Source organism: Lactuca virosa, chromosome 2 (genome assembly GCF_052849685.1).
Source record: "Lactuca virosa cultivar CGN04683 chromosome 2, Lactuca_virosa_CGN04683_v6, whole genome shotgun sequence".
Classification (NCBI taxonomy): Eukaryota; Viridiplantae; Streptophyta; class Magnoliopsida; order Asterales; family Asteraceae; genus Lactuca; species Lactuca virosa.
The window spans coordinates 240704386-240776474 of record NC_136427.1 but is presented as its reverse complement, the minus strand read 5'-3'; the positions used below and the strand labels follow the sequence as shown (position 1 = coordinate 240776474).

Here is a 72089-nt window from a genome sequence, read left to right as displayed (position 1 = left end):
CAGACCATTACCGCCAGAGCCAATAAGAGCGCCCTGACGGTTGAGGACGCACGATCCTCCAATCAGCGCCTCTGATCTTGTCTCCCCAAAAAGCGATCATGTCTAGTACGGACTGGGCAGGAGCGCTAGGTATAAAAGGATGCACCCTCGGACTCACGAGGTAAGCTCTTCTCTCTAAAAGAAGACACCAAAAACCCTAGATACCTCCTAACTTGACCGTCGGAGCGTTCTTCCGGGAGCATCCTCCCGGAAAGCGGCTGACGGCCTCTCTTTCTTGTGATCTTGCAGGGATAACGAACAATCTGTTCCACCAGTGTTAATCCAGCTGAAAGCCAGGTCACATCAATAGGTGTTTAGGGGCGTAAAGTGAGGATAAAGGGAACGGGTAATCGGGTTATTGTTGGTTGATGAAATTAAATAACTTATTTATTGTGGGTTGAAAACTCTATGTGCTCACCAGGCTCCCAAGCCTGACCCACTCAGTTTCATGTCTTACAGGTAGTGGCGCTCGAGCATAGATGTGATGTTTTGGATGAGGGATTACAGATATAGGCCTGTAGATATGAATAAATGTAGCAAGGCTTATATTGTACTGTTTATGCTTTTGATCTGTATCGAACATCACATCCCGAGGTTTTTAATGAAATACATTTCTACGGAAATGCTTTGATAAATCTTTATCATATTTTATTTTGGGAACAAATTCCGCAACACTTTTATTTAAAATTTTACTCTGATTTTTAAACAAAGCATAAACAAAATCGGTCTTTTTTGGCCGTGAAAATGGGGATGTCACAACCAATCTATCACATATCCAGTAGCACAGGTAATCATATAGATCTACTAGTTTATCATATAACCAACATAACATCATCCAATATACCATGATATATAATCCAGTAGACCAACATTGGTGCCTTCGACCCATAAGTACAGTGAGGAAAACTCACCTCACAGTCTGAAATGTATCTGAACAGATCACTACTCTAATTGCTAACTCTACCGGTCACATATACAATATATAGTGACCTAAACTCAAACTACTACTTAAAATACTCAAAATGCACCTAAGTCAACATAGACTGAGTACGCCCTGCGTACTCAGTCACTACGCCCAACGTAGTAAACCCTTGGCCAACTTACAACAGATCATCCAGGTATGCACAACGTACCACATGGTATGCCCAGTGTACTCAACTAGTTCCATTTTTCTCCATTAAGTGATTAATCCATTAAGATCTCACGTCCAAAGCTCATATCTAGTCCCAAATATCGTTCTAAGTCATAAAGTTTCCAACTTTATGACTTTTCATGGCTAAAAGGAGTCCAAAAACCAAAACCATGTCTTAATACATAAACCAAATCATCATAACTCTTTCATGGAGGAAAGAAAGGGACCACGATCACATTTTTATGGTTTCTACCACTCAAAAATGTCTGAAAAGACAACTCCTATGGTTTAGAGTAAGCCATACTCATGAATTTCAAGATTATGGGACTAAAATGCATAAAAACTTAAGAAATAGAAGGATCCAAGGAAAATATTCATCAAGTTCCAAGCTTTATACCCTCAAGGGATGCTTAAGGGTGAGATACTTATGGATCTAAGTTGCCTTAAGCTTCCAAGTTGCCTTAAGCTTCCAAGATGCTTAAGGGTGAGATGCTTAAAGAGTTATGTCATGCGTACTCCCCAAGTACGCATGGCATAAGGACCAAAATGAAATATAATTCATATTTTGGGTAAATAAGGAAATTACTTGATATTTGGGGTGTTACACAACTAGCATGCTACATATAACTGCCAGGGTTCATACCTTGGTCTTGTATACATATTAGGTATTTCATGCAATTGCTAGGTGCCACCACTTGGTCTTTCTACATAACATAATCTAGTGGGCTGACATTAGTGCCTTCGACCCTGAAGTATAGTGAGGAGACTCACCTGAATCACAAAGACGGCTAAAACCCAACTCAATGTCGCACCGACCACAACTAACAACCCAAACCGCCAAAAGATGGGTGTTAAACACCTTCTATCAATCCACACAAGGCAAACCCTAAGTCTACCTTCTAAAAAATAGACATTTGACCAAAAGTCAACCCACGCCAAAGGTCAATGGTCAAACTCAACGAACAATGTTGACTTTAGTCAACCGCCACGTCGTCGCAACTCCATGGCGACCTATGGCCATGCCGTGGACACTAAGATTCCAACAGCTTAAGGGATTAATATGTTTCCTTCGATTCTAAGAGATCCAAAGCTCAAATCTATACCATTTTATGGTCTAAATGGATAAAGTTTCCAACTTTATCCATTAAGACACCCAAAGAGATCAAGATCTCAAATCCTAGGTCCAAATAAAGCGAAAATCCACATTGTCTTAACCATGAAGCCCTTAATCTGAAAAAGTCGTTAACCCAACCACTCCAGGTGGGTTTATAATACCAGATCTATCAGAAAGATGGATGCTTTATAGACATGCATATCCAAAATATGTCTAGAATCCATTTTAGGTCATAATGAGCTAACAATGCCCAAAAAGTCATGCAGTGATAAGAAACCCAACTAAAGTCTCGATCTACAACATATGATGCTCATGGGAGTCGGGAGAGTCATAAAGTTGCCATATTTATGAGTTCCTTTCTTCCAAACTTTCTCAATCATAAAGAACATGGGACAATATCTTAGATCTATCCACTTCAAGCCATAAAGATAGAGCTTTTGACACTTACAAAGGTCCAGAAGCTATGAGAGATGTTGATGATGTTGGTTCCTTGCAAGTTCCTCCAACGGAGCACCTTCTTCTCCTTCTTCTCTTCTTCTCTAAGCCAATAATTCTCCAAGAAGGCTAATAACTTATCCAATAAAGAATATCCATCACCACTCTGATGAATAATGAATCCTCGACGCACTAACTTATCCAATAAAGAATATATTCTACCCGAAATTTGGGAATCCAATGTTTGGTTTGACTTCAAAATAGGCAGGACCATTCCATCAAAACTATAATGATTCCATTCTGCAACCCGAACCGAGCAACCTTTCTAACCTTGAATTATCCTACTAATATCGAAGAAGCAGAATCTTGAGCATTTGTCGATGCCTATAACCCCGCACCCGAAAACAAAGGCTACTCACAGCACGAGTCTCAATCATTAGTGCCAAACCAACGCATAATCACATCCCACTAACCAAACATTCGCATATTTAATATACAGGAGATCTCTTGAGTTCCGAACTAGCCTACCAATTATCTGAAGTGCCGAAATCCCAACCAGTTGTTGAGGCTGACAGCCTCTCTCACAACCGTACCACGAGATTCCGACCGAGAGTATATCTGGAAAAAGCTATCCTAACCTGCCTGTCAATATGGCTTCCCTAACCCTCTTGTTTTGACCAGGAATAACATAACCAACCATCACACACATGCATGGTAGTCCACTTTCTATAAGTGAATGCTACTCGCCCAGTTGTAGTCTTACATCACAACCGGCCCCAGATCGGCCTACATCCTTCCTCGATCCCATGAATGTTGTGGCCCTTCCACAATATCACAACCCTTCCTATCATTGTCTAATCCTACCTAGATAAAGCTACAAGCCAATTCGAAGATTCACAACACCCTTATGACTGCACTTTGACCAGGTGAATGCTATGGGCCACCCCACAGTCTTACAACACCTCTACCACTTCCTGTCAACCTAGTAAATGCTACGACTACCCCTTAGTTTTACAGCACTTCTATCACTACCTGCCAACTTAGTGAATGTTACGGCTACCCTGCAATCTTACAACACTTCTACTACTACCTACCAACCTAGTGAATGCTACGGCCACCCCACAGTCTTACAACACTTCCACCGCAACCTATCAACCTAGTGAATGCTACGGCTACCCTGTAGTCTTGCAACACTTCCACAACAACCATGGACCCAACCCATGGACTTCCCATCCATCTACCATACAATACCATAATCAGTCGTGAGTTGAAACCTCATCCGACTATACCTCAATCAGGTATTCAGGCCATTCTCCGAACCCTAAAGCCCTCATCAGACAAGAACATGAAGAGAGGCTTTAACACAACTTAACGCCTATAGATTCGGGATAACCAATTTAGAGACAGTAAGCGTCAAAAATGACTTTTTGATAGAAGATTATTTAGAATAAATAATCTTAACTAAGTTATAGTATATGTCACAAGGGTTCCGCACATCTAAAAACGCTGAAATCTAAGTTATAACGAAGAAGTTATGACCCGTCGAAGTTTCGCGACAAAACCGACACGACGTTGTGTGACGTAAAAAGTGAGTTTGCGATAAAATACTTTTTAGCCTTAGGGATCTAAATGAAAGTCGTATTATATGTTAAATCGAGATTCTTCATAAAAAGAACGTCCAAATCTGACTTCGTATGAGGAAGTTATGATTTTTCTAAGATTTGGCATATCAGTATGCAGCCTGGAATTCGAACATTAGATCGACCGATTTTTAGCCGACACAACCTAAAAAAGAATTGAAGATCTCGTTAATAGGAGCTCAACGATAAAAAGACAGACGAAAACGGACGTCAGATGACAAAGTTATGAATTTCTAACGGACTTTACCTGTCCAGGCCTGTTAAAATATAACTTTAAAAATAAAGTCAAAATTAGCCGACGGAGTCTAAACGAAAGTTGTAGAGTACGTCTCCACCTATGCGTGGGTATAAAGAATTTCAAAAACGGAGCTCATACGCGAAAGTTATGGAATTTAGAAGTCGGAAGTGGCTGATGCGAGAGTACACGTGTACGCCCCACGTTCTCGCACGATTGGCTCCGAAACGTCCACATCGCCCCTTCCTAACCTCGCCATCTGTCCCCTCGTACGCGCAACGTACTGGGAAGGCGTAGCATCCCACCGAGGAACGCCCAACATAGAACAAGGACCAACTGCTAGAAATAGGATGCGAGGGTTTCCTTCATTCTTCACACCATAACCCTTCTCTCTCTCTCTCTCTAACCTCTATTTAAAACCTTCCCAACCTCTAGTAAATTCTAAGTGATAGAGTAAAGCCTCGGAGCGCCAGAAGGCTCCGAGAAAAAGAGCTTTTCGGCTTGGTAGTTCTGCCCCCGCAGAGCCCGGTTCCTAGCCAAACCTCCTGGTAAGTGAGCTATGCTTACCCTACTTTAAGTATAGTTTATGTTTAAGTTTATTATTGTTATTATGAACTTATAAACAATATATATATATATATATATATATATATATATATATATATATATATATTATAAAATATAATATAAAAGTGTTATTATAATATATTTTAACTACTCGCGGTACATGGAATCTGGTTTGAAGGGCCGCATAGGGTTTTTGGATTTCAGAAGTGCTATAATGCCGAAATGGTTCTGCCCTCCGGTGTTTCATGTCTAGCCCCTGTCTGTACATAGTGGTTGAAAAGTATTGTTTAACACTTATAAAACAATATCGCTCGTAAATAGTCGATAAATATTAGATTAAAATCTAGCGGTAATGATCCAAGGTTTCGTCGAAGGAAATTATATTGTTAGAAGCGAAGCGCTGTCCGAGTTGGAATCACCACTTTAACAAGCATTGAAGTGACATGAGGTGGGAGCGTGAGCATGATTTGAGGGCTCGTTATTGTGACATCCCCATTTTCACGGCCAGAAAAGACCGATTTTGTTTATGCTTGTTTGAAAATCAGAGTAACATTTTACATAAAAGTGTTGCGGAATTTGTTCCCAAAATAAAAATATGATAAAGATTTATCAAAGCATTTCCGTAGAAATGTATTTCATTAAAAAAGACTCGGGATGTCATGTTCGATACATATCAAAAGCATAAACAGTACAATATAAGCCTTACTACATTATTTCATATTCTACAGGCCTATATCCGTAATTCCTCATCCAAAACATCACATCTATGCTCGAACGCCACTACCTGTAATACATGAAACTGAGTGGGTCAGGCTTGGGAGCCTGGTGAGCACATAGGGTTTTCAACCCACAATAAATAAGTTATTTAATTTCATCAACCAACAATAACCCGATTACCCATTCCCGTTATCCTCACTTTACGTCCCTAAACACCTATCATAAGGGACCTAGCCTAAGGATCATCATCGGGATAGACACTACTGCTAAGGGGATTCCTTAGCAATAAATGTCCTTAAGGCAACCATGAGGGGGATGGAGTACACCGGTGAACATTTCGTTCACAAACACCTACAGGTTGCGAGCCTGCTAGCTTTCCACTGGACTGTCTAGAAGAGTCTGTGGTCGTCATCCATACTCCGCTAGATGACAGAATCAACAACAACAACATCGAGGCCTCTCATCATTTTATCACACATCGTTTATTACATCTACCCATGTTTTACCCCAACATTTTTGTAGATATAAAATACATATACAATTTAAATCATTTAAAACATGTATAAAAATCTTTCATCAGCATAGACAGCAAGTATTCAGACAATATGCACACATATCACGTAATTTATATTAAATACTTCATATTTATGTGTAAGATGAAAGTGACTATGCACTCACCTGATTAGGTGGTGATTCGGTACTCGGACAACACTTCGTTATCTCAAAACAATTTTCCCTTGACAAAGCCTAGTATCAATACCACTAGGGTTTAGTCTAACGTTAACCGCGACTAATTAATAGTCTAACTATTATTACTATTATATAAGCGTTAAACAACACTCTATATAACTCATAATAATAGCCCAAATAATTATTTTAAAGTCCTAATAATGTTACTATAATTAATTAGAAGCTATATTAAAAAAAGCGTAGGCGTAGCTCACTTACAACGAGTTTTATAGAAAACCGGGCTTCCCTTGGAGCAGCGTTTCCGAACCGAAAGACCCTTTTTCTCGGGACTCCGAGAGCCTCGGGGCTTCCTTCGGGTGCTAGGGGGTTTACCTAGGCTTAGGGGGGGGGGGGGGGGTTAGGAACCTTAGAGAGAGAAAGCAACTAGAGAGAGAAGTGATTTTGGTGTGATTTCCTCGTCAGCCCTCGCAGCCTATTTATAGGCGTGAGCCTTCGGTCGTACGCCGGTCGTACAGCAGCACTACGCGGGGCGTAGTTCGGATAGGGTCACCAGGTGGCGAAACCTCGGTGGGGCGACGTGGAGCTTCCGAGACCAAGCGATTCCGAACGCGGGGCGTACCCTTTTATGCGGCGCGTATGCGAGGCCAGGTGTCTCCATCCGAAGCGAGGCCGTGGGCCGCAAGCGACGGCTGTGATTGTGCCACGTCATCAATTTCGCATCAGTCTCGCAATTTTCTTTCCCGACTTCTAAAATTCATAACTTTCGCATACGACCTCCGTTTTCGACGTTCTTTATATCCACGCGTAGGCGGGAACATACTCTACAACTTTCGTTTAGACTTCTTCGACTAATTTTGAATTTATTTTAAATTTATATTTTTAACAGGCCGGGACAGGATTGGTCCGTTAAAAATTCATAACTTCTTCATCCGACGTCCGTTTTCGTCTGTATTTTTATTGATGCGCTACTATTAACGAGATATTCGATTCTCGTTTAGGTTGTTTCGGCTAAAAACTGCTCGATCTAATATTCGAACTTCGGGTTGTACACTGCTCAGCCGAAACTTCGAAAAATCATAACTTCCTCATACGAAGTCAGATTTGGGCGTTCTTTTTATGGACGCTCTTAGTTTAACGTTTTCTACGACTTTCGTTTAGATCACTAAGGCTAAAAGTCGCTCTATCGTAAATTCACTATTTACGCGTCCCGATGTTGTGTCGGTTCCGTCGCGAAACTTCGACAGGTCATAGCTTCTTCGTTATAACTCGGATTTCGGCGTTCTTTATATCCCCGGAATCCTTGTTTCGACCACTACAACTTTATGTACAGATATCGGGTTTATCTCACACTTTAATTTTGACGCTTATTTTTATTCTTTATTTATTACACATTTATAAATAAGTAATAAGCATATAAAGGCACATAATTCACATAATACTCAAATATTTCATCTTTATTATCTCAAAAGAGTTACAATAGTTGACCTATACTATTACATCATCTGATAATGCTTAGCCCCGAAACCCGGGCGTTACAGTTATCCTCGTTTTTTCATTCTGATTCTTGATTCCGAGACGGAACCCTCTTAAGGAGGGGAGGATTGTAACAACCCAAATTTTTATCCATCATTGATGTTGGTGTTTCGTTAAATTTTATTCTTGAAATAACATTTTCATTGGCTTAAAGTTAACTTTGGAGGGCTAAAGTGTAATAAAATGAACCTTGATCATGTATATGGGTTTAGGTGTCATTTAGTGATACTTTGAGCGCCAATTATGGAAGTTATGAGGTATTTATGTGAGGCTAACCCTAGAATACGGGTTTGTAACCCTATTTTTAGCCAACATCATCTATTTGGAATGTGTTCTTGTGAGTTTTCATTTCCTATTAATCTAGTGTGATTCAAGTAAAGAAGAATTGCATTTTTTTAAGGATTTTGGTGGTATAACGATTGGCTTCTTCTCTTTATTTTGCTTCTTTGTTTCATATGAAGTTCTAGGAGGTAAGAACATATTCCTCAACTCATTTTTCTATTTGTGTTAAGGCTTAATGGGTTAAGATGTCAATTAACCCCAAAACTCAAAGCTAGGAATTGTAGGAAAATGCCTATTATACCCATGTCTTATACAAATCTAGAAAAATCATCAAGAGTCTAATTTAGGATCTGTAAACTCTCAAAGTTTAAATTTTTAGTCTACTATGCCCCTGATTTTTCCCAAGACATGATGTTGTCTCTAACCAAGGTGAAAATCGCCATTTTCACTGACTGGTCGTAAATTAGCTGTACCGATATGAAGTTTTGTAAAATTCATATAAAATTGTAGAAAAATCGTATGGACTTATACGAGTATTAATTTTAAAGATAAAAATATAAAAATATTAAATATGGAAAAAAATTTCAATTTTTGCAGGCCTTTGTAGTGTTAAAATGGACTTGAACAGGTTGCTGTTACGAGTCAAAATTCTGAAAATTGAGTTTAGATGTTTGTTAATATGTTTAGGCATTCTACTTTCAACATTGTTGTGTCATCTCTTTGATATTTCCAAAAAGTAACAAAAATATGTCTTAATATCCTTCATCTATTTTAGTTGGGTGCAAAATGGATTAATTCCAATTCCTTTCCCATATTCTTGAAGTCTATGGTGGTGTTGGTAAAAACATGCAAAGTTGGACATAATTGCTAATTTGTCTTGCAAGGGATATAGAGTCCATTCTGAGCCGAATTAGACAAAATGACCAAAAGAACAATGTTGTAGGAAAACGAGTCTAGTTTTCAGAAAGTCTAGAATTAGCTCAATCGGAGTTACAAATTCTGTTTTATGCCTAAATCACTGAACAGGGATCGGGCTGGCAAATTATAAAAATAATATAAAAGTTAGTATAATGTTGTATTTTTGAAACATGCACTTTATTTGTTAATTGATTGTTATGTGTGGTGCTTAGGTAGTGCCTTGATAACTTCAAGTAAGTTCAAGACTTGGAGTACAAGGATAATTTTATCAAGGCTAAATGTGAATTCACAGTTTTAACTCATTAAGGCTGCATAATTAAAATATGCAATCTGTGGATGGTGATTTGATTCACATTAGGATGACTATGTCAATACTTGTGCTTGATGATGATATAATATTTGTGATGCTACTATATGCTTTGTGCTATTTCCATGTTATGATCTAATTGCTATGTTGCTTACACTTTGATGAACTTGATATATATGGCATGCTAGCTTGAGTTGCTTGAAAGAATGATGTATGATTGTGCTTTGATGTGTTGGTTACAAATATAAAGCATATTCTAATACACATTTAGATGGTATGAATTGCATGCTTTATTTAATGTATATTTATTATTGCGGGGTTATGCGTAGAGGGTTTTGGTAGTTCATGATCTTTGCCTAAAGCCATGTCCGGATCATCGAGGATGCCTACTAGGTTGAGAGAGTACCTATAGGAAAAGATATATCCATGGAGGTTGTAATTTTATGATATTTCTAGATGACCATGTGACACATGGTTTGCGGGCACTTTGGTGTTCATGAGCTGGAGTGATGTCCCTCATTCGCGGCCAGCGTAAACATCACGTGGGAGCTAGGAGGTGTTGTGGTAGAATTGGCACCGTTTGTACCGATTCCTAAACAACACCGCGAAGTAGTTGTACTTTGCAAAGTCGAGTAGTGAAAGTGGAGTCACGAGGTTGGTGTTTCGGGTGGAAGTCATGAGCCACTTATGTAACATCCTGTTTCGGATCGTCCGTCATTAGGGTTCGTGGGCTGCAAACCGAGCATGAGGAGGTCTCGGGGTTGCGACGAGTTGCTAGAAGCTTAGGGCATCTCGTCACCTTTCTATGGATTTGAGGTTCATGGGAATCGGGGTTATATCGAGGACGAGATGGAAGTTTGAAGTTGTGGCAGGATAAGTCCCTTATTTGAGAAAGGTGGCAGCTGAGTACGCTGGGCGTACATATGTGTACGCATAGCGTACTCATGTGCGTGATTTTCAAGCGGAGTCGCCTAGTACGTTGGGCGTACAAGAGGGTACACTGGGCGTACTAGGCACAAAGTGGAAACCCTAACTTTGGATGTGTCCCTATATAAAGAATGAGATGGCCTCAATCCTGGCCACCATCCTCAGTCTATAAACCCTCTAAAACCCTAATCCTTCGTTCATGGAGCTTGTGAATGCATTTGAGAGCCTTGAGTGATTTTGGTGTGATCTGAGCATATCTGAGTTGGAAGCTTGATATAGAGGTATAAAGCTTCAATATTTCTCACTCTTTTGTTTTGAGCATTATATTAGAGTATTTTAGGGTTTTTGTCCCAAAAGGTGGAGACTTTATATGATAGTGAGCTCCAGAGACTATGATCAACCCTTGTGAGTGTGATTTGTAGTGTAATGTCATAAAAATCCAATCTTGGTCGTTGGAATCAAGCCATGCATGAGTTATGAGCTTTTTGAGATACAGGAGTGAGTGTTTTGGGTGTTTGTGACCTTTCCAGCCATGCAAAGGCTTAAAGCCACTGACTTTATGGAGTAAGATCCATTAGGGAGTCCAGATCTGGGATTTGAGTTAATGTCTTAACTGATTAAGACCAAATGAGTAGAAAGAGTGAATCTGGGGAGTACGCCGAGTGTAATTCCTGTACGCCCTGCGTACTGCCCCCAGTGTCCCCGATGGCCAATCTGGATTGTGAGTACGCTGAGCGTACCTGGGGAGGTACGCCCCGCGTAACCTCACTGTGGACTTTTGGGCTAAGTCTCATTTTGGGCCTTGAGTGTTGGGCTAGGAGTTTGGGCTTGTTGCAATAAAGTATTGGACCAGAAGAATATATATATTCGTGCTTGGGCCCTTGAGTTGGGCTTGCCCTTTAGTTTTGAGAGTGGGCCTCGGGTGAGCCCATTTATTATTGGGCCTTGGTGGGCCCAATGGGTTTTAGGCTATTAATGGGTTGGTTAATGGTCTACCCTTAGACCTAATGAGTGAGAGTTTGGACTTAGTTCCTAATTGGGTTAATTGTGGGTTTGGCTCAGAGTTAGAGGTCGGTGCGCAACAACAGCGTTTTTAGGGGCTGTTCTTCATCCGAGGTGAGACTTCTCACTATACTTACCATGAGTGGTATTTTGTGTGACTGAGATGTCCTATGTGCTTTCATTGTGTATTGTGATATCCTGCATTATTTCTTTGTGATTTATGTTGTGTATTATTCAGAGCTTACAGAGTTAGGACCGGAGGGTCCATCATAGTTGTGGGACCGGAGGGTCCCACTGAGACACATTGACCGGAGGGTCTTACTGTGTTATAGCCTCGAGTGACTAAAATACTCCTACAGTATTTTAAGTTGTATGTTTTGTTCTTTCGATGCCTTGTTGAATGGATACTGGGTAAGTTTTAGGCCTGTTGCAACAACACAGTCACTCCCATGCACATGTTGGTCATGTCTCGAATTAATATAGTTGATCAGGCTATATTGACCCTAGACATGATTACATAACTGCCCAAGTTTAACCGCAGTGTTCAACATCCAAAATACTTTTGTTTTGTTCTACTCATGATACTGTTTCTGGTATGTAGGTATACTTGTATACTTTTTGTAAAAATACTTATATTTTAAAAGTATACTTTTAGTTCAGAGCACTTCAGCCCCTTTGTGTTTATAGTTGTATACCATGTAAGGTTCGGTTTACTTAGTTCACTATAAACAATAGCTCTGATACCAATCTGTCACACCCCGAAACCGATGGCGGAAATGTTCCGGGGCGGAGGACGTCATGTGTAGTATCACAACAGTTTACAAGTAATAATACTGAAAATCCTCTTTAGGTTTTGTATAAATCCTTTATAAAATATCACATTTTATGACAAGATTTACAAGTTCCTTGCTTTAGTTTTGAAAACTGTTTCTACGAGTTGATTTCTTAATCGTTTGGTAAAACGGTTTTCTGTGTTAAAAGCATACTGAACATATAATTATTTTAAACAAAATAATATACTTGAGCACAAGTTTCCTTGTACTTTTGCTTGTAATCCCCCCCTGAAAACATGAAAAACTCGGAAAAAGTGTAGGGGTATGAACTCACTGTTTGACGAGGGATTCGAGTGTAAGTTGCTAGGAATTGCTGAGTGTCAAATAAAGCCTCGGACACAAACGGATCCTATTTAGCATGTAAAATTACATATATACATTAGGTGAGGGCATAACACTATTTGTTATGGAAGGAAACCATCTTAGGGACTAGGAAAAACTTAAAACTAAGTGTTAGAATCACATGTGTTTGAAGAGGGGAGTTTGCGTCCGTAATCAGGAGTTTACGGTCCATGGGTTTACGGTCCAGGTGTTTACGGTCCAGGTGTTTACGGCCGTAAACACTTGGCGAAAAGTGCGATTTTCGATGTTTCAAGGTCCTTTCTAGCCTTCTGGAAGTGTTCTAAGCCTCGTTTCTAAGCTTAGGAGGGTGTTGTGGCAACTTTGCACCCTATAAATAGAGTTTACGGTCAAGGGAGATTGCCTTGACCGTAAACACCCTTCTGGTCACGATTTCTATATGTTTAACAAGTGATTCTTGTATCCAACAAGCTAGGGGTAGTGTACTTACGTAGTAGAAGCTTGAAATGAGGTTTTTAGCCACCAAGAACTAGTGTGTGTTCTTGGTGTTCTTGGTGAGAGAGAAAATCTAGAAAAAGATGAGATTTATGAGCTAGGGACATGGATTTGCCACTAGAAGTGAGATAGAAACACAATCAAGGTGAAGAATCAATTACATTCTTGAGGATCCTTGGGCAAATTCGAAGTTTGTAGAGAGAGTAGAGAGAGAAAGCTTCTGGAGTGTGAAAAGTGAGAAATGAAGGCCACTCATCCCTTATATTGGGGTGAGTTTACGGTCAAGGGGTGGGGTGGAGGGTTTACGGCCGTAAATAGGGTTTACGGTCGTAAACAGAGTTTACGGCCGTGAACTCATCTCGAAGGGTCGTTTGGCCCGGATGCTATGCGTTGACTTGGAAAAACTCATTTTTGGACCCAAACTTGGATTGTACTAAGCTTAGAATATTCCGTTAGACCAAAATAGTGCTAACATGAACGGAATTAAATAAATAAAAATCTAAATTTTATTAACGGAAACTAGGTAAGGATAACGGAAAAGTTTCGGGTTGTCACATCATCCCCCCGTTAGAGGGAATTTCGTCCCGAAATTCGTACATAGGATACAAATCATGGTTTAGAAAAGAGATGCGGATACTTCTGTTTCATCTGATCTTCGCGCTCCCAAGTGAATTCGGGTCCCCGCTTGGCATTCCAGCGAACCTTCACTATCGGGATGCGACTTTGTTTCGTTCGTTTGATCTCTCTATCCATGATTTCGATTGGTTCTTCCACAAAGTTTAGGTTCTCGTTGATCTCAATCTCGTCGAGAGGAATCGTAAGGGTTTCGTCGGATACGCATTTCTTAAGATTCGAAACGTGGAATACAGGATGAATGTTGCTAAGTTCTTGCGGTAAACGAAGTTTGTAGGCTACGGGACCGATCTTAGCGAGGATTTCGAAGGGTCCTATGTATCTTGGATTTAGCTTTCCACACTTACCAAAGCGTATCATGCCTTTCCAGGGCGAGACCTTCAACAGAACACGGTCTCCAACCTGGAACTCCAAGGGTTTTCGTCGTTTATCGGCGTAGCTCTTTTGTCTATCTCGTGAGGCCTTAAGTCGTTCTCGAACTTGTACAATCTTTTTTGTGGTTTCGCGAATGATTTCTGGACCAGTGAGAGTGTTGTCAGGGACTTGCCCCTTGACTAGCTGCGTGTCGCCCACCTCAGCCCAGCACAGAGGGGATCTGCACTTGTGGCCATAGAGAGCTTCGAAAGGCGCAGCCTTGATGCTTGTGTGGTAGCTGTTGTTGTAAGAAAACTCGACCAAGGGCAAATGAGTGTCCCACGACTCACCGAAGTCGATGACACATGCTCTCAACATGTCTTCCAAGGTTTGGATGGTTCTCTCACTTTGCCCATCTGTCTGAGGATGGTAAGTTGTGTTCATATCCAACTTAGTTCCAAGAGCCTTCTGTAGTGACTGCCAGAACCTCGAAGTGAACCTGCTATCTCGATCGGAGATAATGGACACAGGTACACCATGCAGTCGAACTATTTCTCGGATGTAGATTCTCGTGAGTCTCTCCATTTTGAAGTTTTCCTTGATTGGCAGGAAGTGGGCGGATTTAGTTAGCCGATCGACAATTACCCAAATGGCGTCGTGCCCACTCGGAGACTTGGGTAGTTTAGTGATAAAATCCATAGTAATTCTCTCCCACTTCCACTCAGGTATCTCTGGCTGGTGGAGTAGACCTGAGGGCTTCTGATATTCGACCTTCACCTTGGCGCAAGTCAGGCACTTGCCCACGAAGGTAGCGATCTCTGCTTTCATGTTTGGCCACCAATATAGTTTCTTGAGATCGAGATACATCTTGTCCGAACCTGGATGAACGGAGTATCTAGTCTTGTGAGCTTCGTTCATTACAACCTCTCTGTAACCACCGAACTTAGGGGTCCAGATTCGGTCCATGAAATAAGAGACTCTGTCTCCCTTTATTTCTAGGTTCTTTTCCATACCTCTCAAGGCTTCACCCGACATGTTCTCTGGTTTTAAGGCTTCCAACTGAGCCTCCTTGATTTGCGCGGATAAATGGGAATGGATAGTCATGGTCAGTGCCTTCACTCTACGACCTGAGTACTCCTTCCGGCTGAGGGCATCTGCCACCACATTGGCCTTGCCGGGATGGTAGCAGATTTCGCACTCGTAATCGCTGAGTAGCTCAACCCATCGCCGTTGTCTCATGTTCAGCTCCTTCTGGTCGAAGATATGCTGCAGACTTTTATGGTCAGTGAAGATAGTGCACTTGGTTCCGTAGAGATAATGTCTCCATATCTTCAATGCGAAGACCACTGCTCCCAATTCCAGGTCGTGCGTTGTGTAGTTGACTTCGTGTGCTTTCAGCTGTCTTGAGGCATAAGCAATGACTTTTCCCCGTTGCATGAGCACACAGCCTAGGCCCTGATTGGATTCATCACAGTAGACAACGAAGTCCTCCGTCCCTTTGGGCAGGGACAAGATAGGTGCGCTGCATAAGGCCTGCTTCAACGTTTGGAACGCAGTGTCTTGCTTCTCATTCCAACAAAAGGGTACGCCTTTCTGAGTTAGAGTGGTTAAGGGTTTGGCAATTCTGGAGAAATTCTGGATAAATCTGCGATAGTAGCCAGCGAGACCCAAGCATTGACGGATTTCTGTGGGTGTCTTCGGTGTTGACCAGTTCTCTATCGCTTTGATTTTGGAAGGGTCCACATGTATGCCTTCCTCGCTTACCACGTGACCTAAGAAGGTTACTTTTCGAATCCAGAATTCGCACTTGGAGAATTTCGCGTACAGTTTCTCCGTCCTTAGGGTTTCCAGCACCGATCTCAAGTGTTGTCGATGATCTTCTTCACTTCTGGAATAGACAAGTATATCATCGATGAACACGATTACAAACTTGTCCAGGAAAGAACGGCACACCCGATTCATCAGGTCCATGAATACCGCCGGTGCGTTGGTTAGACCGAAAGGCATCCCTACAAATTCGTAGTGACCATACCGAGTCCGAAATGTTGTCTTAGGAACATCACTCTCATGGACTCGCAGCTGATGGTACCCTGATCTTAGGTCTATTTTGGAAAAGTAGTTGGCTCCTTGAAGCTGATCGAAGAGGTCGTCGATACGAGGAAGAGGGTAACGGTTTTTGACTGTGAGTTTGTTCAGCTCTCGATAATCGATGCACATCCGAAAGAATCCATCCTTCTTTTTCACGAACAAGATCGGGGCTCCCCAGGGTGAGGAACTCGGTCTGATGAACCCTTTGCCGAGCAGCTCATTGAGCTGACTGGATAACTCCTGCATTTCTGCCGGCGCTAATCGGTATGAGGATTTAGCTACGGGGACTAAGTCGATGCGAAACTCGACTTGGCGTTCGGGAGGGATTCCCGGGAGATCTTCAGGAAAAACATCGGAAAAGTTGCAGACTTCGGGGATGCTCTCGAGGTCTTTAACTTCCTGCTTCTCGTTAATGATGTGGGCTAGGAATGCATAACACCCCTTTCGCAGGAGTTTCTGGGCTTTGATGCACGAAATGATGCGAAGGTTTGAACTGAGTTTATCGTCGTAGATTACAAGAGTTTCATTTGAGGAAAGATTGAGACGGATAGCTTTTTCGTAACAAAGAATATCAGCATGATTGGGGCTCAACCAATCCATGCCGATGATGACATCAAAGCTTTTTATGGAAACTGACATAAGGTCGATAGGAAAAGAATGATCGTTCAAGGTAAGGGTACAGCCTACGTATATATCATTAGTGCTCTCTTTCTCACCGTTAGCCATCCCGACGGTAAATGTTTCAGTTAGTGGTTGAGGTTTATTTTTGAGAAGATGTTTGAATGCATGACTAACAAAACTCCTCTCCGCACCAGAATCGAAAAGAATGCATGCATAAGAGTTGTCAAGGAGGAACGTACCCGAAACAACTGTGGGATCTGCAACTGCCTCTTCTTGACCCATCGTCAGTACTCTCCCCGTGCCACCTGTTGTTGCTGCCTTGGGGCAATTTCTCTTATAGTGCCCGACTTCTCCACAACCATAACAGGCTTGACCGACGCCTGCTCCAGATGCCTGATTAGTTGGTTGGACCGGTATTTTGCAAACTCGAGCTGTGTGCCCCTTTCTGCCATAGCTGGTGCATGACATTTCTCGGCATGGGCCGGGATTATGATGATAGTTACACTTGTCGCACCGAGGAAGGGTACCAGCATATTTACTGGTAGGTGCTTGAGTGGCAGGAGCAGCGACAGGAGTTGTAGCAGCATGGACTGCCACCGTTTGCTGTTTCTTTGAGGGCTCCTGTGAAGACTGGCCCTTCCGCTGCTTCTAGAACTTTCTTTTCTCACCACTCCCTTTTGTTGGCTCAGGAGTGGTTGCCACTTTATCAAGATCAACTCCATGATCTATGAGAGTCTGCGCCAGACACTTAGCGCTGTCAAAGGTGTTTGGCCTAGCAGCCAAGACATTTCCTTTGGTGGGTTGTGTCAGTCCCCAAATGTATCTCTCTATTTTCTTGCTTTCCGGGGTGACCATTCCCGGACAAAGAAGTGCTAGGTCTTCAAACCTAGAAGTGTAGGCAACAATGTCGGATTCCTTCATCCTTAGGTTCCAGATTTCGTGCTCTAGTTTCTGCATCTCGCCCCGTGGGCAGTACTCAGCTAGCATGAGTTCCTTTAAACTTTCCCAACCCATAGCATTTGCCACTGGCAGGGTTAGGAATTTGACCCTACCATTCCACCAGGTCAGTGCCCTATTGGCGAAAGTACAAGCGGCAAATTTTACTTTGTTGGCTTCAGAACAGGAACAGATTTCGAAAATGGACTCGATCTTTTCGAACCATTGAGTCAGGGCAATAACACCTCCTTTGCCGTCGAAATATGTGGGTTTCGCGTTCATGAAGTCCTTGTAAGAGCGGTTCTTCTGGTGTCCCTGACTTCCCTCATGATTTTGGGGATGAGTACCACCTCCCTGCCCACCAGATCCGCTAGGATTCATCTGTGACATCGCGGCAGCCACAACAGCAGTAACAGCTGCCTGGAACATAATGGGATCGAACTGAGGGGGGGCGGTGGTGGTGGTGGAGTGTTGTCATTTCTTCTGATGGGTCTCTTTCGGGGAGGCATCTCGTTCTAAAATAATCAGGAAGAAGAGGATGGTAATTCCTCAAAATATATGAAACAAAATATATCTTGTCCTGATAATAAAGTGTTCTTCCAAGCGATAAGCGAAGAAAGGTTACTAATACAAGTAAATTATTGCTAAGAAAACGAATAGGTAGCAACACTAGAAATGAATCTCTACAATGTATTCGGCTATGGCTAAAATACTCCTATAGTATTTTAAGTTGTATGTTTTGTTCTTTCGATACCTTGTTGAATGGATATTGGGTAAGTTTTAGGCCTGTTGCAACAACACAGTCACTCCCAGGCACATGTTGGTCATGTCTCGAATGAATATAGTTGATCAGACTATATTGACCCTAGACATGATTACATAACTGCCCAAGTTTAACCGCAGTGTTCAACATCCAAAATACTTTTGTTTTGTTCTACTCATGATACTTTTTCTGGTATGTAGGTATACTTGTATACTTTTTGTAAAAATAATTATATTTTAAAAGTATACTTTTAGTTCAGAGCACTTCAGCCCCTTTGTGTTTATAGTTGTATACCATGTAAGGTTCGGTATACTTAGTTCACTATAAACAATAGCTCTGATACCAATCTGTCACACCCCGAAACCGATGGCGGAAATGTTCCGGGGCGGAGGACGTCATGTGTAGTATCACAACAGTTGTATCATAGTAAGCGAAGTAAACACAACCATTACATTATAATAAGAATATTTACATTGTTTGAAAACATGGTTTATACATAACAGTATATAACAAAAGTAAAAGACGTGACTCCAAAATGCTCCGTCTTCTCCAAAAGTTGGCAAGAGTACCTGTCTATTATTGCCCTGAGAATACAAGCAGTTTTAAAATATCAGCATAAAGCTAGTGAGTTCATAAGCGTTTAGTTCTGGTGAAAGAAATGTTTCTTTGATCCTTTTGAAAAGTGTTTCCCAAGAAAATCCTATATTTTCTTATGAAAGAGGTTTGATTATCCATTCATTATGGGCTTAACAGCCTGTTTATGTAAGGTTGAGTTATCCCAGGAAAATCCTATATTTTCCTAAAAAGTTGATAGTTGGTTATCTGATCTGGAATGAGGTGTACAAGTATCTACCATACTTGTATCGTTACATGTAGTTTCCTTGAAAAACCATGTTTACTCTCAGTGAGAGGTATTAGCCTTATTACATAAATAAAACAAATAAATAAGTAGTGAACTAGATCCTAAGGGTATTACTAATGCCCTCTAGTAATCAAATCAGTTATTACTTTGAGGTTAGTTCACTTGTTTCATTATTACAAAAGTAAATTTTCGCTACCTAAGTTGTGAGTGTCATAACCGTACTTAGACTGGATAAGGCACGTAATGGGGGCCAGTATCTTTTTATGACTTTGTCACCCCTGAACCTAACGGTCCCGCTGTAGCTAGAAGCGAAGGTGCGGGATAGTCAGTCCCATATAGATCTATACACAATAGTCACGCTCTCCCTCCAAGAGATTCTGGTTACAAGGGTTAGTCCTACACTCTCGAATCCGGTGGAGTGTTACCAAGGACGTGTCTCAAAACTTAGCCTAACAAATTTACAAGTAATAATACTGAAAATCCTCTTTAGGTTTTGTATAAATCCTTTATAAAATATCACATTTTATGACAAGATTTACAAGTTCCTTGCTTTAGTTTTGAAAACTGTTTCTACGAGTTGATTTCTTATTCGTTTGGTAAAACGGTTTTCTGTGTTAAAAGCATACTGAACATATAATTATTTTAAACAAAATAATATACTTGAGCACAAGTTTCCTTGTACTTTTGCTTGTAATCCCCCCTGAAAACATGAAAAACTCGGAAAAAGTGTAGGGGTATGAACTCACTGTTTGACGTGGGATTCGAGTGTAAGTTGCTAGGAATTGCTGAGTGTCAAATAAAGCCTCGGACACAAACGGATCCTATTTAGCATGTAAAAGTACATATATACATTAGGTGAGGGCATAACACTATTTGTTATGGAAGGAAACCATCTTAGGGACTAGGAAACACTTAAAACTAAGTGTTAGAATCACATGTGTTTGAAGAGGGGAGTTTGCGGCCGTAATCAGGAGTTTACGGTCCATGGGTTTACGGTCCCTGGGTTTACGGTCCAGGTGTTTACGGTCCCTGGGTTTACGGTCCAAGTGTTTACGGCCGTAAACACTTTGCGAAAAGTGCGATTTTCGATGTTTCAAGGTCCTTTCTAGCCTTCTGGAAGTGTTCTAAGCCTCGTTTCTAAGCTTAGGAGGGTGTTGTGGCAACTTTGCACCCTATAAATAGAGTTTACGGTCAAGGGAGATTGCCTTGACCGTAAACACCCTTCTGGTCACGATTTCTAGATGTTTAACAAGTGATTCTTGTATCCAACAAGCTAGGGGTAGTGTACTTACGTAGTAGAAGCTTGAAATGAGGTTTTTAGCCACCAAGAACTAGTGTGTGTTCTTGGTGAGAGAGAAAATCTAGAAAAATATGAGATTTATGAGCTAGGAACATGGATTTGCCACTAGAAGTGAGATAGAAACACAATCAAGGTGAAGAATCACTTACATTCTTGAGGATCCTTGGGCAAATTCGAAGTTTGTAGAGAGAGAAAGAGAGAGAAAGCTTCTGGAGTGTGAAAAGTGAGAAATGAAGGCCACTCATCCCTTATATAGGGGTGAGTTTACGGTCAAGGGGTGGGGTGGAGGGTTTACGGCTGTAAATAGGGTTTACGGTCGTAAACAGAGTTTACGGCCGTGAACTCATCTCGAAGGGTCGTTTGGCCCGGATACTATGCGTTGACTTGGAAAAACTCATTTTTGGACCCAAACTTCGATTGTACTAAGCTTAGAATAATCCGTTAGACCAAAATAGTGCTAACATGAACGGAATTACATAAATAAAAATCTAAATTTTATTAACGGAAACTAGGTAAGGATAACGAAAACGTTTCGGGTTGTCACACCTATATATGAAATGTGATTTTTTACATCCTATGCGGTTGTTTATATGGCATTCAGTTGATCATATATGTTATGTGGTAGAATTGCAGTTGAACATATATGCATGTATGCGGTTGAATATGTGATCAGATAATTACGATATGAGGATGTTTGCTAAGTGGTATTTGTCTTTCATTTTTATGATTCATCGTAAAGTGAATAATTGACCCATTTGGGGTTTTTGTTTTAGTGCAATCTTTATGAACTCACTCATCAGGGGCTGACACATGTATCTTTTATCTTTTGTGCCTTAACATTGGTGCATGTAGCTTAGGAGTTTGGCCTTGGTGAGAGGGGTTACTTATGGGTAGTTGATTTATATTATCGATACCACTCTTGGACATGTTTTTGATTGTTTACTTTAAATTGATTTTGCTTAGACTACATTTTAAATGGTTTGGAATTATGTTTGTGTTTTTGAAGTAACGTTGTGGTTTGAAAATGTTTTGAATTAAAAACTAAGTCTTTCGCTAACGTATTCTGTTAAATAAAAGTTTTTAAAATAAAAAAAATATGGTAGAAACCATGAGGTTACACACAACAAGATGCTGAGAAGAGTTGCTTGCTGAATCCAAGTCCAAATGACACCTTCTTCTTCTTCTAATCCCCAAAAATCAACAAAAACGCTTAGAGAGAATGAATGGAGGTTATGGATTTATTGGAGGCTTTGAGGGTGTGATGGAGGCTGAGGGCGAGCAACCTTAGCCATCACATCCCCTTAAATAGGAGCGAAATACACGAATATTAGGGTTTCTCATTAAACAGCCGCCACGCCGTGGCCATAGGCAACCACGTCGTGGTGGTCATTTAAAGTCTGCAATACTTCGACCATCACTATGTCGTGGAATGCCTTCACCACGACGTGGTCTCGCCCAAAATCCAAAATATAATAAACTTGAATACCTTCAAGAATCTGGATGTTATAGCGAAGTTGCAAAAGATGTTTGATGCGAGGATTTTGTGCCATGCACCTGCATTATCGTCAAGTGTAGTGGGGAAATTTGTGCACCAAAATCGCTCGTCTAGCTTAAGTGATTTCATGTACCACTCGTAGGTCTCGATTTGACTGTCGGGACAGGTTGTGTCATGGTATACTTTGAGGTGTGGTAGTCTTGCTGTACTTGGGATATCATAGTTTAGTAGCTCCGGGCGAAGGGTGATGTGTTTGTAGTTATGAAAGGTGTCTGTGTGTATACTTGTGAGAAATTATATGTAGGTTGCTGCGGGAAAGTCGTGTGGTGGGGAAACGTAGCATGTGCGTTTATCGAAAAACTGTTTTGGTATATAGGGATGTTACCGTTCATGTCGGGAAAAACTGTTGTCAATGTGTGAGTAGTGGTGTACGGTGGCGTTTGTTGGTTGATGCTCGTATGTGCGAACATGTTGCCAACTGTTGGTATTGACGTTGGGGGTTGAGTCATCGATGCTTGTCCTTCGAACGGTGTTGCTTGGATAAACAAGGGTTATGTGGGTTGCTTTTAGGTTACTGTTGGATTGTTCAGAAAGAATGGAGGAAGCTGGTAAGGGCTTGGTGTGACAATTTGACTAACTGCCGGGAAAGGGGTATGTGTTTGTGTTCCGTTGGATGGGGCTTAAGAGTTGGAAAGGTTAAGTGTTCACCAGCGTAAGTGGTTGTAACTAGGGTAAGGTGGTTGGTGTGAAAGGTTTTTGATGGTGCCACAATGGGTTGCGCAATCAGGGATGTGTTAGTGGCAGAGTCTGGTGTTAACGATGACATGGGCCTTACTGGACTTTGCTGGTCAAAACGACTAGGCGTCGCTTCATCTGTCACCATTATTTCTGGTGAGCACTTTGTGGCGTTTGTTTTCGATTGTCACAACAAGGGATGTTGCCAATGATGCGAAGCGGCCTTCAGGACGATCCGATAGGTCCTCACTTAACAATCGGGCTATTGAACACAAAGGAAGAAACGTCAGCCGTACTCCGGGAGGACGCTCCGACGGTTAAGTCAGTTTTTGAGTGTTGAGAGAGTATGATGTAAGTGAAGGAATGGAGAGAACTTACCTCATGGGGAAGTGATCATTAGCCTTATATAGTTGACCTGAACAATACTCTTGTCTCTGAGGGGGCAAGGGTGTCAGCCCTGATACGGGGCGGAGTAGGCCATTGGAGGAGATGTCCTTTGCATCCTGCTTTGGGTTGTGGTTGGTTCAGACAATGTGTTGGTGGTGCGTGCACAACTAAGGTTTTCGGCTAACCTTGCTTTGTTGCTAGGAGACTTTCCCGCTGTGTGTCGGGCTGGAAAGGTAGTTGGATGGCTTCCCTCGCGGGGGTGGCCTACCAGGCTGGCGCGAGATCGCTCTCGCCCAGTCTCTAATCGTGGATTGTGAGGCGTCGCCGCCTGACGTGACCCTATGGTCCGCTATCAGGTTTATTGGCTCCAAAACCCTTCCAATTTTATATAATTTCTTAGTTTTTTTCTATTTTTTTTCAAAGAAAAAAAATGACATAAAACCTGAGAAAAATATATTCCAAGTCAATATTGAAAAAAAGTATGTTATCAATTTATACTTTATCATCATATAAACATTTCGATTATCTAAACTAAATTTTGATTTAGTTGGTATACGAGACTTTTGTTTTGATTAAAACTTAATATTATAAAATTTTAAACATTATATTTACTTATATATTTTTCTAAAACAAAAATCAACTAGAAATACGTGACTATGTATTATTAGTATGTTTTGTCGCAATATGTACTCTACAAAAATGAATCCTATGTTTTGTCGCAATATACAATCTGAAGAAATTAAAAAATGAGGTGGCCTGAGCTTCCACTTTCGCTAATTGACAAAATCGTTTCCACTGCTAAAAAGCCTAATTAGCCGTTGTGGTGGTATTTATTTTATTTTTAGATAAACAACATATCTATTTTTATACAACTTTACAAACTTATTACCTAGAATCGATAACTTTTTTAATAAAACACGATTTTAAAATTTTGATTATGGAACCTTGTTATTTGATTATGGAACAATTTCATAATCACTATTTCGACGATGTCCCATATTATTGTCATTATAAAACTGAGGTGATAACGATGTTTCAAAAATAAATATATGTCACACCGAAATATTTCAAGTATGACTTGAATACTACATATCTATGATGGTGTCGGCTTAATAACATGAACACGAAACACATCAAAACTCCAATTCGTATGAATTTCGATCTGACCATGAATTATTTGATTTATTTAGTTCCTATTATGTGAGAAGATGACAAAAGCATCTTTGCCTATTGGCTAGAAACCAATATTTTAAAAACCGTTTTTTTAGTTGAACCGGTATGGTAATCGGTTTCTAGTTCAACCATCGGGTCAACCGATTTTTATAATTTTCATTTTTTTTCTTAGTTTCCTATACATACATACATACATACATACATAAATCAAGAATTTTACGTCCACAAAATTCATACATTAAAAATACACATAAAAACAAGTTGTAGATCAATCCAAATACATTAAAATAACACATAACTATAAGTTTTACATCAATCCACATACATCAAAAAGAAAACAAAGTGTAATACCGAAACAAAATATAGTTTAGATGAATACAAACATATATAAAAACTTCATAACATTTACCATATGTTTTTATTTAGAGAAATCTAAATAGATGTGAAAAAAGATCACCAAAGTTTATTATGCAAAATGGTTATTTTCTATTTGTTTTTGTTTAATTTAACCGTTTCAACCAGATTTTTGTAAAACCTGTCGGTGTGTTCTGGTTCAAAAATAGATATAAAACTAGTGATAGTTGAACTGTTTCTTTTTCCGGTTCCCGGTCCAACCAGTTGGATCGGCCGGTTCAAACTGGTTTTTGAAACATTAGTAGAAACAACAAAGTACTATTAGGACTAATACATATGTATGTGGTCCCTTACAGAGCCGGTTTCAAAATTGGTAAAATTACATTGACTCTTTTTTTCAGGTTAATCAGTATATAATACACACTCTTCTATGATTTCAACTAAAAAAATGTAATTAAGACACCATACATGTTTTCACATGGCCAAGCTTCTCAAGTTGTTAAATTTGAAAGTCTAAAGTTTCAAAGCCTATGTAAACATATGCATTTTAGCAAACCAGAGTTAAGGAGAATCAAACATATTTGCGGATTCTATTTCTACAACCCCATGGAGAACAAAAAATGTTTGTTTCTTGGAATGCTAACAAAGATCACTTGTTCCAAAAACAAGTGGGAGTCATGTAGATATCGAAGAAATTCAAGAACCACAAGCTATAAAACCTTTTATTGTTACTAGAAGATAAGGTGTTGGCCCGAGCACTTAGTTGCATAGGTGCAATAAGAAAACGCATGATATTTAGAGTCTTGATAAGATTACTTAATAGCCAAGAAATAAAAATTTCATATGTGTGTTGTAGAATCCAGATTAGGGGTTTATTGTGAACTGGCTAGCCAATAAATACATATTTATTATGCATACCCTAGTCGACGGAGTGGGCTCCTTACAGGGTACCTAACCTTAGTGTAATTTTCAATGCTTTCCTTCAACAACTTTAGCGGCTTCTTCGGCAGTAGGGCGCCCTAGTCAGCATATCTGACAGCCTCAGGTAGATTTCTATTTCATGTCTTCCAAATATTACTTTTTTCATGCAATACTTTTTACCATATTTTGACTATGGAGCCTAAGGCGTCCCCTCCAACGGCTTCTAAAGTGGCTTTAAATGTCTCAACTTCTGCTTGTCCGTTTGATGCGCAATTTTGGCTCACTTCTTCCATATTTTGTTACTTACAAAAATATTTCGAATTCCATGAAATTATGGCCATTTTAGACTAAGAGGCTGTTTGGTAAGATCTGAATTTTTAAGATCTGAATTTTTAAGAGATCTAAATTTCTAAGAGAGTCTAAATTTTTAAGATCTGAATTTTTAACATGTTGTTTGGTTGGAACCTCTAAATTGCTATGCTGAATTACAAAAATAACCATTTTACCCTTTGTATTATTTTTTGTTGAATTCAATGTTTATGTTTATAAAATACAATTCTCTAATAGGAACATTATCACATTATTGACTAGCATAATGGTGTATTTACAAACAACAAATGTGAACATTATCTCCACACTTTTTCTAACTTATGAACACTAAATTCTCAAGGCGAATCAGGGACAGAAGCAGTATCTACCAATTCGTGAGCCATGGTTTCATGTGGGAAGAACACAACACAAACACCTGAAAGAATACTCACAACCTCAAAAAGAATAATTGACGCCGTTTGGTGGCAACCATTACCAGATAAACCGCCACAAGAGGGCAAATCATCCCCCCTACTCTACCCATAGAGCTTGCTACCCCAACACCAATTGCCCTTACTACAGTAGGATATATCTATAGAAAGAAGCATATAAAGAGTAAAAACCACAATTGTAATAAGGCTCTCTTGAGAAGATGAGAGGTTACATTCAGACCTAACTGATGGACCAATGAAAGAAAGAATCATCACTTCTATTGCCTCAACAATGGAACCAAGATCTGCATAAGCAATTATCCATCCTTGATACTTTCCAAATCCAATGGCCAGAAGTGCTTCATCTAATGTATATGTAGATCCCTAATCTGTCATCTATACATACAGTTCAATCCCATATAAGACACACAATTCTATCTCTATAATCAATAGCTAGACAACAACATTAGGCTTAAATCTAAAAAAAAAAAATTGGACACATGTATTTGTAGTTCTCCAGCAATGTGGTACTTCAGCATAACCTTGCTATAGTGGGTCTGGACGATCGTCCTATTATATGGAGGGATTGCGCTCCAACGATGGTCTTTTAGGGTTGTGAGTCCTTGGAGGAGACGGTGACAAGCAGGCGACGACGAAGGGTAGCAGTCGTCGGAGAGGAGTTGGAGGGAATAGGAGTCGTGAGAAATAGAAAGAGACGAGGGAGTGCATGTGTAAAAACGAAATACGCATCGATGAAGGATTCGGAGGGCTTCGCTGTCGGCGACGATCTCGTAGACGGCGTCTCTGGCAGAGGCAGTGTCTGGAGGGATGACCGGAGAGGATGGTGGAGGGTTGCAATTGGAGTTTCATTGGGAAGCGACGTTTGTGAAGAAGAAAGAGTAGAGGGAAGGAGATAAAGTATTTGGGCAAAACGGGAACGGACGTTCTTTTTATTTTTCAGACATGTCTTTAGATCTTAAAGTTTAAGAGGCAGCTTATAAATTAAGAGGTATAAAATCATACGCGACCAAACAGTCTACATCTGAAAAATTAAGAGTTTGCCTCTTCATTTTTCAATTAAGAGGCTACCAAACAGGCCCTAAGATATATTAATTCGAACGAATTATAATATTTGTAACGCCCGTAGATCCGGGCTACTCAAATTACAGATAATAGGGGTCGAAAACGACTTTTTGACAAAATATTATTTAGAATAAATCATCTTACCCAAGTTGTAGAATATGTCTCAAGGGTTCCGTACATATAAAGAACGCCGAAATCCGAGTTATAACGAAGAAGTTATGACCCGTCGAAGTTTCGCGACGGAACCGGCACGGCACCGGGAGACGTAAATAGTGAATTTACGATAGAGCTACTTTTAGCCTTAGCGATCTAAACGAAAGTCGTAGAAAACGTTAAACCGAGGGCGTCCATAAAAAGAACGCCCAAATCTGACTTCGTATGAAGAAGTTATGATTTTTCGAAGTTTCGGCTTAGCAGTGTACAGCCCGAAATTCGAATATTAGATCGAGCGGTTTTTAGCCGACACAACCTAAACGAGAATCGAACATCTCATTAATAGTAGCGTATCGGTAAAAAGACAGAGGAAATCGGACGTCGGATGAAGAAGTTATGAAATTTTAACGGACCAATCGTGTCCCGGCCTGTTAAGAATATAATTTTTAAAATAGAGTCAAAATTAGCCGATGGAGTCTAAACGAAAGTTGTAGAGTATGTTCCCACCTTCGCGTGGATATAAAGAACGTAAAAAACGGAGCTCGTATGCAAAACTTATGATTTTTAGAAGTCGGAGTAGAAAATCAGGAAATCTGATGCGAGATAGATGACGTGGCTCGATCTGAGCCGTCCGATGAAGGCCAGCCTCACATCCGATGAACGCCACGTCGCTTCGCACTACGCCCCGCGTACGAGGTCCGGTACGCCCCGCGTACCTTCGGTCTTATACAGGTCCTGTCCGAGTGCGAGCCAGCTGGAACACGCCTGGCAACCCTATCCGAGACTACGCCCAGCGTAGCTGCTGGACGCGCAGCGTAATCCGAGGCTGCTGGAGGCTATAAATATCATGCGAGCCTTTCTGAAATTTTCACACCTTTCTTCATTTCTTCTCACACTACTTTCTCTCTCTGGGGTTTTGAACCATCCCTAAAGTCTAGGTGAATCCCTAGCACCCGAAGGAAGCCCCGAGACTCCCGGAGTCCCGAGAAAAAGGGTCTTTCGGTTTCGGAAACGCTGCTCCAAACGAAGCCCGGTTTTCTTTAAAATCCGCTGTAAGTGAGCTACGCCTACGCTATTTTTAATATAACTTTTAAATAATTATAGTAATGTTATTAGGTCCTTAAAATAATTATTTGGGCTATTATTATGAGTTATATTGAGTGTTATTTAACGTTTATATAATAATAATAATAGCTAAACTATTAATTAGTCGTGGTTAACGTTAGACTAAACCCTAGTGGTACTGATACTAGGTTTTGTCGAGGGAAAAATTATTTTGAGATAACGAAGCGTTGTTCGAGTGCCGAGTCACCACCTAATCAGGTGAGTGCATAGTTACTTCCATCTTACACATAGATATGAAGTATTTTATATAAACTACATGCTATGTGTGCATATTATCTGAATACTTGCTGTCTATGCTGGATGAACGTTTTTATACAGGTTTTAAACGATTTAAACTGTATATATATTTTATATCTACAAATATGTTGGGGTAGATGAATGATGAGAGATAAAAGATGATGTGAGTAAACATTGGCAGCTATAGACTTAGTGCCTATTGGACAAACACTGGTAGCTATGGACTTAGTACCTGTTAGACACTGGTAGCTATGAACTTAGTACCTATTAGATAAACACGGGTAGCTATGGACTTAGTACCTGTTAGGAATTGGTAGCTATGGACTTGGTACCTATTAGATAAACACTGGTAGCTATGGATTTAGTACCCGATGAATAAACTATAGCAGCTATGGAATTAGTGATTTACGAACGAGCATTGGCAGCTATGGATTTAGTGCCAGTCCTATAACCGTGGAAGCAAGGGACTACGGAATGAACGAATGCAGGATAGATGACTCTTAGGGTAGATCCTTAAGAGTAAAGAAAATAATGGGGATGAGAAATTGGGTTGATTGTTTGATTGTTTAAACATAATAATTATATTATTGTGGGTTGAAAATCCTATGTACTCACCAGGTTTCCCAACCTGACCCACTCAGTTTATTTATATCACAGGTGTCGATATGAAGTTACATTACACTGAGAGATTAAGGAGATGTAAATCACTAGTGATAATGAATGTAAGTTCTGTTTATGTTTATGTTTCTGTATTGACGATGACATCCCAAATGTTTTAAAAACGAATAAAAATACATTTATTCGGAAATGCTTTGATAACGTATTTATCATGTATTACTGGGAACAAATTCCGCAACATTTTTGTTAAAAGAAGTACTCTGATTTTTATAAAGCATAAACAAAATCGGTCTTTTCTGGCCGTGAAAATGGGGATGTCACAATATTTTACTTCAAACTAAAATGGGTCTGATTAAACCTCTCCAACTTATCTCTTTCTCGATACTGAAAAAGACTCAACAAAACTACGGCTTTTTGGATTTGATCTTAAAATGTTTTTTTTGTCAAATCAAAGTTTAAACGATAAAAAACTTCAATGATTTTCTGTAAAAAAAAATACCTAAAATATTTTTTTGATCAAATCAAAGTTTAAAAGATAAAGCATATACAACCAATCACATGAAGATTTCATTTTATTTTCTTAAAATTTCCTTTTTACATTAAAATATTTAAATGTTATCTTTTAAGTTTTATTTTTATGAACAATAAGTAATATAAAACCTTTTTAATCAACTTTAAAGGATTAAATTCCCTAAAACACCGTTTAATAAGTCTATTTTTTGGTAGAAAGGTGAAGTAATTAATAATGAGGTTGTGTGTCCACTCATTAGTGATTCTACGGGCATGGTGGTTTTGCTTATAATAATACTCTATTCGTAATTATTTATCAGGGTTTCATTGTCATTATAGTGTAGGCTTAGCATTAATCTTCATTGACACACACACATATATATATATATATATATATATATATATATATATATATATATATATATATTTAGTTAGTTAGTTAGGATCAAATGTAAACTTTAAATATTGTATGAATGTATGACTAAGATGTTGTTTGTTTTTTTTGTAAAAAAACATCTTCAAACCTCTTATTGTTGCGCGGCACAACACGCACGCAACATTTTTAAAATCGTAGTTGTTTGTTTTTTAGAAATCTTTAAATTAAAAAACATTTGCGCGTGTTCTGTTTGACGCAACACTTGTATTGTCTCTTCCAGCCTCTTCCAACATCTTTTAATTATTGTTTCTTGCTGAAATCTTGATTATATGTTGCTGAAATCTTGATTATATGTTGCTGAAATCTTATTTTACATTTTTTCGTTTTTTTTTTATTTATTCTTGTTGATTTTTTTTAATATTGAATAATGATAATTTCTTGATGAAATATCATTATTTTTTTGTTGAAATATCATTATTTTTTGCTGAAATATAAAAAATTTTGCTGAAATGTCATACATTATTAATTTTTCGGTATTAAAAAACTATTTCGGTTTAGTTTATTTTAATTTTTTAATATATGCAGTAGCATGTAGATGTTAAAAAAACAAACACACTTCTTATTGCAGTCTGCAGCCGTTTGATCCACCTCTTCTATTACAGAGGGTTGTAGAGGTGGTCCGCAGACTTCATGAATTTTTGCTTCAGAAAAACAAACAACACCTAATTCTTGACCATTAGATTAAAAGAAATGAAAGGTTGGGATTTGAGGATACATGTTATTAACATGTGGTAGCATTTACTATATAATTGCATTTAATTGATTGTAAGAATGGTTAAAAATTATATATGAAAGATGAATTTTTCATGTGATATCAATTTAAAATTTTATTTTTATTTTCATTTACATACCGTAATCGTTTTTTACACAGTACTCAAGAAACATAAAACATACTTCATTCTTTAAGAATTAGGTTTTTTTCACCACCTATCATATTTGATTTTTTTCTTGATCATAAGAACAATTAAGAATTAACTGTTGTGACTTATTTTATGTTATGCATAAGAATTACAATTTTTTAATAATTCTCAGGGTTGATACAACATTAAGAATCATTTTTTTTAAGTAAACCTTTTTATATATGATGAAAATCGTTAAGAATCGATTTATTAATTAAAACTTCATGCTTGATGATAAGAATGATTATGAATGACATCACATTTCCTTATATGTTTGTTCCTAAGGATCATCGCCTACATCGCATAGACAACACTGATTCGGGGATTACTCCCCCAATAAGTGTCCAATAAGGGTTAAAGTATCATCGCATGAATATGTAGTTACTACATCGCCTGAACTCGTAATTCATCACCTACAGGTTATGAGTCTGCCGGTGTTTCCACATGACTTGTTTAGATTAGCCAGTAGTCGCCATCTATACTCTGGTAGATGACTACATCGCCACATCGCAGGTCAAGATTATGGCATCTCCTAATCATATCTTATCTCGCATCGCCTATTTGTCATCACCTATCTATCATAACCTAATTATCATCACCTATCTCTCATCACCCGTCGCTACCCAATATATATTTATAAGTATATAATACTTATATGGTTAAATTAGTTAAACATCATCTCATAATATCTTATCTAACACATAATACTCTTAGCACAAATAATAAGCACATAAGCATATAATTATCTAGATACTTCATATCTATGTGTAAGATGAAAGTAACTATGCACTCACTTGTTAAAGTGATGATTCGTAATTCGGACAACGCTTCGCTTCTAGCAATTGTCTTTTCCGTTGACGTAACCTAGTGTCATTATCATTAAGTTTTAGTCTAATATTTATTGCGACTAATTATTAGTCTAGATGTAACGACCCAAAATTTCAAATAAAATTTTCATTTTTAATTAACCAACCATTCCCATAAAGTGTGAAGTAACATCAACCATTGTTTTCAAAATTCATAACATTAACATTTTATTCAAAACATCAGAGTGTCCCATTAAAACAATTGTCGGAGAGTGCACGCTGCGCCATCAAGCCTTGCCCTTGCTCTTAGGCTCAGATGTACCTGAAACAAATCAACAAACTGTAAGCTAATGCTTAGTGAGTCCCCCAGAGCATACCCCACACACAATCCATATAACACATATCATATTAGCCATAAAATCTACATATATCACATAAGTCATGCATACAACATATAAGGAAGCCATGGAAACCCTTCACTGTCTTACACCTAGTGCCACTGGAACCCCCACGTGGTCTTAACTACCTGCCACGGGAACCCCCACATGGTCTTCCTGCCATGGGAACCCCAACATGGTCTTCACTAGCTGCCATGGGAACCCCCACATGGTCTTCACTACCAAGCAAATATCATACAACTAATCTGTCACAACTAGCAAATTTGGGGTTGAGATGGTGTTTCATGTACAAAAATTTACTCTATGCAATTTGGCAACATCAAATTAGTAAAATTCAAACTACAATGTTATTTAAATTCATACGTGCATACATTGTGGTTCAAGTTGAAATAGCCTCATGCAAGCCCAAAACTCGATCCAATAGCTAAGCCCAATCAATTTTGGGCCTTGGTCCAAGAATTCTCGGCCCAACACCCTATTGGGCCGAAAACTCTTTCTTGGGCCCTATTGGGCCGAAAACTCCTTCTTGGGCCGAAAACCATTTCTTGGGCTTTATTGGGTCGAGTTATCTCATCAACTCGCCGAGTTCACTCAGTATCCAGAAAGCGGGAAACCCTATCCAACTCGTCGAGTTGGCTAAGAAACTCGTCGAGTTTTCCTGTCTTAACGTACTCAGCCCTTTCCAGTCGAATCCAAGGCCCCAAACTACAGATCTAGCCCCTTAGGACTGAGATACCACGTAAAGTTGCTAAATTTACGTGCATGCAAGGCATCAAGGGATTAAAACACTCATATGAAGCTTATTATGGGTTTTAGAGCATGAAGGAGTGCCAAGACTTAATAAAATTGGCAACTTTAAGTCCAAGGAGGCCCTAAGATGCTCAGATCTGAAGTCCTAGCTTCAGAGCATGCTCAAAACGAATGACTCAAGAATAAGCTAGAAATGACCATAAACTCTCTAATGGAGAGATCTAACAAATGAGTGATCAAGATGGCGCCTTATTACCTCCAAATGGTTGCAAAAACAGTGAAGCTCTCGGATCTAAGGCCTTCTACGTAATCCAACCTCTTCAAGCTTCTAGTTTCCTCCAAAAGAATACAAGATTTACTCTCCAAAGCTCACACACACTCAAGAAAGTAATAAAGCATAACTAGAGTTTCTCTTTGAACAATAAGGTGGTAAGGGAGACCAGTGAGGGGACTTAAGGTCCTTTAAATAGGGTGCAAACCTTAAAAATTAGGGTTTTCATGCACAGCCTCAACTCGTCGAATTGGGGTCCTCCAACTCATTGAGGAGATTCCATAATCCACGCGGCTTTATTAGTTTCTACACTAATTTGATATATAAATTTGTAATCATTTTGAACCATATTATAAAATATACATCTATCATAATCATATCATTTAATAGCATTTACCTTCAACATGTGTTTAAATTAAACTAAAAATGGTTTTCGATTTAGTATTATAATTTATCATTATGATTGATTAATTTAGAATTTAGTTATCTGTTGATTTTTCTTTCTATATTTACAATATTTAAATCTTTTTAACTATTTTAAAAAATAGTATTTGTATATATTTTTAAAGTTTATTTAATATTTCGATTTATGTTTTGGATTTTACATAATATTTAAATTAACAAATAAGTGTATTATAATAATCATTTTAAAATTCTATCAATAATAAGATAATATTTTGCATTTAATAATATGTTTTAAATTAATAGATTAATTATATTAAGTTGAAAATTGAAAAGTGATGATGATTTCAAATACATAATATGATGAAAAATATCTCATAATATAGTATGATGATATGATTGGTGTTGTTAGTCTTATTAAGTATCACAAGTTAAAAAAACTCTTGAGTAATTGTTGTTAATTAAAGAAAAATGAAGAGTTACGATGTGTTCTAAACTAGATAGAAAAAAAAATAGAAGAAAGGTAGGGTTAGAATTAGAAGGAGGAACCAATCTTTCTTTTTTCTTTGGATGTATGATCGGAGAAAGAGAAAAAGACTCATGTATTAGTCAATGAGTACTCTTTTGAAAAAAAAAAACGAGTATTCTGATATACCTGAAATCCTATACGTATATCCTATACTTGAACTAAAATAATATTGGTTACCCGAATATCTGGATTTCTAAACCCTAAACCTATTAAACTCAACCCAATCTACCCAAATTCAGAACGGGTCGGTCTGTTGATATCGATTAATTTCGGTTAAATTTGATAGACCTAATGTACACAATCTAATCTCATATCATTCTATTTGGATAATATCTCACTTAATAGGATACATACTGATAGTTTCATTTTATTTACTTCTTTTTATAGTTTATTTGAGCACATTCCATCTCATTTTAGTTAATGTTCATGCATATTATCTCTTTTTGTTATTTTTCTCCTTTTACCGGGTGCTTTCCAGACTTTTGAGCTTATTTGCAGGATTTATCGAAGACTATTTGTCATTGGAGGTATGGAAGGAGTGCGAGATTTTTGGAGGCTTGCGGTTTGCTTGTGGACTTGAAGCGGTGTGATTGGGCATGTTGTCAACATAATCAAAGGAGCAAGTTGGGCTTAATTTTAGATGAAGAATGATGATGATGTGAAGAGAATTTTGAGCTATAGAAGATCAAAGAAGCAATGACCCATCTTGGGAGAGTCAAGAAGACACAATTGGGCTATCAAGAACCTTTACATGTGGGCTGGACCAAGAAATAAACGAGCAAAAACTAGAAGGCCAATCAAATGGGCCAAATGGCCCAGAATCCACGCGGTCCGCGTTGATTTACAAATGGTCCGCGTGGATCGCACTGTGAAGAATCCGAATTTTTGACTTTTTGACTCTATTTTGGGAAGGTTGGTGGAATGCTTTTGGGGGACTTTTGGATCCGATTTTTGACCACTTTTACTGGAGTTTTGAAGCAAGAAGAAAAAAAAACACATGGAGGAACAACACATTTTACTCTCTAAGAAGATTTGAAGATTTGTGGATTTCTTTCATCTTTCATCTTGAACAATGTTTGGTATCTCTAATCTCTCTTGTTTTTCTTTAATCTTAGTCATGCTAGGCCAGATTTACCATTTGGTTGACTTGGATGTAATTGCTTGAATGTTTTGGTTATTTTGAAGAACTCCATGAACTTGTGTTGAATATCTATGATTATATTTTCTATGAAAACTTCCTTCATGTTTATATATCTCTAGTCATGAATATTGACATATGAATGTTATTTTTGTTGGTTAAATTCTTGGCTAAGTAATGGGTCTTCAATTTAACAAGCAACAATTAGTTTAAATGTTTGTTTTCATTTCATTTAGACTAAGAAAATATTTTCTCTATAGTGGTAATGAAAGCAATAGATTACTCTTTGGATTTGGTGACTCTTAAAACCTAATGCTAATTGATTTTCACAAAATTACATGCTTCATTAGTTTTGTGACTTTGATTTAGGAAATGTGCTATGAGCTTCTCTAGTCATTTTAATACAAAAGAAGAGTTGAGGCAAGTTATGCTTATAAATTGCTATAGCTAAGTTAAATTCTAAACACAAGTATTGCACCTTGGTATTCTCATGATTATTTAACCAAATGTTCAAGTAATGAAAGTCCAAAGTCAACCATCTTTATCTTATTGATTTTATATCAAACTTTGCTTTTGTTGAATTGTGTTTTTAAATCTTAGTGTAATTCTAGTTTTCTTTTAAACATATCAAAAGATCAAAATCCCCCAATTTTATTTTATTTTAGTTTTACAAGTATTTGTACAACAAGATTATCATAGAGTTATAAAATTGAACCAATCTCCGTGGATACGATCTCTTTACCACTATACACAATTTTAGTGTAAAAGATTTAGGGTTATTAATTGTGTTGGCCTCGACAACCACCACATACTCATCATCTAAAAATATCAATAGTAGCATCAAAGTAGTATATCATTTGAGAGTTAAACACTTTAAAATGAAGTTGACTTCGATTTGAATTTTACATGCTTCAAATTTAGAGTTGCCAACCGTTAAAAAATACTTACAAAAGTCAATTGCATTGCACATTTCAAAGAGGTTTTTTTTATTTCTACACTCCATTCTATAAAACTTCACTCTATTTTGACCTATATTAATTACTTTTTATTATTCTCTTTTTAGGCTTTTGTAATTAGTTGCCAGTGAGTCAAATTGTGGCATCTTCCCAGTAAATATTATCTATTTTATTTATTTACTGTATGCATCTTTTTTGTTATATATATATATATATATATATATATATATATATATATATATATATATATATATATATATATAGGTTTAGGTTCTATGGAAAACAAAAAACCCTAAAAAAACCCTAAAAATCATAAAAATGCATAAAAAAAATACTTAGATATCACAAAACTCTTTTTTGAATTTTTTTTTATAAAAAATTGCAGCTTTTTCTTAAAATTAGCTGAAAAAAAAAATAAAAAATCATTTTTTTTATAAATTTTTTTTTTCAAAATTTTTTTCAGCGAATTTGTATATAAAGCTGCGATTTTTTTCAAAAAAAAAATTATGTGATCTCTAAGTATTTTTTTATGCATTTTTATGATTTTTAGAGTTTTTTTGTTTTCCAAATAATCCATATATATATATATATATATATATATATATATATATATATATATATATATATATATATATATATATATATATATATATATATATATAAACATTCCTAGATTTTTTTTCGCATTATTTCAGCAATAATGATTAAACTCGTATGTTACTATTTTATTTTGTTTTCATATATATTTTGTTATAAAATATTATATTTGCAATAAAAATATAATTTTTTTATTAGATTAAAACGATATGTGGAATACATTTTTTAATAAGAATAAAGATTTATATTATATAATAGAAATATAATTATTGTTTATGTAAAAGAATAGAAAAAATTTATATGATTAATGCAATATGAATAATTTATTTAATAATAACTTTAGTATAAAATATTAATATTTTCTTTTTGAAACAATATATTCGGATTTTATTTTATTTTATTTTTACTTTTTTGCAAATATGTCTCATAAATTTGTTTTTATAAATTTTTTATTAATATATGTATTTATTAACATTACAATTTTGGGCTTCTAAAAATACAACCATTTTTTAAAAATACATAAAATGACAAACGATATGTTTTTTATTTAATATTGTGGTGATGTTTTCTATGAATCCTTTGCATCCTTTGTCATTAAAAAAAATTACTTTTAGTTTAGTTTAGTTTAAAAAAAACAAACATTTTTCAAGACATATTTACTTTTAATTGTTTTTTTTTTTTTCTAAATTTTGTTATTTATAATCATTTATCTTGTAAAAATATTTAAGAGAAAATTTAGAAAATAAGTAAAAATTTAATTGAATATAACAAATTAATAATAAAGTTTGAAAAAAATTTAATAATTTGTAATGATAAAATAATAAAATTAATAAAGATAGTATAATGATTGTAAAGTGTAATGATGAAGTAATAAGGTTAGAGGGTGTTTGGGATTGCTTTTTAATTGATTTTTGACTTTTTCAAAAAGTCAAAAAATGCAAAAAGATTTTTGGCAAATAAAAAAGTTCTTTTGAAAATAACTTTTTGCCCAGAACAAAATTATGAGTTTTCAAAAGTTAGGAAATTCTATCTTTTTGTGACTTTTAGCCATTTAAATGGTAAATTAGATTTACAAGTCAAAAAAACTAGGACAATACTTTTTAAAACCAACTTTTGGCTTTTACCTTTCAAAAGTTAAAATAAAAAATGACTTTTACAAAAAAGACTTTTGAACACTTAAAAGTAATCTCAAACACCCCCTTAGTAGAGAGAAAAAAACTTTTTCGGAAAACAATACCAAATATATTATAGTAGGTGTAGAATAGAGTGTCCATAAGACTACCCTTTCGAAGATCATAAGCCAAAAAACTTGAACCAACTTATTCACTTTATAGTAAGCGAATATAAAAAGCATCGCTAAAAATGTATCTATTAAGGTAGTGTTTGTTTTTTGTCTGCAGATCTGCGTGACCTTTTCTGTCTGCCCCGCGCAGACCACGCGCAGACATTAGCCTTCGCAGACCGTTTGTTTTTTTGAAGACTGCAGACCTAAAAATGTCTGCGCGCCCTCTTCTTGGCGCAGATGTGGACCAGAGTCTTCTAACATCTTCAGACATCTTCTAGCCTAAAAAAACATATATATCTTTAGTTTTTTTATGTTTTTTTTAATTTATATTTTTTCCAACTTTATTAATGATAAACAATTTGAAAAAAAAAATACAAAACTAAAAAAAAAACGTTCGACGATACAAACATGATATTTTTGAAAAATTTATAAATAAAGATTTATTACAATAATAGTCGTTGAAGTTGTTTATATAAATATGAAAAAAAAATCATAATATATTCTTATTTTTTTTTGCCAAATTTTGTAAAACATTATTTAATACAGTATCGTCAATTTCTCGAGAAAATATTTATGGTATGTTTTTAGTGGATTTAATTGAAAAAATTAAAGTTTATTTCCATCCATTTATGTATAAAATTCTTTGATCACTAATTATAATGTTTAGTTATAACTTTGCAACCAAAGTTGTTGGTTTTTATCAAATATATACGTTAATTTATACAATTTTTATTTTTATTTTTTATACAATAATACATAAAAGTTGATCTAGATTCGTTAATTATTTATAACAAATTCATAAAAATATTAAAAAATCACTTTGAAATTTAAAAAAATCAGTTTATTTAGATTTCAGTTTATTTTAGTAGCTCGCAGATGTTAAAAAAACAAACAGTCTTCTTTTTTCAGACTGCAGACGTTTGGTCCACCTCTTCTACTACAGAGGTCTACAGATGTGGTCCGCAGACTGCAGACATTTTGCATCAGAAAAAACAAACAGCACCTAAGTGTCTCAAGTTAGTTAATCTGAATATCTGAGTTATTACAAAATTCAAGTTATTCGATATATATTACAAACCACTACCAATTAATTTCTTATCCACAAAAAATCAGATACCTCTAGTAATCTGAGACTAAATCCTTGGATTCAGAAATATTTAAAGAGTTTTATGACCACCTTCACATTGTACTATTGATATATGTACTAGTACTTGTATCAAGGTGTTTTTTCGTGATTTCCTATGATATAAATATATACAAATGAAAAAGCATAAAGTTTGTAGGTATTTGAGTCTTTTGATGCATGATTAGTTTAAGAAATCGTGTTCATCTCCAATAAGGAGGTAGTGCCTCAAAAGCTCTCCTTAAACTACTTAAAAGTGTCATTATGGTCTAAACCAAAGCTTATTCATATGCCACTTGTTCAAACTTAATTCGTTAACGTGATGCCTAAAACAACAAACAATAAAAAGCTTTTAGTTATTTCTTATTAGATCCATTTTCGCTGCCAGAATGGAAGTTGGAAAAATGACTTATAAGTCCAACGAAGTTTTCAAACCGTTCAAAAAACTCAATAATGTTTTGTCTGTTCAAGAAAAAACCCAACGGACTTAATATTTTGTCTAAAAAAATCCAACTAGCTTACACTTTCGTTCACTTCTTATTTAGGGTCAACCGACTAATGAAAGTCAACGAATGACATGACTTATGACGTGTAATTAAATATCGGAAAATGACTTGTAAGACAAACGAAGTTTCAAAACCGTTCAAAAAACCCCAATCATGTTTTGTTTGTTGAAAAAAACCCAACGAACTTACGCTTTTGTTCAATTCTCATTAGAGGCAACCAGATTCATTAGGTATACAACTAGTTGGCAAATGACATTATATTATATTTAATGACATGGAATAAACAGATTAGAATTGCGCTTTATATATCGATTTATAGCTTGGAGAAGAGAAAAACGAACGACATCTATGTTCGATCTCTTGTAATAGCTATTTCTTATTCTTTCTCTCAAGTGTTGATGTCCAACTCGTGATCTACAAAGAAGATATGTGATGATGAAAACCCTTGTGGATGTGGACGCCCATCTTGGATTTGGACATCTAGAACGGAGGATCATCCAGAGAAAAAAGTTCAAGGCTTGTTCGAACAGATGGGTAAGTGTAATTGAAAGCTTTATCATGTCCATATTCTATCTATTTGTTTGGTTTCTTTCAAAAACAAAAACTTATTAAAATGGACATGATAAAACTTTCAATTACACTTACCCTTTTGTTCGAACAAGCCCTAAACATTATCTCTGGATGATCCTCCATTCTAGATGTCCAAATCCGAGAAGAGCATCTACATCCACAAGAGTTCGCATCATCAAATATCTTCTTTGTAGATCTTGAGTTGGACATCAACGATTGAGAGGAAGAAGAAGAAGTAGCTATTACAAGAGATCGAACACAGACCCCGTTCGTTTTTCTCTTCTCCAAACCCTAAATCGATATATAAAGGGCATTTCTAATCTGTTTATTCCATGTCATTAAATACAATGTCATTTGCCAACTAGTTGTATACCTAATGAATTTGGTTGCCTCTAATGAGAATTGAACAAAAGCGTAAGTTCGTTGCGTTTTTTTCAACAAACAAAACGTGATAAAGGGTGAGGTGACGCCTACGTGGCAGTGAAAGGAGTGCAACTTTTGTGGCGTCACCTCCTTAGCCTTAGTATTTTAGACAACTAAAATATATGTATTTTTATAGCCATACTTTATATTTTAATAGTCCTATCTAATATAAGTAGCCCATTACAACTTAAATTAAAAAAGTTTTAATCAATATATTTGGATTTTATTGAGTTATCGTCTATTTTATGCTCATGCGATGTATTACCAATTTATAAAGAATTAATCAACCATAATTAATGTATGAGGTACCATTTGTTTTTGTTAATGTATTTGGAAAAAGAAAGTAGTTTACTTTATAACTAAAAGAATCTTTTTGATTTTCAATCAAATGCAGTTAAATATCTGTTATACGCTAATTGAGTAAACAGCACAAAGACCAAGACACTTGACTTATGCTTCAACCTATGTGTCGCGAACATGCATGTATAAAGTATTTCTACAACAATTTTTCTATGGTTTCACAATCTTTTTTAGATATGATTTTTTCAATTAAACCAGTGACTTATACTACAAAGGTCAACATTATCTTGGATAAGATTATTAGTGATTATATTTTGTATTTATATTGGTGTACAATCGTACATCTCTTGTTTATAAAGATTCATTATATTTATATTTTGGCATGTGGAATGGAAAAGGAAAATGGTTATAACAATCTTAATGGTATAGAGTCCTAATATCGGCTGACATTATCATCTTAACCTGCTCCTCCCCCTTCTTCGTTGTCTGCCTCCGATCATCCTCTCTTCCCACAGTCGATCACCACGATGTACCACTCAACGAAAACGCAGACGCCAACAAGGCTTCTTTCCACCTTGCCTTGAGGTCAGCAACATAAAAAACATCATTCCCTTTCTCCTAGGGCTATGTTTGACATACTAGCTGAAAAGCTAACTGTCAGCTGATAGCTGAAAAACTAGTTGTTAAATAAAAAGCTAGCTGATAACTGAAAAGCTAACTGATAAAAAATAACGTTTGGTAAAACTAGTTGAAATATATAAAATTACATAAAATGACATTTAAGAGTATTTATTTCTATAATTAATTAAGAGGTATATTTGGAAAATTTTAAAAAAGCTCCTAAAAAGCTAGTCTAAGTAGCTTTTTAAAAAGTTAGCTTATAAGCTACTTTTTGGCTTGCCAAACACAACAATATAAAAAAACTCGAAAAATAAGCTAGCTTATTAGTTAGCTGTGGCGCCAAACACAACCTAGATCAGCACAACAACCGTTTTGCCTCATGGCTAGAACCTTTCCACATTCGTGTTTGAAAATGTGTTTTACGTGTGCCTTAGTCAACATTTTCACGACAGACAAGTTATATGTGCTTTAGTCAACATTTTCACGACAAACAAGTTATATTTGGGCCGTATCGTTCGATTATGGTTTTTCATGTTTTGAATTGTATCATTCGGGTTCAATTTACATTTTTTTTGGATACGGCAAACGAATTAAGTGGAAACCCACTCGTAATATTTCAGCGAACACCTTGAGTTCGAGCTCCTTTACAGGGCAAACCAAGCCCCCAAAGGGATTTCCAGGAAAAAATTCTCCACATGTGACTCCACAAAAGGTAGTTTAAGAGAATCAAATTCTCAACCTCACGTATATGGATATAAAACCCGGTGCATCAACCCAACTAACTTATAATATTATATTTTCTAACATTTGTTTTAAAATATGACTATACGGCAAAAGTAAAACTTATGGTGACAAGCATCTCAAATTGTAGTTTTTTACAAACTTTATTATCATTTAAATAAACTTTAATGTTATCCAAACCACTTAATAAATATTAATTTTTTCGCTTTTCTTGGAAATTTTATACATTTTCGCCCTAAATTTAATTACATTTCATTATATATATGAAATATTTATTATTTATTGGAAACTTAATAGTTAATACACTTAAATCAAAATAAAAAATAAAAATAGAAATTTATTTCATTAAATAGTATTTATCAAAATTTTAATAATGACAAAAGTATCACAAATTAAAAACATTGTTGTCATATAATATATATTCAATTATCAATGTTAGTGCATTTTGATATGACGGTTCGACAAAAAACAGTTTTTGAGTGTTTACAAGAACCATATGCTCAAGATTTTCTTCTAACTATCCTTATAAATATGTTTGGTCAACATATGTCTTTTGTGGAGTATTGCACTATCCTTAAATATCGGCTCATGATTCCAATATTTCCGGTTGACGAGATATACTAGGTGTGTCGTAAGGCATGTTTGGACTCTTTTGGTGAACATGTGGTTCATTGTAAAGAATTATTGGGGTTCAAGTACCGACACAATATGGTATAATATGTTTTGTTGGACATATTTAAGTGTGTCGGGGTTTCCGCTAAGAAAGAGATACCTGTGAATTTCTTGATTGACTCGACAGAAGGAAGGTCAACCCTTAGATCGGTTGACATTTTGGTTTTTTGATGGGTTGGAGGGAAACATGCTTGTGTGGACCTTACAAGGGTATCTCCTCTCGTAGGCTTGAGGGTTGGGGGTTTCAAGGTGAGACAGACGGTTTTAAAAGCTATTACATGCAAAGTCACAAAAACATGAGAAATCGTGGATGGAAAATCAACAAGTATTCATACCATTTGCGTTTGATACGTTTGGATTCCTCATGTTGGTTGCGGTGAAACTTTTTAATAGAATACAACATACCATGCATAACAATGTTATGTCCCCTAGATCTATGGATGTAGTCTTTAAAAAATTGACTTTATCATATAAAAATGTTTAACGACGTAGTTTGTTGTCTGTTTGCCTTCTTACTCATTGTATTGTGACACTAATTAACTACGAATGAAGAAGAATTAAATCAATTATTGATTTAGAAAAATAAATTGGTTTTACATTCCAAAAAAAGTGTCAGTTAATGTTATTTTTTCGAAAATAAAATGTATACTTAGAAATAATGAGGTGGTGGAATGAGTTTGTAAAAATAGGTTTTGTTAAATAAATTTTAATGGAAATGTGATGCCGTAAACTAATAAGTCTTTTGGAGGTTAATTATTGCATATTGCCAAATTTATGTTATACAGTATCATTTAAGAGAGTGTTTGAGATTGCTTATTTAAAAGTGTATTGCTTATTATGATTTATACCGCTAACAAGTGAGTTTGAATGTTTTGATTGCATAAAATAGCTTCTTATTTCCGTTTGATACAACTAATACATTTTCGCTTATTAGTTCATTATGATTTAGTAATGCTAATAAGCACTCAATTGGATTGTACACAATAGCTTCTCTTAAAAATTATATATATGTTTATTGTGTTTTCATGACGTATAAACTAATGCAAACATTATCCTTTCTTCAAATGTGTTTATGGTACCACATAAACTTATACACCCATTTAAAAAAATGTAGCTATTAAATGAAGCAAACTGAATTAAAAGAGATACATTCTTTTGTAACTATGTCCTTTGTTTAGTTATAAACTTATTTCTTAAATTTTGGGTTTTAAAAATAAAGTTTATAAAATGGAAACTAAATAAAAATAAAGTTTATAAATATGACCAGCGTTTTTATCCGGTTTTAATAAAATTTTGGTTTAGGCTTGTACATACCAAATGGGTTAAACACAAAGCCCATATGTTAATGTGAACAACCGAGTCAACTCACTTTATCCATTCCGATTCGGGGTTGGGCTTATCATCCTGCTGTTGAGACAGAGAGATAAGAGGGGTCACTCGTCTCATCTGTGAGCTCGATTTTTGCATCAATGGCTTCTTCAGCTTTAGCGAATTTCCTATCTATTTTCACACCATTAAAAGCTCCAACACAACCGTCCAAAGCTCCACCGTCGCACCTCTCTCTCTCCAACGATTCCTCATCGAAGCACAAAGATGCGTTTGCCCCATTGGTTGCTTCTTCTTCATCATCATCTTCTTCTTGCTCCAATGATTTGATGTCTGTGGTTTGTCCATCTCTGGCATACGCCAACACTCTGTACTTCAATTCGGCATATAACGTTCAGGTCATCGTGGAGGACAACGAGCCGGAGGAGAAGCTACTAGGACGATTCCGTAGAGAGGTTATGAAGGCTGGCGTCATCCAGGAATGTAAGCGTCGCAGGTACTTCGAGAACAAACAAGAAGAGAAAAAACGCAAGACTCGCGAGGCTGCAAAGCGCAATCGGCGCAGGTAATTCCAATTTCGATATGAATCCGTTTATTTAACATCAATCACTCTGCGAATTCGATGAATTACTACCATTAGTTTAGAATAGCTAGAGCAACTACTAAACCCATATGCATTTTGGTGCGATTTAGCATCACATGGGATTCAATTTCAATTGCATTCCTGTATTGATAAGATTTGAAAATATTTTTAGGGCAAAATCTCCAAAACAAGGCAGTATTTGTTTATCTTTAGAGTAAAAACTGAAATGAGTTCATCTCCATCATTATCATTGATGGCTAACACAAGTTTTTGTTTTGGTGAATAAAACAGACGCACGCCTTTTAGAAACCCAAACGATGATAAGGTGGAAAGTGTGAACAAGAAGAGGGAAGATGACGATGATAACTGGGACATGCCTAGTGATAGCCCTCTAAATTAAGTTGCTCCTATAATGTTATGTATGTAACTTGTACGGCAGTATTTGTGTAGAAATTGATGTTCATGGATCGTGTTATTTTTGATTTAGCGTGTATGAGAAAATGCTAAACACATGTTTTGTTAAATGTTACAAGAGACTAATCATATTTGTTTTATACATGTTGTATATCTTGTTAAACAACAAATTTGATTTGTTGTATTAAAGGTATGATGTTGGTAGAATGATATCATTCCTACTTTAGAATGAGGGATGATAAACCGTGGTTGTTATCTGTTTCAGGCCTTCAGGGTAAAAATGGTTAAGTGAGTTCAATTTGTTTCAATCTTGTATGTGTATTGCCAAACTTTTCTTAGATGTTGATCTCATCCTTTTTGTAATAATTGGGATAGTTGGTGGAGTTTTGGGAAGCCCTTATAAGTTATAACTACCTCCTTCACAAGGTCTTTAGACTGTATGGGCTAATTAACAAGTAAAGTTAAAGATGGTTAACTTTCTGTTGAAATAGAAAAAAACAAAAAACAAAAACTATAACCATGTCTAAGATGATATTTCTTTTTGACTTAACTGATTCTTTTATAAAACATTAGAAAAAAAAAATGCATTGTTTAGTCGGTCATACACATACATAATAAGTTTATATCTAATGATAATGAAATGAATTAATGTTTACAAGGAAACGGAGGGTTTATTTTTCTTCTTCTTCTTCTTCCCAGATTTCTTTTTCTTCACACTTGCTCCAGCTCCTCGTTTAAATACAGCCAAAATTTCAATGCTGCATACACCAATTTTTTGCACAGGTACATCAACACTCAGCAAAATATAATCCAACATCAGAAAATTTACAAGTATATATCCATTACACATTATAACTAGACCACATAAACTACAAATATACATATTATTAACCATGGTTATAAGGATTAAGTGCAAGGAGCAGCAACCTACTTTCATTTCTTCCTATTATAGAATTGTACTTTGAAAAAAAAAAAAGCTACCCAAATATGACATAGCAATATCATTCAAATACAAAACAATTTTCAATATGCTATAATAAAAAAAGACATACCTCTGGGTACCGGGGAAGAAATTGAAACCATGGGCTTTACTCAAATGCCAGGCCTTACTTGACAATAACGCCATGCAATTCTGTAATCCAATTAATGCAATGAAATTAAATTGATAAATAAACTCAAAAATAATATTCAAGTAACAATTTTGAAAAAATGAGATCTAGAAGTACATCTTTGAAGCTTTCCCAACCACAGCTTATGTATATAAGAGTTTGAGGTAAAGACCGACTTTCTTCTTGTGTGGTTCTACTTGGAATTTCAATTGAATCTTCTCTTGCTCTTAAAATCCAAGGTCTTTTTTCATCTTTTGCCTTGAATGTTGGACTAGAAAAACAATCCATATTGTAACTTTACTTATCAAAAAAGTCAACAACTAACTTCTTGACTATTTCTACCTTTCAAGTGTCATGGCTTTACGTTCTGCTGATCTAATCGCCTGTAAAGCACTAATCAAAGATGGGTCAAGTCCCTTTCTAGGAGGGTCAACCACAAGAACTTCTGATCCCACAAGCCAAGAAAGTGGTTCCTGAGAGATATTGTACATGACCAAATTACAAAAATGCCACCCCTGAGTATTGCTGTTTTTTTGCAATTTTGGTATTTCTTTTGTTGTTTCCTACAGCTTTGGTCCCTTTTCACATGGCGTTAGATTAAGAGGGCAAATTGGTCTTTTTCCCATAAAGTAAACAAATAATAAGAATACGGAGAAGAAGAGTTGGAGACTAACAACTGAAGTGTCAGCAAGATGCCAGCTAATGCTGCTGTCAATGGAGCTTGGTAATCGGTCGATTGTCTTCTCAAAAGCCAGCTTGGATTCCTTATTGATCTCCACACATCTAACTGATCTGAAAATGTTAAGATTGAAAATTTTAGTTGATGAAATGAATGAAACTTCAAAACAATCAGAGCAACATATGAACACTTCTTTCCTGCATTTTCTTGCAGAAGCCAGTGACAATCCAATGACTCCAGCTCCAGCATATAGGTCAGTAACAGATGCACCAAGAGGGACATATTTATGTAGTTTTTGAAGCAAAGAATCAAAAGCCTGAAAAAAAAAAAAACAAAACAATCACATTTACAAGAAACAGAAGATAAGGATAGTAAGATAACCACTCTGTTTTTACGGTTTTACCCTTGTATTTGCTTGGCCAAAGCTTGATGGAGCCAAATAGACATCAATTCCTCCAACATGCTCCCAGAAATCTCTTTCTCCTAATAGATGCCTCCACCTATTTCCAAAAATTACCTGCATCTCAGAAAAAAAAATAGTAATTTGAATTTTGTAAAGCAACTATTTCACAAAAGTATTACTTGAAAAACAAAAGAACACCACTCACATTGTTGGTGGATGTTTGGAAGTTTGCCCAAACAGAATGAATTAAATGAACTTTGCTGTTTGGCCCCCCATTTCTCCACATGAACTACAAGACAAACCACAAACAAAGTATATCAAAAAAAAACTTTAAGCTTATTTTCATGGAGACTTTAAGTTTTAAAAGATGTAAAGGAGAGAGGTTAAAAACTGTTACAGTAGCTAAGTCATTCAACTTTTCAAAACTTGGTGAAGTTTCACTACGTGAGTTCCAAACAATAGAAACTTGTACTCTACCTGTAAATTTACAAACAAATATTTCAATTTTGATCTCCAATATATTTTTAAATAGTCCAACATGTGATGTAAATACCCAATGAAGAACTAACCACTTCTATATCTCTCAGAAGCAGGGAGAGATGTGTTGTATGTAGTGACAGCCATCTACAGATAACTATTAAATTAGCATATAGACATACCACTTACTCACTACTAATAAATAAGCTTCATTTAGATTGAAAACATGTTGCACCTGAACATATCTCAAATAACCAGTTCGTTCATCTTCATCATAAGGATCAATGTTCAGAATCTTTATACCTGAACAAAAAGTCAGAAGACCAAAGATAGATTTTTCAACTTTTGTCTACTAAGATTTATACACATTCCAGAACATAATTTGAGTTCAGAACATAAAAACAAACCTTTTCTCAGAAGCTCCACAGCAGCATTTATGCTTGGATGATGGGCTGCACAGACAAAAGGTGAAAAACTGCACAATTAGATCAAAATGAATTCAAATGGTAACCTTAGGACATTTTTTTTAAAGCTTGAGCTAGTGATAACCACCATAAGTATAAAAGGAACTAACAAAGATACAGAAACATGTGAAATATACAAAATATAGTTGAATTGATCACTTTTATCTTGTCATTAATGTTAACATAATACTACAAAAGGTTGTGATACATTGACACAAGTTCAGACCTTTGCAGTCAGGAATATCCACTACGTTGTGTGTGCCCTCTTGATAGAGACCAATCAGAGGATCAGACCATGAACCCCGTATGGCAAGTTTAGCACGACACCTCCATCCCCACTGCAATTGAAAGCATGTTTACTTTATAGACACACATATCCATTAATTTAGAAGTAAATTCCATGATGATGGAGAGGCTAAAACAAAACTATATATGTATATATATTCAATTGTGAACTCATGAGCTTTGTTTCCAATATACTTTCTGTTCCCAGGAATGAAAGAGGCACATTTCCATTTTGAACTCTAAATTACTTCACATTAATTCTACTCAGGCTTATAGGAGTGTACCAGCCTACAAGTATCAAAAGTGAAATCGGAGACACCAAGTTTCTTGAAGAAGGTAGTAGCTTCTTCTAAAATAACAGGACGATGGAGATTATCCTCGTGAGTACAGCCTGAACACCTGTAAAATGAAACCATAATTGAAGATGAGATTGGAGTGACGTACGAATAGAAGTGACAAAATGTTATAAACACTACTGGTTGAGTGACGTACGAGTCGAAGTGAGGACAGTTAAGAGAACATCCTGACGATGAGATTGGAGTGGTTTGGGGGTTTGAAAGCAAAGAATTTGAAGATAATCGACCAGATAATGTCGATGGAGGTGGCTGCGAGAGTGGTAGCGGGAGGATTTGAACAGAGGAAGAGGAGGTGACGGTTGTGGTAGAGCGGGATGTTATGAGGGAAGCGGATATCGAAGGTGGAGCAGAGAGGAAGAAGACGGACATATTTGGTCCGCGGTGGCCGTAAAGTGCGTACTGGTAGCGCGCGAATGGATAAATGCATCAGACACAACTCAAAAGTATCTTCTCCATCCGTTGGGGCAAAAACGTAATATGGCATGGCTGTAATTTTTACTGTAAAAAGACAAATAAGGGCGTTTTTTTTTGTTTAATTTTAAAAAGAAAATGAGTGAAAAAAAAAAAAAAAAAAAAAAAAAAAAAAAAAAGTAAAAGACAGTGATGTTTTTGAAATTCATTAAATAAAGAAAATAGAAGGAAATGAAATGTGATCATTTTTCTTTCCATTTAGAAGGATTTAGAGATATATATTCTTTTCACTTTTTCAAACTAAAGAATACAGAAACAATTGTTTCCATTTTTTTTCTCTTCTTTTCTGTTTTTACTTTTTTTTTTTCTTTTCTTTGTTAAAACTCAGGAACTAGGCATAAATGTTTAGTTTAAACAATTTTTTTCGTTTGGAAGTATGAATTTTTAGCTTTTAGTTTATATAAAATGTTTTAAATCGAAAAGTTACTTTCATGTAGTGTTTAAGGAAAAAAAACGTTTTTGAGTTTTTAATCAATTTTTAAAATTGCCTTTTTTTTATTTGTTATATTTCATATTTAGTTTTTACCAGCCACCAACTACCAGCTACTTTTATCAAACACATATTTAGCGTATTTATTTAAACCACTTGTCAATAAATAACTAAAATATTAAGGAATGACCAAAACGGTCAATGAAACCGGAGATGGGCCTTCGTGGGCTATGATTTATAGTTTCCTCAAAAGTATAATTTCTTTTTTTCTTTATTTTTACCATTTTTGCATGATAAAATCAAATTCCATTTCAAAAATCTTATATGAGATTGTGCTGACAAAATTGATGTCATCTACAACTTTGTGTCATGCAAAAATAACAAAAATCTAAATATTTGTTTTTATACTTGTAACACAATTTCAGTCCATTAAGCGAAAGCGGAGCCCACGAGAGCCCACCTACGATTGCATAGGCTATTTTGGTATTTTCTTATTTTTTTTTTATTTCTTTGCAAATGGTTTAATGATTAGAAGCAAATTTGTCTTTTCCTCTGTTTAGTAGCAATGACCAAGGAATTCAATAATTAATAAGATTATCAATTTTTTTTTTATACCATTATACATTATTTTAAATATACATAAAACTAAGATGTATCGGTAGATTATTCAAAAATAAACATCTTCATCCCTCATTGCAATTCACTTGTCATAAATTATATATTCATGTTAGAAAAATTATTTCTTAAATACCAAGTTATGTTGTTGAATGTTTTTGATGGGTAACATGCACACATGTACACCAAACAGCAAATACGATTATTAGTCTTGGATGCTCCAACGACAAGACACAACACAACTAATATGGACAGAGACAACGCATAATATAATGTCCTCTACTCAATAAAACAAAACAAAGGAACATGATAATGATGAAGATGTCCATATTTGATTTGAACTTCCTAAAAGATCAATTCTGGTCTGGCCCCCCAAAAAAGCGTGTGTAAAATCCATGCCCTGTGGGCTGTGGCGTTACTATTTACAAGCAAATACACCCAATGACCACCCACCAAAACACACGAGGGTACCACTTACAAGTACAGAATGAAACTTCTTCCATTGCAAAACCCGGCCTTTAAGGTTGGTTGCTGCTCAGGAGAAAGAAAAAAAATAAAAAAGAAACCTCATGACAGATGGTTACACCCAATCAATCAATCAATCATCAGTGCCAAAGTAACGGTCACCAAACTCCCCAAGACCAGGTATGACACGATACTCGTCATTCAAAGCAACATCAATCTCTGATGTAACTATCTTCACTGCTGGAAACCTTTTTGAAACACAATGGATTCCCTCTGGAGCCTACACAATAAAATACCACATCACATCACCATTACAATATAAAGTATAATTGTATAAACCACACAACCAATTCCAAACTCACTGAGATGAGGTTGAGGAATATTATGTATGATTCTGGTACTCCTTTCTGAATCAGCAGTTCAATTGCCTGGTTAGCCGAATTACCTGCAGTGTTCCCCATAACAATAAAATCATGTTTCTTTTTTGCTTAATCGACTTAATCTGGCAAACTATATATGGGTTGGGTGTTTCCTTTTTTTTACTTCATGCAGAAATAACGACTTAACAGAGAAACTAACTAACCTGTAGCAAGAACTGGATCAAGGAGAAGCACGTGTCTTTCAGAAATGTCATTTGGAAGCTTTTCATAGATAAGCTGCATGTGTTATGGAAGATAATTTGTTTTATTTATTTATTTATTTATTTATTTATGATTGTGGAAAATGTGCCACATCACATATGATACTAGAGGAATGAATGATATATTTACCTGCTTCCCATTGTCACCATCACGGTGGATCAAGATTTTTCCAATTTTTATACCTTTGCAACATGCACGCAATGCATTCTCCATACTCTCACCACTGTAAAACAAACAAATAATAGAATTTCAAAGCTTATGCAACATTCCATTCCTTTCCTACATGAAAAAAAAAAAAAAAAAAAAACTAATAAATCATATCACTCACCTTCGAACAATAGAGACACCACACAGTTTTTTGCAAAAGTCAACTCCACTATATACTGATCCTGCAACAAATATAAACATGGGCATTCGTGAGAATATACACACTTTAATCTCCAGCAATATAAATAATTTCATGAGAAAAAAACAAACCACCTGTTGGTGTGACTACTTGCATCTCAGTAAACGGTAAATGACCAAGGCCATGCTCCACAACCTGACACCAATATCATTTAATCAGTAATAAAAACTCAAAATTACAGAAACTCAAATAGGGTAGAGACTCAAATACCAGTCGGATTAGTCGATCTGAGTAAAATACAAAATCATGCTTTGAAATATCTTTATCTCGAATCAGTGTGTGCATTCCTCGAATCTGTAACACGGATCTTGAATCAATGTAATGCCTTCTTATATTACAATACAAACATATGTAGCCAGATGAATGTTGTGTATCCATATTAGCTACTTTGTAAGGCTTTATTTCAACTCTTTGGTTGGTCATATTTCCATATGCATAATTACACTTTTAGTCCCTGTGCTATAGTGAATTTTTTCTGGAGCTGGTCCAAACAGGAATCCTGTTTCCTTTTTGGTCCCTGTTTCCTTTTTGGTCCCCACGACTAAAGCTATAGGGGAGGGGTAGAGGGGTCGCCCATGTAAAATGACCATTATGCCCTTACTTTAGGTAAAATGGTGAAGGAATACCTGGAATGTTGACTGAATCACATATACGTTTGGATATATTTTGCAGAGGTCGTGTTGACCAAGCTTTGTGCGTATATGCTGCACAATCAAGTCTATTGCAACATGATTATCGCCACCTCGTGGTATGATGACATCAGCATACTTTTTGGATGGAAGAACAAAATCATCAAAAGCAGGTTTTACAAACTTAGCATACTGCACAACCGACAAAAAGATAAGGTGTTTATTCATTGTATAGTTTCATATGGTTAATGACAATAAGTACTAAATCATCAGTCAAAAAGTAGTGGTGCTTACCTGCTCAAGGACAGAATTGACATCCCTACCCCTCTCAACTGTGTCTCGCCTTATTCTACGTGCAAGCCTCACATCCGCATCTAGCATAAGTATGTGTCATTTGTCAATGAATAATGTAAGTTCCATAAAATTCATTGTAACAAGTATGGGTAAAAGAATGAACACCTGTGTCAACAAATATCTTCATGTTCATTAAGTCACGAACCCTTTGGTCATGAAATACCAGTATCCCCTCCAAGATGATTACATCAGATGCATTCACCTGACAAGCACACAAAGAACAAGTTTAAAAGATCACATGGCATTAATTTTATGGTCAGATGAAGCAATTCAACAATATTTTCAATTGTGCCACTGAAGACAACATGTTCAGAAGTGAATACCTGGCGGAAGGATTCAGAGCACCTGCGGTGGTTTTTAAAGTCATATATTGGAAGATGTACTGAGTTTCCTTGTTTGAGCTTTTCAACACACTCTAGCATTTGCTCTGTGTCAAAAGCATCTACAACAACGGAGTTTTTTTATTTAAAACTTAAAAGTATGAGCAAGCTGAACACTGACACAACCCTAAATTAATGAGAGCAATACCAGGGTGATCAAAATTATACTCATGGGCACGTTCAGATTCTTCAGCAGTCAAGCCACGATAAAATGAATCCTAAACAAGGAAAGGAATATTAGAAACTTCAAGGATACTATTAATTCAGATTTAGAAGTTTGACATTTGGAACAGTGGAAGAATAATAAAGCAAGTGTTATATATTACAAAGTACCTAGAGACCAGAAATCTCATATCTAGCATGTATCTGTAATTAATGATAAGCTAAATCTAACATCAACCATGTCATATCAATGCATTAAATAACCATGTCACATAAATTAAGAAAATTGGGGTAAAAAAATACTCAGTTGAGTGCCAAACTTCTAACTCAACTTGATTGATGGTTCTTTACAACACAAGAACTCTATTCTAACATCAGGTAATGATAGGGGAACTCTTTCCTAACATCAATATCACGATAAATGCTGTAACCTTCTAAAGCTTTTAGGCATCACACCATGAAGTTTTTTGCACAATAGACAGTATAGACTATAATTACAAGTTGATTGGGCCCTGCCTGAAATGCATAAAAGTTACAGTAAGACCAAGTGACAGGGCCAGCGCTAGAAATGCGGACCCCTCCTCCCTACGCATCGAACAGAACCTTAATTATAATCATACACCTTTGATAATGGGGCCAGTATTACTTGTAAACTCTATCAATGGTTTTTACTATTGCACTGGAAACGGCATATAATAGCATACAAACCTGATTGACGAGAACAACACGATGATCGTGAAGCTGTTGAATAATCATGTCACAAACCGTCGTCTTACCGGAAGCAGTACCTCCGGAAACCCCTACGAAAAAGTCAACAGAAACAATTGAGTGGCATATCAGAAAACCTAAACTCGTACAGGAGTGATCGATTTAAAGAAAACAGTTTATGATGCAAATACCTATGACGAAAGGCTGTTTGATTGAGTCGGCAAGTAGGGAGGAAGAAAGAGATCTTGGGGAAGAAAGGAATTGGGCATCAAGATGTAAGCCGGAGAAATGAGGACCGGAGGCGGCCTCCATTACGTAATCTATGGACGTCGTCTCTTCCGGCATCGTAGACTGGAAATCTGAATTGGAGCACAAGTGGAGTCGTTGGAAAATATACAGAAAAGGAATGGGGTTTTCTGCGTCACTTTTAAGCTCCTTTTTTTCGCCGGTTCAGTCTTTTTCAACAATAAAATGGCATATTCCGGGATCCGTTAGGAACGAACCAAATACTCCTACTTCTTTTAAGTTTAGTTTTCGAGTTTTAGAAAATAAATAAAATAAGAGAGAAGATAAGAGGAAAAAAATTACTATATTTTATGTTTCTAAATTTAAAAAAAAAATGAAACTAATTTTTTTTTTTAAATCCTCCAAGTTATGATTTTATTTCTTTTTCCTTTTTTTAATGAATCACACGAATTTCGATTTTTTTTTGTTAAGTTGAACTCAAAAACATACAAACATGGTGTAAAAGATCGAAGATTCAAATCAGAATATATTCAGCAGGTCTTTGTTTTTCGTTTTTAAAGTCTAGGAACCAAAAATAATATATGGTAGATATGCTAACAACGTGGATTTTTTTATTCATTAATTGTTAGTTGAATAAAAATTATTTGGATAAGTAATATTATTTTACGCCAAGTTGTAGTGTAAACAAATAAATGAGTTGTTGATTAAACAATATGAATGATTAAGATAAGATTAGTCTAGCACATATTAAATAAAAAAGGTTTATAATAAAAAAATATTATTCATTAGTTGTTATTAAACAAAAAATAAAAAATAAGTTGTAGTAATATTATTCATTAGTTGTTAAATAAAAGATTATTTGGATAAAAATGTTTATAGTAAAAAAAACAAGTTGTACATTATGGATGATCTATGTCAATTCCATCTTAAGATTTGTTTACAATTAAAAAAATGGGTTACTAGTCACCCATTACGGTTCTCACTTTGCGGTATATAGATAAAATTGCTCTTTAAATAATATGTTAAGAAATCAAAGTACGGGTCATATTTCCTTTTGACATTTCATTTTGAACTTCAAAATTATTTTTAGATGAAATGACTTATTCATTTATGGTGGTAAGAAAAAAACAATTAAAAAGTGTTTAAACTAGCTTTTATGATAAAAAAAAATTAATAAGTTATTTTTTAAAAAAATATTTGTCCTAATTTACATATGTTTTAATGGGTATTAAATTTTTACAATAAAAATAGTTATAAGGAGTTTTTTGAAACGTTAGAAATCCTAACTTATTGAAATCTTTTTTTTTAAGTTATGAGAAATTATTTTAAAAGACTTTTTCATATTGCTGAACACTTATTTTTTAACTTATTAAATTTTTAAAAAGTCAATAAATCAATAAGTTGTTTTAAAATGAAATCATAAACACCCTCTCTTACCAAATCCTAACTAAAACTCAAAGAGTTAAACATTGAACCTCCCAAATCCTTACTGAAACTCAAAGACTTAAACACTGAACCTCCCGTATCGATGTGACTTCCTTGGTAGGCCACTATTTGTTTACGTATAAACTCTTCATATGTTTATTTTGTAATGTTTCATTTCTATTTAGTTGTTTGGTAAAAATAATAAGTTAAAAACTAGTTTTTCAACTAAAACGCCAAACAGAGCCTTCACGTCTTGTTAGTTGATAAAAACTTTATCATTTAAAAAATAAAGAAAAATGTTAATTAAGCAATATGAACCTTTTATAAATTCATGTATAAAAAATAGAGTAAATTAAATGTTTGGTCCCAAAAATTTCTTCAAAATTACACATTTAGTCCAAAGTTGGTGATTGTTGCAAGTTTGGTCTTTATTTCAAACTAAATTAGTAGTTTTGGTCCCTCACATTAACTTATGTTTTCCATTAACTTCCCTTACGTGCAACTCACATGAGGACATATCATTTTACGCATCTCTATTACTCACAACTGTTTTTTATTGTCATTTAGTTCAGGACCAAAAATCACTAAGATTTGTCATGAACCACTTCACACAATCTTGCAACAACATAATTGTTATTTATGATCGTAAGCTTATTTGAAAGTGTGACTCTAAACTCATGGACATGGTTCTTAGAGTGTGTGGATGATGATATCGATCTTCAGGTAAACCCTAATTTCATATTTGTCATAGACAGACAAAAGGCACCAAACACACTTTCATGTTTTAGTTGCACTTAATTTAACATATGTAACTTAATATTATTACATTGTGTTATTTGTAACAGGGTGTAATTCCAACAATAGAGATTTGTCCCCTTGTGGTGAGCACAGATAACTCCTTAAGGCACCATACATAAGAATATGAAGCTTACATGGAAGGGTCAACTTACCAAAACTTGTGTTATTGTGCAACAACATGCACTGTCCCATATTTTGAATATGTTATGGTGGAACTTAGAAAATAGAATATGCACGCATGTGAATGGTTAAACAAATTTCACCATAACAATTGGCAAGTCACATTTGATAGGAAGCGTAGATATTAGTGTGCTTTTGAACATGTGTGAAGAGTTCATAGCAAATTGGTGGATTGAAACAAATCAATAATCATTTGTTTGAAATACATTAGAAAATACATGAAGAAACAAATTTCACATATGATATAAATGGTCCTTTTTGAAAGTATAATGGTATTATGGATATATTTTGAAAGTATAACAGTTTGAAACATAAGTAATAGAAAAGATGCATGCTATGTGTCATGAAAATCATGAAAAAAATCCTTAAAGAAAATTTTACGTAAATGGTCCATGTGGCAGATTTTAGTCAAATAAAACATGACATAAATGATCATTTTTTAAAGTATAATGATATTATGGATATATTTTGAAGAACTATCATAGAATCAAGAAATTATGAAAATGCAAATGCAACCTTACATGCAATTTAACACTGATAATTATGCTTGAAAAAATTGTTAAAGTAGGATGTTATTAAAAAAAATAAAGCAAAAAAAAAAATGAAAACATTCATATGGGTATTTAAGTATTACTTCCCCCTTTTTTTGGTCCAATTATGTATTTGACTCTGATTGCAACAAATGGAGTTTGTTCCAATTTTACCCTTCATCGAATGGTTATATATTGAACCATGAGAAATGGACACAAACAAACTATTTTGTATTTAAATCATTTAGTTGTTACTTGTTAGATAACGAAAGCAGGTGATATATACAAAAAATGAAAACAGAAAATGATTTTTTTTTGGTATACAAAAAACAAAAACAGTCTGTTGATAACTTTGAACTGTTATGAAACAGGAAAAGCAATGGAGTTGTAGTAGAAGATGTTTAAATTTCGTAATAAAGATTTGTACCTTGTATTATGAATTGTTGGAGGAGAAAAGGAATGCAGAGAGAGAAAATGAAAGGTATTAGAATCGTTCTGGTTGCTGCAGTTTATATAACATTCTTGAGTTGAAGAAAAGAACTGAGGAAGATATCATTAAAACTGGATACATTTTCTGAAAATTACTAATAATAAAATACATTTTCTGAAAATTATTTTTTATTTTGACAGTATATCTACGAAATAGAAGAAAACAAAAGAAACATTATGAAAAAAAAACAAAATTAAAGTGTTGCAATAGAAAGAAAAGTAATTTCATTTGTTAAAATATTATGAATTCAAAGTATCATGGTATTATGAAAGTGAGGCAAAGTCAAGCAAATAAAAGAACACACCCTTTGTTATGATAAATCAGAACTTCGGCCATTAAAGAAGGTTTGAAGCAGAATACGTTTGCAAACAAAACTGAGCAGCATAATCGTGGATCGTGGATGATTAATATATGCATATGCATTTAATCTACGACCAGATTATTTGGGATTTAAATTTCGAAAATTTTGAATTTGGTGCATTTCAGTTTTGTATAGATTTTTAGTTTCCTTTTGTATTAGAGATATATTTGGTATAATAGAAATTAATTCAAAATTTTATCTTGTTTTCAGGGATATGATATAAATAAATTGAAGATAATTATTTTATTGAAGATTGAAGATTGAAGATAATTATATGAAAACCAAAATTGCATCAAATTTGGCAACTAAAATTTAGGGATTCAGAATTGATTACAGATTTAATATCCATTGATGAATTGGCCGGGTGGACGAATCAAGTTTCCATTTTAATGGGATTTTAAATGAGTTTGAATTTTTTTTGGAAGATCACGATTCCTGATTTTCCTGCACTGTGAGTTTGAAATGACCAAAAGGGCAATTTCGGAATATCACTTAGACATTTCTGAGCGGGAAAAATAACTTGGGGGATGCTGAGAAATTGCCACGTGGCAATTTGGTACTTATTTATTAGATTAGGGGATTTGACAAGTCCAAAGGGTCTTTTACATCAAAAATACATTTCTTAAAAAAAAGTAAATTTTGGATTTCGAACTAAACCTTGAGGACAAAGTATTCGAAAATTTCAATAACATGTCCAAAATCCAAATAAACAAATCCGAAATTTCAAGAACATGTTTTTTAATGAAATCTAACAAAAAAATTCAAAATACAAACCCAAAACAAAGTAAGATTACGATACTATGGCTTAAAATGATGTCATTTACTTGAAAAACCGGTGATAGTAAATATTTTGTATTCCAAAATTTCAAAAAAAAAAAAAAATCCCAAACTTATTTACTAAAATCTAAGAAAAATAAAGAAAGAAAATACATAATGCCAAAAGTAAAGTATATTCCGATACAAAGGTATAAAAATATGCCATTTGGTTGAAAAAACAACGATAGTAAAGATTTAAAATTTAAGGGGCGAAAAGGAATTTTTTGAAAGTGTTTGATGTAAATAAAATAAAATCCAAGTTTTTTGTTTCCTAGATCCCAAAACATCCCATTTCAGACTTGATGGTCAACATAATTCATCTGTACCATACCACTCACATAAGCATATTTATATTGAGAAAATTTATAAAATGCGTGTATCACAGTCTGGTACACGCCTTTTTCATAACTATACATTCAACGAAATTGGAGTCACAGGAGTGAAGGGCTCATTTTCTTCTTACTTGTGCTTATTGAGTAGCAGTAGTAGTAGTTACGGGCCTACAACTGGAAAGCAAGCCAGGTAAGCAGCTGTTCACCTGCACAGCCTCCACCCACCTCTCTCTCTTGGCCTTTAACCCTCCACCATTTACTGCCGCCATCTTTTCATTGCCTTCTTTCTCATCAACTTCATGCTTCTCTATTAAGCCTTCTTCGAAAAGCTCAGAAAGTCTCTTTTTCTTCTTTGGGGTAATACAAGATTCATGGTCACCAATGGAAGGTGCTCCGCCCTTCATTGGCGGTGCTCGGGCGGTGAAGTTATGGTGCACCGGAGTATTGCCTCTTGATGGTGTAAATTCTGTCAAAATAGCAACTCCGTAAACCACCAAATTGAAATCGTAACATTAGGTTTGTTACATAGATGAAACTGGATTGATCAAACTTTCTAAGTCTATTTTGACAACTTGTTTTATCTTGTCTCGTCAACACGGTTACTGACACAACACAAACACAATACAACTTGTTTTGTCTTGTCGTGTTAACAGAGGTGTCATTTTGGCCTAAAATCCTAAATCACAGCTATATGGCAACAGATATTTTACCTCCATTGACACTCATAAAATCATCTTCGCAGTCGGATTCCAACCACGGTTGCGAATCATAAAACGTCTCCTCTTTACTACCTGCAACGTGAAACAGAACACATATCAAAAAGCCGAGCAAAGGGTCTTTTGAACAGTCGAGAACAAACCTTTTCTACCATTGTTGAAAACACGAAACGATGCCTAATAATCATCAAGTTAAACAAATTTTAAATCGGATAAAATCATGTAAGAATTCAGATATGATAAAACAAATCAACACAAAGTCAGAAGGTAATCAAACGAAGAAGCCATAGAAATGACCAATGAAATCAACAATTCAACACCGGGCAACCAAAACCAGAAAACCCACTAGTTAAAAGTTTGAAGCTACGAATTAAACGAAAATTAACGACCCACAATTAATTTTAGAACTAGATTAATTAAAAGTAAACAAAATGGGAACCCTAAAAATAATAATAAAATTGTAATAATCTAGACTATAGGAACAAAATCGATACCAAAATCGCGAGGCTTAGCGGTGGAATGAAGAGGAGGCCACTGAGGTTTAACAGCAACATTGCCATTGATTATCTGAGGACTTTCTTTAACAGGGGAAGGAGGGATCACGAGGCGTTTGTCTGGTTTACGATTACACCCAAATGATAAGTGTACCTTCATTGCAGAAGGTTTGTGTAGTGATGAAACGCAAGCACCCATTACTTCTATGACTTGAAATGCAACGATTTACAGATTGTTTCTTCTAACCAACTATCACCTACCTACTCAGCTTTTGATATTGTCATCTGTGACGGTAAAAGAGTGGGAAGTGGATGGCGTCAATTGGGATTTGGGCTATGGCGAATCTAAAGCAAAAAGGGGATAATTATTGAAGGATTGAGGGGCCTGTTAATTGATTGATTGGAAAGTGTTTGGTACTGTCATTGGCCCGATTTCGCAGTATCAGTTTGAAAAGTTTATCTATTTTGTCGGCTTTTGTTGCGAAGCAAATAGTCCAAAAAAGGATAGAAGGAGATTGGAATTCTAATTCGAAAAATAATGCAAGATTTGATATAAACATTTTAGACTTTTAAAACGAAATTTAGATATCTAAGATATTTTCAAATAAAACAAGAAAGTTTGTAGACTACAAGTTATAATTATGTTAAGACATTTCTAACAGACAAATTGATAGATTCAATACTAAAAGGTATTTATAAAAACGACCATATAATTTTGAGATATGTAAAGAAATAACTTAATTTTTTAATATTTATAATAATCACAATTATCATGGTTTTTCAGGATTTCATTGATATCTAGTATGTATTTTCTTTAAATTTGTATCATATATTATTCAAAAATTCTATATTGAGGCCATTTTAAAATATACAGTATCATTATTTTTCAACTAAAAGCAAGGTTCTAAAAAGTTCGTCATGACATGTTATGGTTCCCAAGCTTTTACTTGCCGTCAAATTTTAATAAAATGTCGTCTTAATTGATATATATGTATATAAAAATGAATAATAGTAGAATATATATATATATATATATATATATATATATATATATATATATATATATATATATATATAATTATTAATGATATACAAAATTAACGTATTAAGTCACGCCGTACAAACGACATAGTTTACCACGGCTCGAAAAAACTTGAAGCGTAACATTGCCGTCAAGTCCCGCCGAATGTTATTTAGAAAATTGATTAAAAGTTAAGAAAATTATACGATTTTTTTTTATAAGATTTCAATTAAAGAAAATTTTACGAAACTTTGGATATTTTTATAAGATTTCAATTAAAGAAAATTTTACGAAACTTTGGATATTTTTATAAGATTTCATGTTTTTCAAAATCAGAATATATTTTTTTTCTTGAAATCTGAAATTTGTTTTTGTCGTAAAATATATTTTAGTGACATAAATTTAATATGAAGTAAATATGTAATATCTGAATTTCATACATAGTGATCATTTGATAAAAAAAATGTAATATTTTAAACTTCAAAGTTTCAGATATTTTTGTGAATATGCCTTTCGAAATGGTAATGTTTAATTTTAAAGTGTTAAATAATTATCTATGTAAATTTGTTTGTTTTTAAATGATCTTACTGCACATTCTCTCACTCTTAAGTATAACCCCAACATCATCTCGAGGGCCATCGATACATATGAAACACAATTATTAATGTTGTTTATTTTATTCTTATTATTACCATTATTTTATTATTATTTAACTTTCAAACCTATTATTATTATTATTATTATTATTATTTACAATAATATAAATATATTTAACTTAATTTACTTTTTTATTTTTGTTAACATTAAATATTATATATTTATATCTAATTTTATTTTAATCAAACAAAAAGATGTATCAAGCAAATATATTGGTTAGAAGTGCAAGTGTAAGCTACATTCACGTTCTATGAATTGTATTATACAAACAAATTTCTACCGTTTCAAAAGTGTTTATTTTAAATTATTAATTAATTTTAAAACATAATATATTATAAAACCCATTCATATTTCAATAATAGTATAAAGTCCAGTAATATTTCTGTCATTAATATTTCAATAATATTATAAAGTCCAATAATGTTTCCGTTTTTATGAATACCGTTAAATAATAACAAATAATAGTTTGGATCATAAGTAATAACCAATTATCACTATAACAGCTGATTTTATAATATTTCAATAATATTATTGACAGCTGATTAATAATCTCCATAAATATTTGTAACAAACAGTAGTTGGAGTCATAAATGATAACCAAAGTATCGGGTTAGACTAAATTGCAGATATGATCCATGTGGTTGGCATGATTTTGCGTTTTTAGTCATAATCTTTTGGATTTTTAAAAAAATGTCCCTATTATAGGTTTGCATAACACATTCACTTCCTCCCTCTAGATGGCTCCGCTAATGCTCTTCATGTGCCCTCACATGAGGGGCATTTTAGCCATTTCATGTCCCAAGTCTCCTATTGAAACGTCTTACCGTCATAAAGAGAATAATTATGACTATGTATTTCATAAACCACCTCTACGGTACTATAGAAGCCATCTTCCAAGAAACCTCTTTCTCATACTATAGCTTCAATTGATCATTTTCTTGCAAAGAAGAGGAATTACACTATGTAAGATGATGCAACCTACTTCAAGCTTATCACTATGTAGACGAAACTTACAATAAGTATACTTTACTCCTGATCAAGTATTCTCCGTAGTAGATTAAAATAGTAACGATTATATTTGATTTTTTTTCAGAGGGTTTCGAAATTTTATTCATAATACAAAGTAATCATTATTAAGGCCCAGATTCTCAACCCTATTAAGGATCCCAGATCTTCAAGATCTTTTAGGATCACGAACCTATCTCAGGATCCTGACAATTAATATTATTATTTCTTAATACTTCTAACATATATATTTCTAGTCTTTGTCTCACATGTACATAATTAGTCAACATAAGACTCAATCTTTACGAAGAAGCACTTCAACCAGGAAAAAGACTCGAGAATACCAAGTCAAACCAACGTATTCATTTTTATTCAAGAGGATCTCGTGAATATCGGACTTATTGTTACTTAGACTAGAGTATAAATACACATGTATTTTGCACACAACACACACCTAGACTTACTACAACAATTGTACTCGTACATTCATCATTTCATATGTAACTCATCTTTCAATTAATACAAATTAACAAGGAAGGTGATCAATATCACCTCCCAAGGTTTTGTCTTGGAGATCCTAGTAAGGATCAAGGGTTTTCCTTGTAACCATTTGTGTCACTTACTCTTAATTTGCTCACTGGATTCGATTACAACATCACATCCTTTCATAAAATTTGGTTGATTTTTAATTGATTAATTTTCGACTAAAACCATTTGACGCCCACCGTGGGGTTGTGGTGTTCGTAATCCCCGAAAATCATGTCTACACAACCAATCCTTTCCTCATCCTCTGTCCCCCTGTTCCTCCAAAAAAATTTCCACCTCCTCCAAGCGGGTTACCTGGCCAGAGGAAAACTTTCAATGTGCCAAAGAAGAATACTCATCTGGTTGCTCCAGGATCCCTGGGATCCCAAGATCCTCCTGCCGAGGTCTCCAATAATGAAATCTTCTCCATGATGAAGACGTTAACATAACTGTTGGCTCAGCAACAGGAAGACAACAGAACACTACTCAAGGAAGTGGATATGATAAGGGCAGAGATCCGCAAACCTCAAGAGGCAACACCTTCAATCCTGCAACCAAGGATCCTGAATTTCGACAATCCATGATCCCTATAGAAACGCCCGAAAATGACGGTTCCAACATCCGTTGCGACCCCAACAGGGAGAATAATCCCAAACATCCAAACTTCTGTGTAACAACCCGTTATTTCAAGACAATGTAATGACTAAAAGTCAAATACTGTAATCTTTTTGTGTAAAAAGAAAAGTAGCGTCAAAAATGAAATGTTCAACAAGCTCAGTTTGAGTATACTAAGTGGTAGATATCGTAACAAGGTTTCTAAAAATATAAAGAACACTAAAATCTGAGTTATAACGAAGAAGTTATGACCAATCGAAGATCCGCGACAATGCCGGTAAAACACTGTTAAGCAGAAAACGCGAAATTTCCAATAAAATGCTTTTTAACCTTGGGTATCTAAATGAAAGTCGTAGATATCCCAAAACCGTAACCGTACATAAAAAGAACGCCCAAATCTGACTTCGTATGAGGAAGTTATGATTTTTCGAAGTTTCAGACATAGCAGTAGACAGCTAAAAACTCGAAATAGAGATCGAGCGACTTTTAGCCAACGCAACCTTAACGAGAATCGAAGATCTCAACAATAGTAGTGCATCGGTAAAAAGACAGACAAAATCGGACGTCGGATGAAGAAGTTATGGATTTTTAACGGACTTTTCCAGTCCCGGCCTGTTAAAAATATAATATTAAAAATAAAGTCAAAATTAGCCGACGGAGTCTAAACGAAAGTTGTAGAGCATAATCTCACCTACGCGTGCATATAAAGAATGTCGAAATCGGAGCTCGTACGCGAAAGTTACGGATTTTACAAGTTCGGGACACAAAATCCGAGGCTGTCAGGCAGCTCACGATGTGAGCCAGAAGCTCACGACGTGAGCCTGTGATTGATGGGTTCCAGAGTTGGTAGCAGACGTCGCGTCCTTGGAAGAGGATAAGATCAAAACCCACGACGTGAGCAAGCCCATGCTCACGACGTGAGACCCCAAATCTCAGCCTATATATAGAACCCAAGGGGTTCCGGGTTTAATGCTCAATTCCTCTCTTTCTCGTGCTTATGCTCTGCGTTTAACCCCTCGAAGCCATCCCGGTTTGCACATCCAAGTCTCGAAGTAAGTATTATGCTCCCGAGATTCCCGAGATTCCCGAGAATCCCGAGAAATCAGCTTTCTCCAGTCGAAGTTCTGCTCGATCTTTGTCTCACCTTCTTCAATCTACCAAGTGAGTTCATACCCCTATTTCAAACACTTTCAAATACTTTTAAATGCTTTTAAACGCTTTTAAGGGGGGGGGAATACAATTAAACACACGGTTAAACTCGTGTGAAAAACATCAATCTTTTGCTATACTTATCTTACTATTGTTATAACTATTATATGAAGTTGTTAACATATAAAACATCACACATCGCAACCTTACCCTCATGAGATACAATATGTTTTATAAATAGAAATATGTTTTATTTATATATATGCATACTACATCATACTAAGGGTACTATTTCAACTATAACATCATGTTTATACAGAAAATACAACTAATCATTATGCCTTTGTTAACACTGTAGAAAGGGTAATCATTTCAGAAATCATTCATATCTATTTCAAAATACGTGACTTAATTGAGAATATGTGAGTCAATCGTCTTCACCATACCTGTCAAGGTACCAGTAGAAAGCCCTGTTTTATAACCAGAGTCTCTGTTGTGAGAACGTGATACGTGTGTATAGATCTATAAGGGACTGATGATCCTGCGCCCTGACTGTTAGCTACAGTCCGCGGGGTGACAAATATCATATCGCTTCGACGCCTGAAGAACGTCGCCGCAGGCAAATCCATCATAGTACGGTTATGAAAACTCACAGGATAGACAATTATTATGATATTTATGTTTTTGCGGGAAAAGTAATATTACAATTATTTTTACGCCAAATTACAAACTTCTTATAGTTTTGTTTACTAATAAAAGTATGCATCATTATTTTAAGAATGACATATTTACTTACAAAATCATAGTCTTGGACATTTGAGACTACTCCTCACTGTTAGGAAAATATAGGTTTTTCCTGGTTCAATACATTCATATTATACAAACAAAGATTCATAACTCCTTTTATGAGAAAATATCGGATTTTCTGGAAAACAAACACGAGACTTTCGAATGGCATACATTTATACAAACATATACTTATGAACTCACCAACTTAAATGTTGACATTTTTTCTTTGAAATAACTTGTATTCTCAGGAAATCGCTAAGCCAGGTAGCAACTACTTTTGAAGACTAACGCGCTGGCGTTAGTAACATATTTTTGGATCACCATATTGTATTTGATATTCAAACATGTAACACTTACAATCATGTAAACTTTTCAAATATATATGTTATGGTGGTGTGTACTTTCTTTACTATTCAATTGTTATGATACTGAATATGACGTCCTTCGCCCCCGAACGTTTCCGCTGTTCAGGTTTGGGGGTGTGACATTCTATGACTTAGGATCTTGATGAAGCCTTTTATACTCCTAATAACATAAATACTAGTAATTTCTTTAATAGTAACACTACAAATACTAACTCCATGGATCTTAATGTAGGAATAAGTCCAATTATGGCCAAAGAACTCCAATAGTTAAAGCAAATGATCTCAAGTGTATCGGAGATAGTCCAGCCTACACCCGAAGCATCTCCCACCAGTCACAGGATCTCGAGATTTACTCCTACAATAGTTGATACTAAAGTCCCAAATCATTTTCAAACTCCCAGCATGAAACCTTACGATGGGACTACGGATCCTAAAGAACATGTGGCACAATATAGGGAAAGAATGGAGATCATCCTCATTCCCTCACATTTGAAGGAAGCTTACATGTTCAAGGGTTTTGGTTCGACCCTCACAGGATTAACCATAAAATGGATACTTAATGTCACACCTTACTCTATTACTTCATTTGCATATTTAGTTAATCTTTTTAACAATCAATGTTCTTGTAGCAGAACTTTTGAAAAGATCACTAGTGATCTTTATCATGTAATTCAGGATCGTAAGGAATCCCTTAAGGACTTTGTAAATAGGTTCGGCAGGGAAGCCTTAACTATCCCCAATAACAATATGGCGACAGCCGTAGAAGCTTTCAAAATGGGTCTGAAGAAGGACTCTCCTTTTTATGAATACCTTGTAATGACCCCATGCAAAAGGATGGACGAAGTCAGGAGTAGAGCGTTAAGATTCATCAGGATATAAGAGGAAAAAGAGATCCAGAAGAGGATCAACCCTCCTAACTCATACGATGACCCCAATAGGAAGGCCGACTCCTCGGTCTAAATATCCTACAAGTCAAAACCTTATTCCAAACTCGGCCATCACATGGTTAATTCCCTTGAGGATGAAGGGGAGGAAGATGATTTTCCCAAGATCACTGATTAATGTTTTTCTGTGGATGTTTCAGGTATAATCTATGCCATGCAGGATCTCGGCGACAAAGCAAGGTGGCCAAAGAAATGAGAAAAGTCCACCGACTGGAAGGATAAGTCTAAGTGGTGTGCATACCATGAAGATCTTGGCCACGTTACAGAGAATTATATATCTCTCAGGAAGGAGATCAGCTATCTCCTAAGCAAAGGATATCTCAAAGAGATTCTAGGAAGAAGAAACGAAAGATCTAGACAGATCATGATCCACCTAAGATACTAGAAAAACCAGGATCCCTTCCTGCAGACAACAAGGGAATCCATTGTGACATCCCCATTTTCACGACCAGAAAAGACCGATTTGTTTATGCTTTGTTTAAAAATCAGTGTAATAATTTAAATAAAAGAGTTGCAGAATTTGTTCCCAAAACAAAATTTGATAAAGATTTATCAAAGCATTTCCATAGAAATGTATTTCATTAAAAGACTCGGGATGTCATGTTCGATATGTTGGGTTTTAGTATACTACAACATCCTATGGTGCACATACAACCCTAAATACCTTGGATCTATGTTTTCTCTATTATACATGCAAATATGAAGTTTCCAAGATATTACCCTATACTAGCATACAAATATCATATACTTGGGTAATAAAATAGATAGAATACATACCTTTTTTTGATGTAACTTGTCTTCATGAAGCTTGAGTGCCTAGTGCCCCAAGTGTGACACCTCAAATGGTTCACACAACACCATGAACACTTGGAATAACCTTGAGAATAAGGATACTTTGGTTCTCTCTAGTGAAATCGGCCTTGCCCTTTTTGTGTACACACACTAGTGCCCATTTCACCAACCAAGGATATCTTTATATAGTGTGGAGATTAGGGTTAAACCCTAATACCCATGACCTTTCATTTCATATGATCCATGGATTAAACACTCCATGGACTATCCATGAAAGCTTAGCCCAACCTAAATGAACTTGGCCCATCACACACATATATCTTAGAGTCCATATTTAATTAGTTCCTTTTGATCACTTAATTAATTATAAATTAATTCTTGATCAATACTAATTAAATAATATGATTATATATTAATATATTAGAACTTATAATATATTAATATAAATCACTAGTATCCTTTTTCCTCATCTTGTCTATCCAATTGTCCCGATGCCATGCAACCCAAATGGACCATGCCGGGTCGGGTCAAGTTTTACCAATTATAGTTATGGACTTAGACATTAATCCAACACGATATAGATCAAAAGCATAAAGAGTACAACATAAGCCTTACTACATTATTTCGTATTTACAGGCCTATAATCCCTTATCTCTCATCCAAACATCTATGCTCATGCGCCACTACCTGTAATACAAGAAACTGAGTGGGTCAGGTTTGGGAGCCTGGTGAGCACATAGGGTTTTCAACCCACAATAAATAAGTTTATTAACTTTATCAAACATTTCAAACCCGATTACCCCTTCCCGTTATCCTCACTTTACGTCCCTAAAACATCTAACACAAGGGACCTAGTCTAAGGACTTTCATCGGGGTAACAACACATGCTTCGGGGGTTCCTCAAAAATTCATGTCAAGTAAGGCAACCATGTGGGGGATGGAGTATTGCTGGTGAGCACACAGTTCAAATAAACACCTACAGGTTGCGAGCCTGCTAGCGTTCCACTGGACTGTCTAGAATAGTCCGTGGTCATCATCTATACTCCGCTAGATGACTGGATCATCAATAACATCTATAACGAGGCCTCTCATTATTTTATTTGTCACACATCAACTATTACATCTACCCATGTTTTACCCAATACATTTTGTAGATATAAAATACATATATAGTTTAAATCATTTAAAACATGTATAAAAATCTTTCATCAGCATAGACAACAAGTATTCAGACAATATGCACACATAACACGTAATTTATATTAAATACTTCATATCTATGTGTAAGATGAAAGTGACTATGCACTCACTTGAGAAGGTGGTGACTCGGTACTCGGACAACACTTCGTTACTCTTAACACAATTTTCCTCGGACAAAACCTAGTATCATTACCACTAGAGTTTAGTCTAATATTCACCGAGACTAATTAATACTCTAGCTATTATTACTACTATATAAGCGTTAAACGATACTTATATAACCCATAATGATAGCCCAAGTACTTATTATAAGGTCCTAATAACATTACTATATTAAAACATAAGCTATACTAAAGATAGGTTAGGCGTAGCTCACTTACAACGGGTTTTTCTCAAAACCGGGCTTCGCTGGAGCAGCGTTTCCGAGCCGAAAGGCTCTTTTCTCAGGGCTTCGGGAGCCTCGGGGCTTCCTTCGGGTGCTAGGGGGTTTACCTAGACTTTAGGGGGGTGGGGGTGGGGCTTAGAGAGAGAAACTAGAGAGAGAAAGAGAAGTTGGAAGGTGTGAGAAATGAGGGTGCCCCGTCACTCTATTTATAGGCTGGAAATCACCAAAACTCGTCGAGTTGGCCTCCAACTCATCAAGTTCAGTGCCAAATGTCACCATTCTGCTGGCAAAACGTGTGTGGCTCACATTGCGCCACGTCACCCCTTTTGCAGCAGTACCCTGCCGACTACTAAACCCCGTAACTTTCGCATACGAGCTCTGTTTTTGACGTTTTTTATATCCACGCGTAGGTAAAAACAAGATCTACAACTCTTTTCATGACTCCGTCGGCCAATTCTTGACCGATCTTAAATTTAACAGTAGGAGGAGATTAGACTGTTAAATGACCGCGAAAAATTCGTAACTCCTTCATACAGACTCCGTTTCCGTCTGTCTTTTTACCTTTGAGTACCTATGAATGAGATCTTCAAATCTGATTTAGGTCGCGTAGGCCAAAAACCGCTCGAACTAAAATTCGAGTTTTGGGCAGTGCACTGCTAAGCCAAATCTTAGAAAATTCATAACTTCCTCATACGAAGTCAGATTTGGGCGTTCTTTTTATGGATGTTCTCGGTTTAACATATTCTACGACTTTCGTTTAGATTACTAAGGACAAAAAGTCTTCTATCGTAAATTCACTATTTATGCTTCCCGGTGTCGTGCCGGTTCCGTCGCGAAACTTCGACGGGTCATAACTTCTTCGTTATAACTCGGATTTCGGCGTTCTTTATATCCCCGGAATCCTTGTTTCGACCACTACAACTTTATGTAAAGATATTGGGCTTATATCACACTTTAATTTTGACGTTTATTTTTTATCCTTTATTTATTATACATTTATAAATAAGTAATAAGCACATAAATGCACATAATTCACATAATACTCAAATAATTCATCTTGATTACTTCAAAAAGAGTTACAATAGTTGACCTAGACTATTACATCATCTAACAATGCTTTGCCCCGAAACACGGACGTTACAATTCTCTCCCCCTTAGGATGATTCCGTCCCGGAATCATGCGTCAGCAAACAGATGTGGATAGCGACTCATCATGTCAC

General features: G+C 35.7%; 4 protein-coding genes across 4 annotated transcripts; 1 reads left to right on the top strand and 3 right to left on the bottom strand.

Moving 5' to 3' along the window:
- The first annotated feature begins 45079 nt into the window (after positions 1-45079).
- On the top strand, positions 45080-46140 carry GHS1 (Ribosomal protein S21 family protein). Its single transcript, XM_079079878.1, has 2 exons — positions 45080-45568; positions 45878-46140. The coding sequence occupies exons 1-2, from the start codon at positions 45147-45149 to the stop codon at positions 45984-45986; spliced, it is 531 nt and encodes a 176-aa protein (XP_078936004.1). The 5' UTR covers positions 45080-45146; the 3' UTR covers positions 45987-46140.
- Positions 46141-46540: 400 nt separating this feature from the next.
- Positions 46541-50211, bottom strand: LOC145160606 (S-adenosyl-L-methionine-dependent methyltransferases superfamily protein). The gene is made up of 14 exons (XM_079079877.1): positions 49910-50211; positions 49702-49816; positions 49359-49470; positions 49076-49120; positions 48904-48971; positions 48761-48815; positions 48589-48668; positions 48397-48480; positions 48192-48305; positions 47784-48104; positions 47452-47582; positions 47227-47380; positions 47053-47132; positions 46541-46758 (listed from the first exon to the last, which is right to left on the bottom strand). Exons 1-14 carry the CDS (start codon positions 50140-50142, stop codon positions 46653-46655), a joined length of 1698 nt encoding a protein of 565 aa, XP_078936003.1. The 5' UTR covers positions 50143-50211; the 3' UTR covers positions 46541-46652.
- Positions 50212-51602: 1391 nt separating this feature from the next.
- Positions 51603-55552, bottom strand: LOC145160605 (uridine/cytidine kinase UKL1, chloroplastic). The gene is made up of 14 exons (XM_079079876.1): positions 55226-55552; positions 55035-55126; positions 54313-54382; positions 54108-54226; positions 53890-53986; positions 53725-53804; positions 53428-53622; positions 53012-53095; positions 52876-52936; positions 52724-52784; positions 52525-52618; positions 52338-52410; positions 52117-52199; positions 51603-52034 (listed from the first exon to the last, which is right to left on the bottom strand). Exons 1-14 carry the CDS (start codon positions 55377-55379, stop codon positions 51888-51890), a joined length of 1410 nt encoding a protein of 469 aa, XP_078936002.1. The 5' UTR covers positions 55380-55552; the 3' UTR covers positions 51603-51887.
- A 4662-nt stretch (positions 55553-60214) lies between these two features.
- Positions 60215-61765, bottom strand: LOC145160604 (uncharacterized protein At3g27210-like). The gene is made up of 3 exons (XM_079079875.1): positions 61423-61765; positions 60923-61003; positions 60215-60678 (listed from the first exon to the last, which is right to left on the bottom strand). The coding sequence occupies exons 1-3, from the start codon at positions 61619-61621 to the stop codon at positions 60350-60352; spliced, it is 609 nt and encodes a 202-aa protein (XP_078936001.1). The 5' UTR covers positions 61622-61765; the 3' UTR covers positions 60215-60349.
- Between the last annotated feature and the right edge of the window lie 10324 nt (positions 61766-72089).

Excerpts from the sequence above, each read along its gene's own strand:
- GHS1 (XM_079079878.1), top strand. The coding sequence starts at position 45,147 with ATGGCTTCTTCAGCTTTAGCGAATTTCCTATCTATTTTCACACCATTA. Across the intron at positions 45,569-45,877 it reads GCAAAGCGCAATCGGCGCAG|ACGCACGCCTTTTAGAAACC; the intron begins GTAATTCCAATT and ends TGAATAAAACAG.
- LOC145160606 (XM_079079877.1), bottom strand. The coding sequence starts at position 50,142 with ATGTCCGTCTTCTTCCTCTCTGCTCCACCTTCGATATCCGCTTCCCTC. Across the intron at positions 48,481-48,588 it reads AGTTGAATGACTTAGCTACT|TTCATGTGGAGAAATGGGGG; the intron begins GTAACAGTTTTT and ends TTTGTCTTGTAG. Across the intron at positions 47,583-47,783 it reads ATCTTGCTGACACTTCAGTT|GAACCACTTTCTTGGCTTGT; the intron begins GTTAGTCTCCAA and ends AATATCTCTCAG.
- LOC145160605 (XM_079079876.1), bottom strand. The coding sequence starts at position 55,379 with ATGCCGGAAGAGACGACGTCCATAGATTACGTAATGGAGGCCGCCTCC. Across the intron at positions 52,937-53,011 it reads CAGATCGACTAATCCGACTG|GTTGTGGAGCATGGCCTTGG; the intron begins GTATTTGAGTCT and ends TATTGGTGTCAG. Across the intron at positions 52,035-52,116 it reads TATTCCTCAACCTCATCTCA|GCTCCAGAGGGAATCCATTG; the intron begins GTGAGTTTGGAA and ends TTTATTGTGTAG.
- LOC145160604 (XM_079079875.1), bottom strand. The coding sequence starts at position 61,621 with ATGGGTGCTTGCGTTTCATCACTACACAAACCTTCTGCAATGAAGGTA. Across the intron at positions 61,004-61,422 it reads CGCTAAGCCTCGCGATTTTG|GTAGTAAAGAGGAGACGTTT; the intron begins GTATCGATTTTG and ends TTCACGTTGCAG. Across the intron at positions 60,679-60,922 it reads TTTTATGAGTGTCAATGGAG|AATTTACACCATCAAGAGGC; the intron begins GTAAAATATCTG and ends CTATTTTGACAG.